At 31.5% G+C, this 72,089-nt stretch overlaps 5 protein-coding genes across 8 annotated transcripts; 4 read left to right on the forward strand and 1 right to left on the reverse strand.

Moving 5' to 3' along the window:
* Positions 1-11,520: 11,520 nt before the first annotated feature.
* Positions 11,521-16,201, forward strand: LOC133673968 (uncharacterized). The gene is made up of 8 exons (XM_062094919.1): positions 11,521-11,965; positions 13,226-13,363; positions 13,455-13,523; positions 13,603-13,674; positions 14,092-14,174; positions 14,254-14,385; positions 14,619-14,832; positions 15,887-16,201. Exons 1-8 carry the CDS (start codon positions 11,576-11,578, stop codon positions 15,929-15,931), a joined length of 1,143 nt encoding a protein of 380 aa, XP_061950903.1. The 5' UTR covers positions 11,521-11,575; the 3' UTR covers positions 15,932-16,201.
* Positions 16,202-18,347: 2,146 nt separating this feature from the next.
* Positions 18,348-19,938, forward strand: LOC133674380 (GDP-fucose transporter 1). Its single transcript, XM_062095448.1, has 2 exons — positions 18,348-18,521; positions 18,672-19,938. Exon 2 carries the CDS (start codon positions 18,705-18,707, stop codon positions 19,740-19,742), a length of 1,038 nt encoding a protein of 345 aa, XP_061951432.1. The 5' UTR covers positions 18,348-18,521; positions 18,672-18,704; the 3' UTR covers positions 19,743-19,938.
* A 1,166-nt stretch (positions 19,939-21,104) lies between these two features.
* LOC133674379 (pentatricopeptide repeat-containing protein At1g08070, chloroplastic-like) lies at positions 21,105-23,484 on the reverse strand. Its single transcript, XM_062095446.1, has one exon. It carries the CDS (start codon positions 23,349-23,351, stop codon positions 21,198-21,200), a length of 2,154 nt encoding a protein of 717 aa, XP_061951430.1. The 5' UTR covers positions 23,352-23,484; the 3' UTR covers positions 21,105-21,197.
* A 7,164-nt stretch (positions 23,485-30,648) lies between these two features.
* On the forward strand, positions 30,649-31,863 carry LOC133674702 (uncharacterized). The gene has a single exon (XM_062095913.1). It carries the CDS (start codon positions 30,673-30,675, stop codon positions 31,861-31,863), a length of 1,191 nt encoding a protein of 396 aa, XP_061951897.1. The 5' UTR covers positions 30,649-30,672.
* Positions 31,864-42,392: 10,529 nt separating this feature from the next.
* LOC133673667 (zinc finger CCCH domain-containing protein 25) lies at positions 42,393-51,252 on the forward strand. 4 transcript variants are annotated; one of them, XM_062094512.1, is made up of 10 exons: positions 42,393-42,616; positions 44,130-44,272; positions 44,425-44,523; positions 44,613-45,055; positions 46,686-46,752; positions 46,852-46,905; positions 47,385-47,453; positions 47,542-47,607; positions 47,692-47,760; positions 48,762-50,446. In XM_062094512.1, the coding sequence occupies exons 2-10, from the start codon at positions 44,162-44,164 to the stop codon at positions 48,771-48,773; spliced, it is 990 nt and encodes a 329-aa protein (XP_061950496.1). In that variant the 5' UTR covers positions 42,393-42,616; positions 44,130-44,161; the 3' UTR covers positions 48,774-50,446. The 4 variants fall into 4 exon arrangements, with proteins under 4 accessions (XP_061950496.1, XP_061950497.1, XP_061950495.1 ...); XM_062094511.1 differs by lacking the exon at positions 48,762-50,446 and adding an exon at positions 50,898-51,252 and having other exon boundaries at positions 42,394-42,616; positions 44,117-44,272; XM_062094510.1 differs by lacking the exon at positions 48,762-50,446 and adding an exon at positions 50,898-51,252 and having other exon boundaries at positions 42,394-42,616.
* Positions 51,253-72,089: the final 20,837 nt, after the last annotated feature.

Raw genomic sequence — 72,089 nt, forward strand, 5'->3', positions numbered from 1 at the left:
ATTAAATCCTTGGTTGAATCCAAAAAACCCATCAGAAGTTTAATTAAGTCCTTAAACTTAATTATTTTTTTTTATTTTTTACGCAGTTGACTTTCAAACTTAACTTTTCTTTAATTAAGTTCTTGATTGAATCCATAAAATTCATTAGAAGTTTAATTAAGTATTTAAACTTAATTAATTCTTCTAATTTTTACGCAATTAGCTTTCAAGCTTAATTTTTCTTCAATTAAGTCCTTAAATAAGTAAACTAAACATGTTAAAAGTTTAATTAAGTCCTTTAAATAATTCTTTTAATTTTGATCAAGTTTGGATTTCAACCTTAATTTTATTTATATTAAGTTTTTCTTCATCCTATCTTGTCAAAATATCTCATTTGGCTATTCTTTTGTAATTTTGGTATGTTGTAGCTCAAAAACTTATCTCCTCATATCCCGAAAATATTTTTGGATTTTAAATTTTTGATTTTTTTGAATTAAAAATATGTATGTTTTATAAAACAATTGAGTTATGACAATCGCCCTTCTTTTTACAATACTTATAGTATAAAGTCTTTTAAAGAACATTAGAAGGTAAGTTTGTAAAGAAAAGAAAATGATGTTAGGTATTTAAGCGTCAACCTTTTATGAAAAACATCTAGGATTTTTCACAAATGTTCTGTTTTCAAGTGACCTACCCGTGGTTCATGATCGGATAACCTGTCCATGGTTTCTGTTCGGGTGATCTACCCATGATTAGTGATCGAGTAACTTGCCTATTGTGTGAAAAATATCTAGAATTTTTCATAAACAATGGCATCCTGGATTTTTCATGAGATGTTTTTACCTCATTTCTTTTAAGATGATATGTCTTTTGATTTTCTTTGTCCATGCATTTTTAGTTATCTCTATAATGGAGTTCTGATGGTTCATATTTGTTGAACCTTTCTAGTTGCTTTAGAGGAAAATTCCCTAAAAAATATCTTTTTGATATTTATGCATGCATTTACCTGTTTTTGAAATATAAGATCCTTTTTTTATGTTCCTGAAATCCTTTTGATTGTTTGGCTTTTAACCTACTTGAGCGAGTATGTAGGTTTTTACATGGTTTTTATGATGCTTTTAGTGACTTATTTAAGAGCTTTTGACCTTATAAATTTGAGGAAATTATTCCATGCTTAAAAAATAATTGCCTGAAAGAGTTTGAAATAAAATTGCCCTCTGCCTTCTTGAGTTGTGATTATTAGTTGGGTGAACATGTATATACATAAAAAAAGAACAGACTTATGAAAAGCATATATATACTAAGCACATCAAACATAAGCACTATTGGATGAAATTACTTTTTTAGGAAAATTAGGACATCTTGAATTTCCTAATTATTTAATTCTTTTCATTTGAAATTTTTTTCTCATAAAACCTTCTACAAGAGCGTTTTTTAGTATATCGATCATTAGCTAGGGCAAGAATAGCTTGAGATAACTTTCTTCAATTTTCTCAACTTCTTTCAAAAAATTAATTATGATACTAGAAAAATCTTTATCCAAAACTTTCAGCTTTTGTCCTACTCTCATCATGTATGGTCATAGAAAGGTTTATTGGATAAGTGGGATCTCTATTTCATCCTCATCAGGCTCCCGCCCTTCAATCTGGGTCATTCTTTTATCTCTTTTAATTTCAGCCACTCTTACATAGTCTTTTTTTATATATTTAAACCCCAACCCAAACCTTTGGTTAACTGTTTTTAACTTTATATATATATATATATATATATATATATATATATATATATATCCTCTCATGTATACTAGTGATTAGATTATACTTAAAATGTAACTTCATGAAGCATTTTGTTGAATGAGTGTTTTACGCACTTATTCAACATTTACGACTTCAAATGCATGTAAGTTACAATTTATATTGTTTTAGCCTCAATGTACGGGACTGCTATATTCTTCATAATTATCATAACCTCTTCAGACATCACGATTACTAATTTGCCATTGATGATAAACTTGATCTTTTGATGTAGGGAGGATGTTACCACACCAGTTGCGTGTATTCATAGCTTTCCTAATAACATGTTGTAAGAAAGGTAGATGCCCATAACTTACAAAGTTACTTAAAATCGTTATAAGTTGCTAACTATTTCAATGTCAATGCTCTCAATGATAGGCTTCGGTGTTCCATTATAGGTATTTGGTCCATCATATGTTTTGGTAACACATTCAAAGCGAACCCATTGTCCATAAGCACCTTGGCGACAACATAACCTTTACATTTCATTGTGATGTATAATGGCTTATTATAACCAGTTCCCTCATGATCATGTTTGTCTTTAGTGAAATACTAGTTGGCATATTGAGTTCTTCTTATTACATGCTTCATAGAATATCATGTCATATCTTGAGGGATATAAGCTTCATTAGGGACTCTTTGGAGTGCATTTCGATGTAATTCTAAGCTTAGGGTTAAAGATATTAGGGAAATTTTGGCTAGTGTCTTCTTCAATTGATCAACCACATTGTATTCACTATGCTTCATCAATTTAAGAAACTCGATAGCTTTCTCCTCACTCATTAGTTTATTGACATCATAAGTCTTGGTTAGATCTATCATTTGACTTATTCTGCCACTATTATAATATATATAAAATGTTGGGCAATGCCCCTACTAAATGGTCAAAGAAAGGTGTTTTGAATATATTGAAAAATAAATTAATTATTTTTTCCAATAGTGGGTGATCAACCTGAGCGGCATTCTCTCGCGATTTCTAAGCATACTCTCAAATTATTATTTTTCCTTCCCCATCATTAACAGACTAGATCTGTCTGGAATGAAATCCATATTAAACTTGTATTGTTTTACAAATTCTCCTATCAAGTCTTTCTACCCTTAAATCTTAGTATTGTTGAGCCCATATACCAAGCCAGTACAACATTACTGAGGTTATCTGGGAAAAAATTAGATAAGTAGTTTCTTGTCGTGGACCACTTCATTCATTTTATTATAGTAAACCTTGAGGTGAGTTAGCAGGCATTGCATTCTCATTTACTTGACAAATTCAGGCACTCAAAAGTCTTTTGGAACTATGATATTTGGTACTAAACATATTTCGGTTTCTTTCACTGGTTCATAGAGATTAGACCCCTCAATCACCTTTATTTTTTCTTTTAATTATATCCATTTGTCATAAAGCCTTATCCATAAGATTATTTTGAACTTTCTTATTTAGGTAAACCAACCATGACAGGTAGCTTTATAGGGTAAACAAACAGGATGTATGAAAGGTCCATAAATTGGTTTTTCAAAGATGTTATACTGGGGCTCAAATTCTATTATGGAAAGGGAGTCATAGTTGCTTGATGAAGGGTTACTGCTGTTTGAGTAACTGGAGCTTCCACAAACCTCATTCTTAATGCTTGCTCAAGTTGGTTGGTTAGCCTTGCTATATCTCCCTTAAAGCTCTCCATTTCCTTATGATGTTCAGCTTCTAAACATGCATGCCTTTTTATTCTTCATTAGCTTAATTTTGGATCTTGTGTGATAAATTCATTTAAAAAGAGGACCTATATTTCACTCCTGCAAATGAATACATGACATGTACAACTCTACAATGTTTACATGTGTGATGCTTATGTTAGATATGAATTTGCTTCTTTAAACTTGATTCACAACTTCCATTTTCTTGATTTTAGTTAAGATTTCTGATTCTAGCTGATTGTTATAAGGAAATACTTTGTCAAGTTCTTATCATGATTAAATTCCAAACACATTAAATAATAATCTTAGCTGCGACCCTTCCATTACATATAATAAAAAGAGTTTGTACTTTTTTAATAAATCAAAATTGGAAAAGCAAGAAAAACCTTTACATCACTACTTATAGAAAGCATAACCTCTATTAGCTATATTTCTAATAAAAACGGTGGTTGCATCCAAGTGCTCTCAGTAGTTTATTATATCATTTCCAACCTAGGTAGCCTTCTATTACAATCTCTTAGCCTGATATGCTACTTGCTCAACCTACCTTATCATTTATCTTATCTTGTCATGGAATAAAGTGTTATCAGTTACTAAGACACCTTTACTAGAAGTTAAAGCCTCATTGTTTCTTTCAAGCATTCATACTATGTAGTTGGTTTATTAAGATATGTTTTAAGTGCATCTCTAAGCTATTTTAGAGTTTTTTCTTAAACTAGGGTTGATATTGGTACATGTGTCAGGAAGCTCAAAGTTATTCAATTATACATATGTCTAAAAGCAAAAACTTTGATAGTAATTTTTTATAATGGCTTTAACATGTTAGATAAAATAGAAAAGCAACAAAATGAATGCTCCAATAAAAAGGAAAAATATGGAAGCACTATTAGACACACCTCAATTAGCCAATCTTTATAACATATGTGCCATGATTGACGTTTAGAAATCAAAGTTATCAAATCTGACTGGGCCATAACTTAACTAAATGCTCAAGTCACAAGTTGTTTTGGTTGACCTGGATCAATAAAACAATATCATTTTATTTTAAAAAAACATTCAAAATGAAGTCATTTTAAAATAAAATCAAACATGATTTTAACTGGATGAACTCCAATATGATTCTTTTTTTAAACTCTAAGTCTAGATTGACTTACTGAACCGATTCATATTTTATAACTATGGAAAAAAAGTGTCTTATATAAAAAAACCTTGAATGTAATTGGTCGAAATATCAAGTGGATATTAAGAAGTCAACCATTCATACGTGATCAATACATTTCATGATTTTCATTATGAACTTATGATTTTCTACAATATTCTTTGAAACACCAACATATGCATGACTGATTTGTTTGTAACCTATATTGGAAAAGGGTTTTATGCCCTAATTAGTATAGAATTTTGTTTACTTCTTTCAATTGGATTATTTGTAAATAGTTCTAATTAAGGATTTTTTTTTAAGAATTGATTTTAGAGTTCTTTGTTAGTTTAAATAGATTCCTTGTTGAACAAATAGTTTTTGAATTATAAATTAGTTTTAAATTATATATTAATATTTAAAAAGAGCTATATTTATTTATTTTTATTTGTCTCATGTCACATAAAATTCAATATCTCTTTAATAAAAAGTTTTCATAAACTCAATACTTTGCATGTTATTCTTTTATCTTTAACTCTAATTTTTCCTAGCAATATACATGTTTAAGTTTATTGTTTATAATTATTTATCTCTTTCATTATATTTTTTGTTTTTTTGTTTTTCTTTACAAGTTTTAGTTATTGTTTTATTTAATGTTTTTCGTAACATACAACTTATCTGTTGTTTAGTCTTTAATTATGAGATATTGTTTTATACAAATATCTTGGTTTATCTACAGTTTTTTCTTGCAACCTATAATGTTTACTTGAACTATTTTGGTTCTAGATATCATAAAATCTATATTTGGTTTGATTGTGAGGTAGTTGTCACCTCTTCAAAAATTAAAATTTAAGTTATAATAAAAGGGGGTTTTATTATTTATTTCATTGCTTATGCAGACAAAGGTAGATTGTGGACAATTATCATGCACATGATTGGTCCCTTTTTTTGTGCTTTGACAATTATTCATTTTTATCACTTTTTTTTTTAATTTTATCATTCTATATTATTGTCACATGATTTAATTCCTGGTCATTCCTTTTATACCATGTTTATACATCGTGTTTGTAGTGTTAAGAAATGCTTTGATTTTGAATTGATGCTTGATTTTGCAGAGAACGATTTAGATTTAATGTTTAAAAGAATTGAAACTTAAAAACAAAAAGACGACCTTTTTTTTCTTTGTTGCTCATGAGGTGTAGTAAATCACACTTTGATCCCTGAATTTTTAAACTTTTATCCTGTATTTTTAAGGTTTATCTTTTCAATTCAAAACTTCATTTATTTTATGTTTTAGTCCCTAAAATTTAAAAATAGAGAAAAATTCGCTAGAAAATAAAGAAAATAAAAGAGTTATCAGTTGACAACATTCTAGCAATAAAAAAAATATATTTTGGTGTCGATCGGTTTCTTTTGATGAGAAAAGTGTCATTGGGGTATTTTTAAGCTTTCATTTCATTGAAAAACATAGATTAGGGTTAATGGAGATTTGTTTTCATTTTAATGTTGTGTTTTTGACAAAGTTAGTGGTGTTTTAGGGTTAGAAATTGGTTTATTAAACTTCATATAGTATTTAAAAATTGTTTTAAGTGAAAGTAGATTGTCAAGTTCTTTTTTAGATATAAAATACCTGGCTTGAATTTCTGACGAGCTCTTCAATGGTCGAAAACTGAACCAGCAGATAAAGCATTGTTTTTTTTAAAATAAAATAAAATAAAATAATTCAAGATCTGTTGTCTTCCCTCAAATATAAAAAAATTATAATAATAAAGGAGGCCAAATGCACAAGCCTAACCTTATAGGCCCACTCAAGATAGACCTTCCTTTTATAGGCAAACGCACATGCCCGATCTTTTTAGGCCTAGATACGTGACCTTTTTTGTGCTTTTTTTCTTCTATTTTTATTAAAATACACTATAAATAAAATACCCAATAAGAAATTTAAATTAGTGTTCAATTTTGGCATTGTTCTTAAATAATGTTATGGGTTTTTATAGGAATATTAACAATTTTCTTTTCAGTTATTACTAGTATATTAGCCTATACTCTGCAGTGGATTAATATCAATTTTTTTAAAATGTAAAAAAATATTAAAAGTTTAGAGAATGTCTTAAGCATCCCAAAAACGTTAGATTTGACAGCCATGTTGCACCCACGCAACTTGGATCTGGCAGTTATGCCGAACTAAGAGCCTGGGGTCTAGCATGAAACATAGTGGTTACCAAACCCAAGAAGCTTGGGCTTAAGACGCTTGAGCTTGGCATGGGTGCCAAACCCAAGGTGTTAGACTCAAGGCTCTTGGGCCTAGAATGGTTATCAGACCCAAGTACCTTGCGCCTGACATGTTTGTCAGCCCCAAATAGCATGGGTCTGGCGTGGTTGTCAACCCAAGTGGCTTGGGTCTGACAAAAACATCAAACGCAAACTATTTTTTAGGCTAAAAATGGTATTATACTATACATGAAAATTGAAAAAACCTAAAATACCATTTTTTGGCAGCCTATCCTTTTTTTTATCTTGGGGGTAAAGAAATATTTTTACTATTATGAATATTGTGAAAAGCCAAGAAAGCCCTTGTCAATAGTTCTAATTTTTGTTGACTTTAGGGATAAAAGAATACTTTAACTGTATTAGAAATTGGAAAAGACGCATACACTGCCAAATAATTTTCTAATGACCGCTGAGCCAGATGAAAAGACTCAAATACTCTTAAATCAAAGGCTTAAATTTAAGTCATTAAAAGGTAAAAGGGTAAGGTCCGACAACCAGACCCAAGATTCTTGGGTCTGCTAACCATGCCGACCCAAACGACTTGGGTCTGGAAGTCATGCCAGACCCAAATGTTTTAAGTCTACCAGTCATGCCGAACCAAACGACTTGGGTCTGAAAATCATGTCAGACTCAAGCAAACAATAAACAATGAGAGGATAATTATGCACTTTAGTTGTCAGGAGGGAGAAAAGAAAGAAAAAACGTAACACAATCGATCACTGGCTGCAATCCAACCATGACATGTATACATGTGCCGTACCATGTGGTAAAATGATGGTTGTGCATCTAGTGAGATGGTGGATCACCAAATTTGGCCACCGAAAAGTATCTCACGCACCACCTTAATGACGTGGCCAGTGGCCACTTGCCACGGCATGTGGAACATGTGCCAATAGCTTTTTGATTAAAAAAATACAACGTGAAAATAAAAAAAGCCCCCTATGGTCCTCTTAATTACACACCATACTCACGTAATTTCATTGTCGCGATCCATAGTAATCTGTGTTTAGAGTAATAGTAAAATCCACACGCCATTTAGCTTTCTTTACAATATGCCTACTATGTAAAAAATAAAAAATTGTTCTTCAATATTCGATGACGATAAAATTCATGTTTCTTTTATTTTTTATAGATTTTTTACATGGTTTTATCTTTAATTATTATTTTTTGCTTTCAATCTCATAAAATATTAAGTTATTATTTTATATTTTTTTATTAAAACTTGCTTTTGAGATTATGATAATATTTTATTTTAAAAAAAATGTTTCCAATTAAAAAACATACTTTCAGTGAAATAATAAATAAATTTATTGACAAAAAAAAATAGAGTTTAGATTTGATAAATATATTTTCCTCCTTATTTCAAATAATTGAAAATTTTGGCAAACTTTTATTTTAATTGTTGCTGCTTTTTACATTTATTTAAAAACTATAATGCTAATAAAATGTTATGTTGTTGTTTTTAAGAAGATTAAAGCTTTTTTATAATGATATTATCTGTTGCTTTATGGATAATCATGTAACAACCATATGTATAGAATTTTTTTAAACAGTTTGCTCATTAATATTGAATAAGAATAAAATATTTATTTTCTTAAATTTTTTTTATTGTACATTTTTATATATTTGTTTTCAAGTTTAATGGTTTCATTTTTTTTCATATAGATACGTAAAAATAATTAATTCATAATTTTTTAATTAAATTTTTCTTTCACAATCTTAATAAGTTTTTCTCTTACAAAACAATATTTATCATAAAAAAACATGTTTTTATCAAAATAAAAAAATATGTTAATAAGAAAATTAGTTTTATTATTAAAGATATATGTTTATTCCTTTTTATTTCAAGTTTTATAGTTTTTTAAATATTTTTTATGTTTGATTTTGCCTTTTATTCAATAAACGTGAATAACAAAAACATTTTGTTGTCAAAAAAAAAAGTTACATTAGTAAAAAAAAAATTGATTAAAAAAATATATTTCTCCATAATTTTATTCGGGTACAAATGTTAATTTTTTTATTTTTTATTTTTCAGTTAATTTACTAATTTTGTTTTATTCCCGAAACTTTATTGATAATTATTAATTAACTTAAAGAATCCTATTAAAATGTAAATGGACTACAACGAATCCTACTGAATTTTAATTTGACTACAACTAATTACTTTCATTGATAATTATTATAATTGTTAATTAACCTACTACGTTAAGGAATTCGATTAGAATTTAAATTGAAAGTAATCCTATTGGAATTTAAATTGACTACATCTAATTTACTAAGAAATCCTATTAAATTTAAATTAACTTCAACTAATCATTTTCATTGATAATTATAATAATTATTAGTTAACATACTAAGTTAAGTAATTTTATTGAAATTTAATTTGACTACAACTAATTATCTTAATTAATAATTATTATAATTATTAACTAACCTAATAATTAAGGAGTTAGTTCTATTAAAATTTAAATGGACTATTATTCAGAATAAAATGACATCATTAAAATCAGTTGTTTTGATTTGTATAGGATAAATATTATTTTAAATTTTAAATTGAATTGAAAAACAAAAACAAATTATATTTCAATAGAATATATTATTCCCAACAACATAACATATTGAATTGTGCTATATGATACAATGTAATTTATGTGGTAATTTATGTTACAATGTAATTTATGTTACAATGTAATTTATGTTTCCAACAGCATAACCCATTAAATATGTTATTTTCAGAGGGAAAAAAATCAGAATGTAGTACAAGCAATTGGCTATAACTTTATTTTAGGTTTCTCTTTGTACAAAATTGACTTAGAAAGAAGCAAATATAGCTTGAAAATACTAGTCTAATGTGAATTGCTATAGTAAAATTGTTTTTTTACTCTTGATGAAAAAATGGAAACCTCGGTTGTGTGGGTAGTTTAGTTTTTTTTTAAACATTCATTATTGATCATTAAACAATTGTCTGGAGTTATTTTAGTTTTTTTTATATTTTTTACACATTGAAATTACAAATATACCTCCAAGCTCAACAACATACAAAACTATTGACTAATGATTATTTGGTCTTTTAAAAAATTTAAAGCAGTAAAATTGCTTATTTATCCCTAAAGTAAAAAAAAAAAACAGAATTGTTGACCAAGAATTGTTTTGATTTTTCATTTCTTAGAATATATTAAAAATATGTTTTTACCCTTAGAAAAGAAAAAAAAAAGGCTTACGTCTAGGGATATTTGTGTCATCTCACACATTGTTTTCGTAATTACTGGGCTCATGGAGGGCTTTCTAATATTTTTAACTTGGAATGATATTTTTTTATTCGACAAGGTTATTGGCGTGTGCTTATGATGTGCTAATGCGTGGGTAGCGTCCATGTCCTCTAAGTAGCACTTGCAACACCATTAGATGGTCAAACCAGCCCTTTTTGATGATGTCGCACGTGGCGGCATATGATGGATGGTTTGTTACTAATGATCGTTTCTTTTTTTTTCTTCATTCTTTTTTATTTTTTTTAAAAAAGTACATGTCTATCCTCTTTTCTTTTGATTTTTCAATTTCATTTTTTTATATTTTTTATTACTTATTTTTGTCCTTAGCACTTTTATATATATATTTTTTTATGTTTTCTATTTAATACTTAAATTACAATTTATCATATATTATTTTTTTAAAAAAATTTGGTCATTATTCTTTTGATTTTTGATTTTTTTCATGGTTTTTTATTAAAATTTTATTATTTTTTAATTTCATCTTTCAATCAAAGTTTATGTTGTTTTTTTTTCAATTTAGCCCTCATTCTTTTTATTCATTTTTTTATTTTGTTAAAGTTCTTTTTATTTTCAATTTAACCCTCCAATATAAATTTCTTTATGTCCTCTAATTGATTTTTTATTTTAATTTTCACCCTCATTCTTTTAATTATAATTTTTTGTGATTGATTTTTTTTTAGTTTTATCTTTCAGCGTTTGATTTGTTGAAAATTAGGCTTCGTGGTTTTTTTATTTATGGTGCTTTTAATTTAATAACAGGGGGTAACAAGTTTTTAATAAAAAAAATATTGGTTTGTGGTTATCTTTAATTTCTTACTTTTTATCGGTTTATCCCAGTTTCATGATCTAGTTAACGAGTTATGCAAGCTTTTTTAAAATAAAGGTTTTTTGAAAGAAATTGTTTTATTTGTATTGAATTTTTGAAGATTTTTTTTATTTTATATTAATGAGCTTTATTTTATAAAAAAATATTTATTTTGAAATAATATTTCTAATATGTTGGACCTTGCATAATATTTTATTTTATTTTATTTAGTTAGTTTTATATTTTTTCTATTTATATTATTTTTTATTAATTTCAATAAATAAATTTAGTAAACATAAACGAGTAAATATTTTATTTTGCAGGTTTAAATATCTTGATTTATATCTATTTTTTATTTTTTCCAGTTTTGTTTAGTATTATTACCAACTTTTTTTTATTTATTTATATAAATAATTATTAATATATTTAATTAGATGCTTGCATAAATTTTTTAATTTATATTTAAAATTATTTATATAGAAAAACATATTAAAATAGCTTCTATATCCCATTTCTTATTTTTAAAAATTATTATCCAAGACGAAGCATGGATATAGAATATAATAAAGTCACAAGTGTATCAAGACTCAAACCACGCCACGTATATCCAAGAAGCTCACAACGAGAGCAACAAATGGGCACCACTCAACTTTCCCTCCAAATCCTCCGCCCTCTACCGGCCGCCAGTCAAACCTGTGGGCGACAGAGCTACGGTTTCCAATCAAGAAATTCAGCCATCAGAACTCGGAAAAACTTGAAATGGGCCCTCAGGCAAAGCCTGGTTGACCAGAACCAGCCACAGTCACAATCAAGAGGCGTGGACGTGAAACAGCTGGTGGACTTCTTGTATGATGATCTTCCACATCTCTTCGATGATCAGGGAATTGACCGGACGGCGTATGATGAGCGTGTGAAATTCAGGGACCCCATCACTAAGCATGATAGTATAAGTGGGTATCTTTTTAACATTGCTCTTTTGAAGAATCTCTTCAGGCCTCAGTTCTTCTTGCATAGGGTCAAACAGGTTTGTAGCTCTAATAATAATAATTGCTTACTGGAATTTTTGTTGTTTGTTAATTTTTTTTTTTTTTGCAAAGCCATACAATGAAAACTGCGCTTTGGAATGCTCAAAGGACCCCAAAACTTGCTTCAGCCGTTCTACTTTAGTGCTTTTAAGTCTGATCAGCTACCAAGCACTTTTTTGTAGAAAAACCACACATTAGGAGAAGACTGCTAGCTCACACCACTGTCTTCAGTGTCAGTACTTAGAAGCATACCTCCACCAACACATTGCACTTTGCACTTCTACCATCATATCAGTTCTAGAGTGAAGCTGGTTCCAATTGCCATTTTTTATGACAGTAGAAACTTCAGCATTTGTTAGAAGAATTATTCAAATTTTAGCCTCTGGCCTTGTTTGTTAAATAATACACAATAGGGATGCTGCCAACAGTTCCACCATAAGAAAGTGAGCTTGCAATTGCCAATATTTGTAGTGTTCAATTTGATCCCAAACGGATTTTCTCATCTTTCAATCATTATAAATTCTCAAACTTCACAGGCTTTTGTATACACCAGGCTACTCAAAGAGATCCTGACTATAAAACAAGGGCTCCAAATATTTGTAGCCAAGCAGGCTGCTTTGCAATCCTTAGTCTTCTTGATACCAATAATCCTTACTGTTTTGGTAAATTTAACTTGTCATAAGAGACTTTGATCACCTTAAAGCTGAATCTTCCTCTCTTGACATAGAAAACTTCTGTACTGTATGGGATGGATTTAGGGATGGAAAAGATACGCAATGGAAGAACTAAAAAATGACCATCTTTGCATGTTTCCATTATGCCGCCATATATTACATTACATGCTACTAATTGTATCATAGTGATATGCCAATCTAATAATAAGACATTTGTTTGATGCTTATGGCTGTGAAAACAAAGTAATGTCTGGCCAACTGATGACTCCATCAAAAATTCGTAGTATAGGTAAAACAATTTTGCTTTTCTTCAAAGAACCAGAAGTCTCTAATGATGACTGATTTAGCTGCTGGGTTTTAGTTACTACATTTCGTACTTTCTACAATTTTTCTGAGATTTAGTTTCTGTTTCAAGCTCTTAATTAGAATACTAACAAGCATTTTGCGTATTTTGAAATCAGTAGAAAAGAATATTAATTTTAATAATAAGATGGAAAGACAACTTCATCTTATTGACAATTCTGAATATTGCAAAGGTTCATCTGGCTCTGGATTTTGCTTGGTTAATTGATCCAGTTGCTATAGACAGGAACTTATGAGATAACTACAAGGTGGACTATGGTGATGAAGTTCATGCTTTTGCCATGGAAACCAGAATTAGTGTTCACAGGAACCTCTATCATGGGCATCAATCCACAGACTGGAAAGTTTAGCAGCCATCTGGTAAAGTCCACCTCTCTTGCTAGTGTAAAAATGATAAATTATGAGACACCCACAAAAATACCAGCGATTTTTTTTCCTATTTAATTTGCAGGACTTCTGGGATTCCATAGAGAATAATAACTATTTTTCTCTTGAAGGTTTGTGGAGTGTAGTTAAGCAGGTACATGTTCTTTACTTCTTTAAATTTCCATTAGAGTCATACTTAGGTTCCAATTCTTATTGAGATCTTACTTTTACAGTTGAGAATTTACAAGACTCCTGACTTAGAAACACCCAGATATCAGATACTGAAAAGGACTGCAAACTATGAGGTCAGTCTGCCTTTTTTGTGATAAACCATTTCTTTGATTATGGATTATGCTTTTAGTAATAATTTGCATCAAGTAAAATTTTGAGGGAATTATGGATACCCGATGAAAAGAAAATGCAATGGGATGCTATTAAGTTCCAAAAAGAATAGTTACAACATCATCTCAAGAGGACAGCCAGATACATCCTCAGCAAGTCATAATTTAAAGTCAAGGCAGTAAGATGTGCATCAAGATTACTTGGCCTGTGAGGAGCAACTAAATGAAAGATTGATGTGGTAATACAATAGGAAAATTGAAATATTTAAGCAGGAAAATGTTAAATTGGCAATTCTGGCACTGAATTCTGTTACTTTTATTTTTCAGCAATTTGCATACCCTGTTAAGTTAGCACTGGTTATCATCAAAATAATTCTGCAGGTACGGAAGTACAGCCCATTCATAGTGGTAGAAGCGAATGGAGATAAGTTGTCTGGGTCAAATGGATTTAACGATGTTACTGGGTGGGTATCTATCATGATCCAATTCAATTACATAATATATCCTTTTTTCATAACTATTCTAATATGGATATCATTGTAGGTATATTTTTGGAAAGAATTCCACGATGGAGAAAATACCAATGACTACTCCCGTGTTCACTCAAGCAAATGACGCCGGATTGTCCAAAGTATCCATCCAAATAGTTCTTCCTCTGGAGAAAGATTTAAGCAGGCGAGTCTCATCAGCTCTTCTGGGCTTTAAAATTCAAAACTAAAACTTTTAGAAATGGATTCAGATGATGGCAAGCATTAATTATTACTAAAACTTTTAGAAATGGATTCAGATGATGGCAAGCATTAATTATCGGTGATTTTTATTACATGTTTTCAGCTTGAAGGGGATACATTTGAGGATAATATTATATTCAATAGTGATCAATACTAAATTTTTGTCTTTTTGAACAGCTTACCAAATCCTAATCAAGAGACAATTAGCATCAGAAAGGTAGAAGGAGGCATTGCTGCAGTAGATAAATTCAGTGGGAAACCAACTGAGGCTATTGTTTGTCAGAAAGAGAAAGCACTGCGATCATGTCTTCTTAAAGATGGTCTTAAGCCTAAGATGGGTTGTTTGCTCGCTCGCTATAATGATCCTGGCCGAACATGGGAATTCATAATGGTACGGCATAGTTCACAATTGTTCTGAGTTTGTTTCAACTATTTCTTTAGTTCCCCTGTTCCCCACAATCCTACCTTTTTTCTTGGAATCTGAGGTCAGACATCACGAAGTTAATAACTAACTAATGCTTCTTCTGAGTGAATAGAAAAAATGGAATAGCATTAATGGCAGGGGTTGTATGCCCTGACATATTTACTTGAAGCTGATGAATATGAAATAACAACAGCAGCAGCAACAACAATAATAATAGGACCAGCGACAACAAGAATTCTAGTAGCTGCACCCTGGAACTGTTTTATACTCTAGATGTTATCTCTCAAAAGCTGTGTAACCAGTAAATCTACATTTGACAGAATCTCCACTTAGAATTTATCGGTGTTTCTCTTCTGAGAATACCACTCTTTGTTTCCTGATTTCTTGTCAACTTCAAATCTATGGGTGGAAGTCACCCCCTTCCCTCATTGGGACTTGCGTAGTTGCCTTCATGTTAGTGGTCAAAATCAACCACATAGTTAGAGTGCAGTTTGGAACATTTAAGCCAGTTATCAAGTCTCACATTACGATGTTCTGTTAGCAATATTTTAGTGCAAGTGTGGAGACATAAACTTAAAACTAAGGTTTTCATTCAGTCTTAACTTTATTGCCTATCGCCATGGATGGCGGACAAGCAATGTTTTATATCCTTGAAGTAGTTAGAATTACGAAATCTTTGCTACAGAATTACTTTTGCCTGCTACTTTCTTGCCTTTTCCTTTCCTTTTCTTTATTATTACACTTCCTTTTTGCTCTCCAGCTAAATAAACTTGCTTATCTCTTTTACACTTCGTATTCTTTCGTTTTTCTGCTATATATGTTCTGCAATGTGCCCAGCTCTCGTGTATTGTTGCTTCATTTTATCAACCGCGTTAGATCTAACTGCATCTTCCTTGGCAATGGTGGATGCGAGTTTCTTATGCTAATGTTGCAGACTGTTATAATATGAGCGAGTGACATGTTTTCCACTTTCACCCAAACCACTGACACAGTCTCTCTTTTGATTTTGGTTGCATTGTAGAGGAATGAAGTGCTAATATGGCTTGAAGAATTCTCGCTGGAATAGAGTTATAACCATGGCTGCCATTTACTCTCTGTTTGTCATCCTCCCCCATCAGAGTGTGTTAGTTTTGCGAAGTTGTGGACAAATATCACTGTAGGCATACAAAAGCTATGATAGAAAGCTTTAAAAAGACGAATTCTTGTATCTAAACAGGTTTCCTGCTGTAATAGACAGCAGAATGGTGCAAAAGAATTCTGCAATTAATTCCACTTGGTTGGAAATAGGAGTTCTCTTGTTCATTTTCAGTTGCTGTCAATAAATTCTTTTCTCAAATAGTTGGAACTAGTTAGTTGCCACTTGCCAACGTTTTGCCACGGAAAATAAATGTTTCGGCAATGCTATTAAACTAGTCCAGGTGTAGCGACTAGCTGGAATGGCCTATATTTGGAATTAAACTGGATGGGAATGGATTAAATATGACATAGTTGACTTGATGCATGCATTATATAACTCGGTCAAAATCTACATTCATTTAAAAAAAAAAATTAAATCGATGCCAATCTAAATTTTGACTTGTATCAATCCACTTTATCTATCATTTAAGTCATAAATTTGACTGGATTTAATAACTTTTTTTTCTTGAAATATGTTTTTATTTAGTTACACTATATATATATATATATATATATATATATATATATATATATATATATATATATATATATATATATATATATATATATATATATATATATATATATATATATGATAGAGTAACCTATTGAATTCAATCCACTTTATCTATCATGTTGGGGAACAACACAGCAACATTCCCCAGCAAGCAATGCAATTCAATAGGTTACTCTATCATATATATATATATATATATATATATATATATGATAGAGTAACCTATTGAATTGCATTGCTTGCTGGGGAATGTTGCTGTGTTGTTCCCCAACATGATAACCAACGAATGTACTATTTTTGAAATTATTTTTTCGATTAAGCTACAAGGTTTCACATTTTGTGAATTAGTATGATACTAATTTACATGCCCGCATTACATAAATTTTTATTTTAATTTAACAAAAAGTATTTAAATTGTAGAGAATTATTAGATATGGTTATTGAACTAGCATGGGTTAAAAATTAAATCAAGTAAAAGTTGACCCGACATAACTCAATTAACTTAACTGGTGTAATGCTAACTCAACTAATTAGTAAAAAAAATCCGATGATAAAAATAAAAAAAATAAAATTAATAAAATTGATCAAAAAAATCTTTTAACCGACATCTTTTTTAATTTGGGTTTAAAATTAAAAGATATGAGAGTTGTTTTGACATGATTTAGTTAACTTGGTTGATCTAAAAATAACTTGATCGGTTAGAAAAAAAATGAGGATGAAATTTATAAAAACAAAATATGTAATTGACATTGAAAAATCTCTTAACTTGATCCTTTATCTACCTTTAATTTAAAATTAAACTACATTATATTTCATCTAATATAATATAAATGACTTGATTAATTTAAGGGTAAACTAGAAAATTATTAAAAGAATATAAGGATGAAATTGAAAGGAAAAAATAAAAAATAAAAAAACAAAAAGAATTAAATTGAAAAAAAAAGTAACTTCATTGTTCATAAACTTTCCCAAATTTCTTAGTTAGTAGGTAACGAAAGAATCCTCTTTCCACATTATTGTTATGTTTGCCATTCCTTAGGTTTTAAAAATTTACAATGAACTGAGTTTAGTTACTTTTTTAAAATCTGGCAGACATGTTAATTTAAAATCCAGCTGACTCGGATCTAGAACTGGATCAAGTTGAAAAAAAATAATAAAAAAAAAATTTTAATATGACCCGGTAACTCGATTAACCTGGCAAGACACAGATAATAACTCAATTGTAACTTATTAATTTTTCTTTTACTAAAATAATATTTTTTTAATTTTTTTAAATTAATTCAGATAATCCAATGATCCGATTAAAATTAAAAACCTAAATCTTTAACCAAACCGGTCTAACAACAGCAATGCTTTAACTATTTTTCAAATATCTTTTTTGGATTTGATTTGTTCAACGTACAAATCTAACAATTTATATTATCATCTTAAACCCCTCCTTTTCTTCTAATAATACTTTACACGCTATATGATATATTATTGAACAAAAAGGTTACCCTAAAGTATAATATCAACTAATTAATAGTAAAACATCTATTAATTAAATTCTGATGAAAATTAAAAAAATAATATCAATGGACTCTCAGTAAAATATTGCTTTCAAATATCAGAGAATATTAAAAGACAAAGAGGGACTAACATGTAAGAGTAAGAAAGGTCAAGTTAGAAATTGTAAAACATTAAGAGGTTGGTGACTTATTTATGAAAACCTATATAGTTTGGGGGTTGATTTGTAATACCGGTTTTTGTTTTTCCTCGGGCGGCGCGCACACGCGCACAGAGAAATACATAGGAACGTGAAGGAAACGGGATGGTACGGTGTTTGTCTGCTCAGCTGACTGTCAAATTACACACCCATCCATTGTACCAAATTACTTGTTTCATAATCATCCCTTATTAAATTTGCAAATCCCGCGTTCTCTCTCTATCTCCCTCCCCATCATCCGCCTCGCTGTTTTTGTCGGTGATTCCTAATCTCTTTTCTTTTCTTTGTATAATCTGAAACTTGGAATCAATTAGTTAGAACATCAATTTCCATGATGAAGACTTTTTCTCTGTAATTTTCTTGACATTATATCGCTTCGATCTGTGTTTGTCGAAAATAATTTGTCAGACAGAAAGGGTGAGGAGGAGGAGGAGGATCAGAATGTCTTCGATTCGAGTGGATTCCAGTAAGCAATTGGCGACGAGTAGTCTTGTGGTGGGTTATGCACTTTGTTCAAGTTTGCTTGCTGTAATTAACAAGTTTGCAATTACCAAATTTAACTACCCTGGCCTCTTAACTGCATTGCAGTACCTAACCTCTGCATTGGGTGTTTGGGTTTTAGGCAAATTGGGGCTTTTATATCATGATTCCTTCTCTTATGAAACTGCCAAGAAGTTCTTACCTGCTGCTCTTGTTTTTTATCTGGCTATCTTTACGAATACCAATCTTTTGCGTCATGCCAATGTCGACACTTTTATTGTGTTCAGATCCTTAACACCCCTTTTGGTGGCTATAGCTGACACTCTGTTTAGAAAACAACCCATCCCATCCAAGCTCACCTTTGTTTCCTTGTTTGTTATATTGGGTGGTGCTGTTGGCTATGTGGCAACTGATTCTGCTTTTACTTTGACTGCTTACTCTTGGGCACTTGCATATTTAGTCACTATTACTTCTGAGATGGTTTATATCAAACACATTGTCTCCAATATTGGACTCAACACCTGGGGTCTTGTGTTCTACAATAATTTGTTGTCATTGATGATGGCGCCGCTCTTCTGGATTCTTACGGGGGAGTATAGTGAGGTGTTTGCTTCCTGGGGATCAAAAGCTGGGAATTGGTTTGAATTCGATGCATTTTTTGCCGTGTCTTTGTCGTGCATTTTTGGTTTTCTTATTAGTTTCTTCGGATTTGCTGCAAGGAAGGCAATATCGGCCACCGCGTTTACTGTCACCGGGGTTGTCAATAAGTTTCTTACTGTTGTCATCAATGTGTTTATTTGGGATAAACATGCTAGCCCGGTTGGTTTATTTTGTCTTGTATTCACGCTTGCTGGAGGTGTTCTTTATCAGCAGTCAGTTACTGGAGCTGGCAGTGCTCCATTGCAGCGTGAGACTGTTTCTAAACAGACAGGTGATGAAAATGATGGTGATGAAGAGAGTCAACTGATCAAAAAGACCGATGGTGATGAAGAGAATTAGAGAGGGACTAAAACTGGTAAACTTGCTTCTGTGTGATTGCTCTTATTTTCATATGTTTTTAGTCTATTTAGCATTGACGATGATTTGAATAAAATTATTGGGATTTATGGAGGTTTTATTTTTATTAGTAGCAATTCTGTTAGTTGTATGAGATATTCAAAAGATATTGCCCTTTTAAGTTACATGTGATCTCTAATCTCTGTCTTATCTTCGTTGGAATTGATTGGTTACTTTATTGATAATTTTTTGGTGTTTTGGCATCATTCATTTCATGAAGAGGTGCTTTTTAATCCCAAGGTTGAGCTTTAAGTCCTTAGTATAAATTTACTGCGCTTCAGCTCCACTTAGAATTGGGTTATGGCTCAAGAATGATAGCATTAGACATTTATTTATTTATTTTTCACTTTTAGGGTGACATTAATCTTTTCCTTGGATCACATTTAGACTTAGGACCTTTCACATGCCTTTTACTGAACAAATCACCAGATACATGTGAAATGTAGCCAGGTTGAGTGTAGAGCAATTTAGGAATCAACTGCTGGTCTGGACTCTTATGAGCTGCTGATATTTGGCATATCATAATTGATGATGAACTTACTCCTCTCGTTTTTTGACTCCAGAAAAAAAGAGTTTCTTTGTCACATTACTTTAGGTTTGAGCATCTGTTAGTTCGATCAACAAAATATCCAGTAGTTCAGACAATAAGAAATACACGAGAGCCTGATCAGTGACCCTTTTTTCTATGTTTAAATTTTCTCTTCATTTTGTGTATTTCCAATGATTTCCTCCAATTATTTAATCTGATTGAATTGCTTTGTCGTTGGCATGCATTACAAAGACTGCCAGTTGACATGGGGCATCGTGGTCTGTTTTATGATGGGGTTTTAGGTGTGATGCAAACCTGTACAGGTTGAACTTTATTTTGTGTTTCTTTAACCTTGGTTAGGCATACAAGCTTTTGTAGTTTGATTTCTCATATCTGATAAATTCAGAACACCCATTGATATGTGTGGAAACCATTGGCCTGTCATACTTTGTTGCTTACCATGGGTAATGAAATCCCGGCATCAGTTAAACTAGTTCCTAACATTTCTTATCTTTGTCTGTGAATAATTTCAATCCAGAAAAGTGCCCAGTCTTTGTATGGGAGAGTGCATGAGGATTAGTTCTTCCATCTACTCTAAATAAGCACAACTTGCCTTCTGCTGCAGCATATGCATCTTTTGTAACCATGCATGTGCGATTTTATTTGGAGCTTAAGACAAGTGCTATAATCGGGTTCTCTGCATTTTAGCCCTCAAAGCATCATTTTGTGTTTTTGGGGCCTGAACTGCACTTTGAAATCTTCAAGGAGATTGGATCTAGTAATGAAAGAGTTATTCATTTGTGTGGACATAGTGCTCCATAGTGAAAATTATTAGAACCCTATAGAATGCTTGATGCTTACCATGAATATCACCAGAAACCCCTGCACGAACAGGTTCCGTCCTTAAAATGGTGAAACCGGTTCCTGTCCCTCACTATTATTTCCCTATTGTATAGTTTGGAGATAAGCTTAGTTGCACTGTGGCAATCACTGCATATACGCAGGTTTTTCACAACTCGAATTGGAGCCCCGACGCTTGTACTTAAGAGGCCAAAGGCAATTGCCAACTTCTCACTATGGAGGCTAAGCTCGGTCTCCTTTTCCTCTTCAGCCATGTCAAATAACACCTCTGATTTGTCAGGAACATAACCAGCGTTCTTTAGTTTGCTAATCATGTCCTCCAACATTTCGTTAATCTCCGAGGATTGGCGGTGTGATGAATCCCCCTTCACGAATTCATGGACTACTCCATGAACCTCGATTTGGCTGCAACCTGGAGGCTTTTTCATGCCTCTTTCTGCCATCAATTCCCTGGTTCTCTTTGCTTCCTCCCATTTCTTCGAAGATTTGTAAATATTTGACAGAAGTACATACGTTCCCGAATGATATGGGTCAATCTCCAAGAGTTGTTTAGCTGCTCTTTCTGCAGCCTCGAGGTTTCCATGGATTCTGCAGGCACCAAGAAGACCGCCCAAAACAAATTGATCAGGTGCCATTGGCATGCTCTTTATCAATTCCTCTGCTTCAGCTATGCGACCAGCTCGGCCTAGTATATCAACTAAGCCACCATAGTGTTCGATGGTAGGCTGAATGCCATAGGTATCAGACATAGAGTTAAAATGTGAAATGCCTTCATCAACAAACCCAGCATGGCTACACGCAGCCAAAACCCCGACAAATGTGATTGCATCTGGCTTGACTCCCCTGATATGCATCTCATCAAAATATTGTAAAGCGTTCTCCGCTTGCCCGCACATTGCAAGGCCTAGAATCAAAGCTGTCCAAGTCATTACATCTTTCTCAGGCATCTCATGAAACACTTGTATCGCAGTTTCTATGCTTCCACACTTGGCATACATGTCCACAAGAGCTGTTCCTAAAGCAACATCAACGTCAATCCTCTGCTTCTTAATGTAGGCATGTAACCACTTTCCCAGCTCTAGAGCACCCAGATGAGTGCAAGCGAGCAGCAGGCTCGCCATGGTCACCTTATCACCTTTTATACCCTTGGTTTGCATCTCACGAAACAGCAGTAAAGCCTCCTCATAATTACTATCTTCAACATGCCCGTTTATCATGATATTCCAAGAAAACAAGTTTTTTTCCTGGGCCTTGTCAAATAAATCTCTTGCTAGTTGTACACATCCACACTTGCAGTAAACGTCCATAAGAACCGTGTTGAGAACAACGTGGCGCCCAAAACCATGCTCATCAATGTACTCATGAATCCTTTTCACCATTGCCAAATCTCTCGCCCTTGCGCATGCAGTTAAGACATTAACGAAGGTAACCTCATTAGGCTTCACATTTTCACTCTTCATCATTCTATCGAAAAGCCTCACAGCTTCATTGGGTTGATCCCACTGTGCATGGACCCCGATCATGGTTGCCCAAGAAACTACAGTCTTATCCTCCATTTTATCAAACACCTTTCTAGCTGACACCAAACAACCGCAGTTCGAATACATATTCATCAAGGTGTTTTGGGCATATGTATCTGAAGCAAAACCAAGCTTCGTAGAGTGACAATGTATCTGTTTTCCCTCGGATGAATTCCTGCAAGACTTGAACAATGAGGGAAAGGTGTATCTATCCGGTATCAAGCCTTGAACCATCATTTCTTGATAGAAAAGAAGTGCCTCTTGATGCAAGTTCTTATCGGTGCAGCCTCGAATTATAGAGTTGCAAGTGTAGGAAGTGGGATTTGGGATTTGAGAGAAGACAAGACGAGCATACTGGAGACTTCCTGAGTCTTGAAGAGAGCAAAAGGCCACAATTTTGCTGGCGATGAAGGGGTCGAAGAAGAGGCCTGTCCTGAGCATTTGAGCATGGATTTGCTTGAGCTGGGACATGTTGGAGCATTTTTCTATCGAAACAATACATGGATGTGGTTGATTTGGGTCATCAATGCTGCTTGTGATCATACCAATAGTAGAGGCGGAGGTGGGGTTTCTAGTGAGGAGGGGATTTTCTGAAGATAAGGGAGGTTTAATATGGTGGTGGAGAGTGAGAGGAGCAGCCATTGCTCCTTGTTTGCTCGTTATTTCCGATTAGAAATATCTGAAGTTCTCTCTTTTAGATAAGTTTTGAGACTTCTTTGCCATCAATACAGTAGGTGTGTTGCTCCATGGCCAGTCCATTCTCCCAATTCTCATGTAAATCCAAATGCATATGGGCCACTCGTCCACTATTCATAACAAGCTCTTTCCGATCAACGTTTTGTTTTCTTTGGTCGGATTAGAAAATTACGCTTACAATCCTAATAATCATGTAGTTTGCTTTTTATTTTATTTTGCAGTTATTTTTTTTAATTACAATTTATGTTTCGAATTTTGAAGATTGATAACACTTTATATTCTCACGAGTTGAACAAAAAAATTGAACAAAAAAAATTATATTTATTTACAACTGCTATTATATTTTAAATAATAATTAAAAATCTCTGAAGTTTAAAAATAAAAGAAAAATACTCTTCTTTTTTTTTATATAATAAAAGAGACGTTGCTCAATGTTTAGTATTTACAAAAATACCATAAATTTCACTCTAACATATCAACCATTCTTTACCAGACAAAAAAACCAGCAACCTCCTCATCATCAACTCTAACATATCCTTCCCTCTTTTCACTGTAATTTCATAAAATAAACATGTTAAAATCCCACAAGACACAACAAACTAATGATGTTACAAAAAAAAAGTTATATATCAGAGCGTAATTTTTTTTTTAATGTATGATGAACTTCTATAATGTACATATATATCTGAAATTTTGTATATGCATGGTTTATAGAAGTTATAGAAAGGCTCCACATAAATAATAGTAAAGAATAAAAAATAATAACTAATAAAAAAACATTATAATTAAAGACACAACTAATTTTCATCAACATTTCATTTTACCTTTGCACCATAATTCCATCAAATAAACATAGTCAAAATTCCACAATCCACACAACCAACCAAAACAATTGTAAAAATAAGTTACATATTAGAGCTATAATTTGTTTCGACATATGATGAACTCCCATAATGTACAATATATCTAGCATTTTGTGTTATACATGGTTTACAAAAGTTATAGAAAGGTTGCAGATAAGTAAAAATAAAGAATAAAAATAATAACTAATAAAAGATATTATAATTAAAGAAACAATCAAAGCACTTTGAAGGAAAAAGAACAATGATAATTAACTAATAAAAAAGAGAATGATTAAAAAGTTTGCAATCAGGTTTCAAGGTCATTAAAATAGACTGCAACCTAAAATAAACCTATAATATTTAGGAAATTATTCACATTGAGAGTCGAAATAGATTATTTAGTAACTAGCCAAGACAATCACGTATCCATTATTATGATAGAAAAAAATTTATACCAAGTGTTCAAAATTATGGTGTAGAGTGATATTCAAAATAGTTTTTTTATTTGAAAATACATCAAAATATTTTATAAAAAACTTTTTTATATTTTTGACATCAACATTGTCACATGTGTGTGGTGTCGCGGTAACCATCCTCTTGAATCAGAATTTTGGTGTAAGTGGAAATAACAAGGAATTGTTGTCCTTTATTAATTAAAAATGTTTGGAGTCGCCATCTAGTATTTTAGTCACTAAAAACCTAACTGGTCTTTAGAGTCTGGGTAAGGGGACTAATTGTGTACAGAGAGGACAATATCATTCCTAGTACACACATGCAAGTGGAAGCAAAAGACAACAATAATTGAAGAACATATAATTTTTTATGATCGAACAAGGTTGCAAACGTGAACCTCATGTTCACAAGTTTATTCTCCATGAAATAATAATATTGAAGTTTGTCTCCTTAAGAGGTTTGCAAAGCCTTTAATAGGCAAGAAACTTATCTCAACTAGAAAAAAATAATAATATGAAATTACAAAGGAAAGAAGCATAAAATCCGAAATAAATAGAAAATCCAAAAATAACAAGGAAATCACAAAAATTGCCAAAATCAAGGCCTTAGCGAGATTTTTGATATCTAAAGATTCGACGGTTCGTGTAGTGACATAATAAAAATTTGAGCACAATTAATGGTCTGATAAAAATTTATGGCCATTTTGAGCTGTTATTCTGATATAACATGACTAGACTTCCATTTGGGCCTAGACTTATCCTATTGGTCCATAAATGCATATGCTAGGCCATTTACATATTCTGTCTGGAACATATTTTTATCTAATTGTGGCAAATCCATACTTGATTGCTTAAAATCACCCGTTATTGTAGGCTTGATTGCATCATTCTTCTCGGGTTGGAAAGAACTTATCTTCGAGTTATGTTCCTTCTCTAAATAAGAAGTCAAATGTTAGGCATTGAAGACATCAAAAGTCTTCATATGATGAGGAAGACAAATCATGTAAGCATTGTCATTTATTTTTTGTAACACCTTACAATGACCTATCTTCTTTTCTTTCAACCTATTATACTCACCCACTGGAAACCTGTTAAGTGTAAGGACTACCCATACCAAATCACCAACCTCAAACACCACTCTCCTATGATGAGCATCAACTAGGGCTTTATACTTAACATTGTTGTCACTTATCGTCTGTTTGACCTACTTATGAATGTCATATATATAGCTTAGATGCTCAATCATCTGATGCAAAGAACATAAATTAACTCCAATACTCTAGAAGGATTATGTCTATTAACAATCTCAAAGGGGGTGGTTTGATTTCGAGACTTGCTATAAGCAAGTTTTGTGTGTGAAAATGCCATATCCTATTATTTTGGTTTATCTCCAACTAGGTTTCGCAGTAAATTATCAAGGTTGCAATTTGCCATCTATGTTTGCCTATCTACTTGAGGATGATAATCACTGTTAAAGTTTAGTTAAGTTCTCGTCCTTCCTATGAACTCTTTTAGAAATTACTCACGACTTTGACAGATCAATTCAAAGTGATGGACTTGGAAATGCCATGCATTAAAGTAAAGTTGGGCTACCCGAGATGTATCCATGGTTTTTTGACAGGCTATAAAATAGGTTATTTTCAAGAACCTGTCAATAATAATAAAAAAAAAGAATCCATGCTCATTGTATGCAGGGTAAGGAGGTATATAACCCATCATTTGATAAGGCCTCTTTGGACCTCTAACAAATAACACTCCTCTTGATAAAAGCTGGAAACCTGACTTGGCAACTTAGGTTAGTGATAGTCTACGGACATTAGAACCAGTGTCTTATCTAGTCCAAAATGCCTCTCATAATATAATTCATGAATGATATGCTCTTGTAAAGAACAAACTGGAAAATAAAGCTACAAACCACGAAAAAGATAACTATTTAAAACCACAAAGTTATCTTATTTACCTCCTTTCGATAACTCAACATAAATTTAACCGAAAGAGGGATCACCTAAATACAGCTCACAAAAAGTATCAAACCCTAACACATGGGTATGTATAGTACCAAGCAAGGTTACTCACCAATTGAGAGCCTCAATAAGTTTGTTTAGGTTACCTGATTGATGTCTTAACGACAAGGTGAACTCCTAAGAAAACGACACCCACTTCATATGTCGACGACTCAATGTATGCTTCCCATTTATATACTTTAGAGCTTTATAACCTATAATTAAAATAAGTTCCTTTTGCACGAGGTAGTGCCTCCAATGATTTAGAGAATGAACAACTATGTAAAACTCCAGATCATATGTGGAATGGTTATTCTTTGAGCTGGATAGTTTTTCACTGAAAAAGGCGATTGGACACCTATCTTAGCTAAGAATTCCTCCAATGCCTACCCTGGAAGCATCACAATTTACTTCAAATAACTTCTCAAAGTATGGTAATGCCAACACTGGAGCTTTTATCATCATTTACTTCACTAATTAAAAATTGGTTTTAGCCTTGTCTGGCCACTGAAAAGTACACCCATTTAGGCACTCTATAATAGGTGCGATAAGGGAACTGAAATTCCTAATGATTTTTTTATAAAAAGATGCAAGACCATAAAAACTATGAACATCGTGGATGTTTTTCGATGTTGATCACTTAACAATTACAGAAATCTTACTTCGATAAGCCTGAACACCATCAACAAATATAATAAAGCCCAAGTATCGGTGAAGAGCTTACACTTTTTTTGGTTGACATATAGTTTTTCCTTCTTCAAAGTATTAAAACAGCTTGTAGGTGCTCCAAATGAGATTCTAGAGTGGAACTATAAATTATAATGTCATTAAAATAGACTAGGACAAATCTATCTATAAATGACCTTAATACCTGATGTATCAACCACATGAATATGCTGGGAGCATTAGACAGTACAAATGGTATGATCATCCACTCATATAACCCATGATGAGTTTTAAAGGTTGTCTTCCATTCATCCCCTAGACCGATTATGATCTGATGATACTCATTTTTTAGATTAATCTTGAAGAATATCTTAGACCTTGCTAATTGGTTTAACATGTAATCTAGACATGGTATGAGGTACCTATATTTTACTGTGTTTTGATTGATGGCCCGACTATCAACACACATACACCATTACTCATTCTTTTTTGGGACTAAAAGGGGTTGACATAACACAAGGACTCATACTTTTCTGGATATACGTTTTTTTTAGCAATTCTACCACATATGTCTGCAACTCTTTGACTTTAGGGCTAATCTATAAGCTACTTTGTTTGGTAGGCTAGAATAGAACACCAGGTCAATTTGGTGTTGTATCTCCTTTATGAAAGGTAAATCTTGAGGTAACTCATTCAATATTAAATTTGAAAATTCTGCCAACACACCTCGTGGCTCTTCAGAACTATCTTTCTCTTCTTCCTTTTTGTTGATAGAGAAAACACCACTTGCTCACCCTTTATTTCCATTAGGGCACTTTTTTTGTGGGCCAGACATGAGACTTGACTTATCAAGCTCTCATCGCTTGACCTTATTTTTTTTTTATTTTTTTATAATTTTTCTTTGTAAATTACTGTTTTTTTATATGTATTTTAAAAAATATTTTTTTATTTATATTTTAGTTAATACCCCTTCTCTGTAATTTTTTAAGCTTATTTAGCCTTTTTGAAATAATAATTATTTTATTATTTTATTGTGTGTTTTTAATTTTTTTATAAGGTTAGTGTAATTCATCTATAGTTTTTTTATATTTTATATAGATTAAATTTATTTTTAAAATAAAAAAATTATTTTTTGCAATATTTTTAATATATGGAGCCTTACATAATTTTGTTTTTTAATTTATTTTATTCAATAAATTTTATGTGTGTGTTGATTTCTGTTACAGATTGATTTTTATAAATAAATTCATTAAATACAATCAATAAAAAACTCATATTGTGATATTAAATATTTTGATCTGCATTCATCTTTTAATTTTTCTAGTTTTTTTTGTTATTGTTAATAATTTTTTTATTTACATAAATGATTATCGATTTATTTGATTACATACTTGCATGAGTTTTTTTTATTTATACTTTGAAATTATTTTAGAAAATAATTCGCATAACTTGATTTTTTTTAAAAGATAAATTTATGATCCATGGCGGTGCAACGAACAAAATAGATTCAGTGTAAAGTGATTAAAAAAACAAAGTGTATGAAATTTTTTATATATTATAAAAAAAGTTGCATAATGTTACAGACTTGTCATTGATAATCTGTTGATTTTACTAATTTTTATGACTTTTCCAGAAGCTGAGTCCACTATTAAAATGAGTGTGGAACTCGAAACGGCCTCCACAGAAAATCCATACAGAAAAGCTTTGGCCGAAAAACTCATGAAGGTCCAATCCAATACGAGTAAGGGAAGGTCAGCGTCACATGACTCATCACTGTGTTTAATTAATATGCATCATGTATGTGCTTTGTGCAGACATGTCAACCATGCATATATATATATATATATATATATATATATATATATATATATATATATATATATATATATATATATAGAGGTATATGGTCTGTTTTTTACAAAACTTTAGTTAAATAAAAATTAATTTTGAAAAAAAATAAGTTATTAAACTTTGAAGAGTTAATAACTCGCTTTACAAGTTTGACGAGATAACTCTGGTTGCTCCTGTTTGCGAGTTTAAAGAGGTAGTTCTTCTTCTTCTTGTTTTTTTTTTTCTAATTGAACTCAATTATGTAATCGTTTATTTTTTTTATTATATAGTTAAAAAAATAGTTTCGTAAAAAAAATGTTATTAAATTGTAGAAAGTCCATGGGAACCCGTTGACGTGTATGATGAATTTTTTTTATTTTATCCTTTAATATTAGGCTGATTGAGAATTAAGTTTCATAATTTATTTCGTTTTATTTTCTATAAGGTTATTATAGTATTAAAAAAGTCACATTATTAGTTTGACGCTCGATTTTGCGATCTTCTATATTTGTTATCATATAATTAAATAAATGATAGTTAAAAAAAAACTGGTTGTTAATCCCAATGGAGTCTATTACTCAGTTTGCGGCTTTGACATGTTGACCCGGGTTACCCAAATTCATGAGTTTAGTAGGTTTACCCATCAAACTTGATTTTTTTAATTTCTGGTCCTTTGATTTTTCTATTTTTTTTTATTTCACTCTTATTCAATATTGGATTGATTGAGAAATAAGACTTATGATTATTTTTTTTTTACTTTCTATAAGGTTATCACAATTTCAAATAAATGTCTTTTTTGAGGTTGATGCTCGATTTTGAAAGCATATAATATTATTATAAAATTAAATAAAACTAATTTATAAAAATAACAAAATTATTAAACCTATTGAAGTCCATAATCCAGGTCGCAAAGCGACCAGGGTCGATTTAATCCGGCATTGTCTCAATATAAAAAAATTATCGTCTCAATTTTTTTAAAAAAATTATGTCATATTTTTACTGATCATCCAAGTTATTTTTAGACCCATTAAATTTAATGATACCATCAAAAAAAAAAAACTTCATACTCAAATTTTTTAAAATTAAAAAAAAAATTAATTCAAGCTAGTGTGTGTGTCTATATAACAGTATGATCTGACCTTTATTTATTTTATATATTGCACCTCTCCAGAAGACAGATATATTATTATAGACAACGTGTCCCATTTCACTCACCGTCCATACATATGGCTATCGATTCGCATGCGATGCTCTGTCATCCATGCTTGCATCGCTTATATCATTCGTACACTCACACGCTACAATCTTATTAACTAATAACGAAAGCATCACTAACTTCCAAGTAGCTTGTAGGTCGAGCCCTCGCAAGAGACCAGCTACACCGTCTCTGTATAAGAAGAGCAATCCATCAGCACTGGAATTATAGAAATCACCGCTAGAGTCTCAGGAACTGGTAGCAAATAGCCTCTGGCTGATGATGGACACTAATCATGACAGTTCTTCAACAAATACCATTGGATTTTGCCTCCTTCCTTCAGAGATCATCCAGAACATACTCCTCCATCTAGCCTTACCCGAAATCATTTGTCTAAAGTCACTCAACAGATTCGTTGCCGATGTAATCTCCGATAAGTATTTTGTACGTGCGTATAACTCTCAGGCGAGGTCCACCGCATGGCTCTTCGTCTACAAGAAGAGGTGGAACCGTGACGCCTTGCTTCATGGCTTCAACGACCAGTCTAATCGCTGGTTCAGCTTTCAGATTAACAGTTTATTGAAACCCATAATCCGTCCAGGTGATGATATCTATTTTCTGACGGCTAGTTGCAACGTCTTTCTTTTTGTTTCTAACACTCGCGGGGAAGTTATTGCCCTTAATTTGGTTACTAAAGCTGTGAAAACAATCCCTCCAAGCCCACTTGGTCCACGTGGCACGTCTTCCTGGCGAAGATCCGGAATGAAATTGGTTATCACCGGGTCCGATCACTTTCAGTTTCTTTTTGTGGATTTGGTGCGCAACTCCCCGGTTTTGTTTGTGTACTCCTCGCAAACTGACACCTGGCAGTCCTCTGAAGCAAGGGAAGGTCTTGCCGGAATGCCACGTGTCTGTCAGAAAGAGGAAGACCACGTATTTCTCAATGTGATCGACGGACCATATGAAAGCATGGTGACAGCCGTTGGATTGGAGCCTGATGCTCATAATAATTATGCACCAATTGTTCTACGGCCGAGATTCAATCGGAGACCGAGCGATGGACTGAACCTGTTACAGGTGTACGGTGACGGGAGCATGCTGGTCATAAAATCCAGCGGCGGTGGTGATGATGACGGGAATACAGGAGTGAGGATGCTAAATGACATAGAATTATGGGGGGGCTTGCGCTTGAATGGAAGCTGGCATAACTGGGAGTATATCTCAAAGGTTCCCTGCAAGATAAAGGAGCAGATTCTGAAACCATATCGAGCTATGAGAGGATTCTTAGAAAGACGAGATGGGATTATTAGGGCTGTTTTGCTGTCTAACTATGATGGCTTATGGGACATAATTTGGCTATCTTATGATATGGGGAGGAGTCTTTGGGCTTGGCTCCCTCTGCCTGATTGCAAGATGAGGGGTCTGAATATGGCCGGCATTGCCTTCTCCTCCGGCCTTACCTTGTCATGATCATCTTCAAGACTTGATGACAGTTCTCAGGCGGCATGCGTTAGTTCTATGCCTTGTGTTGCAAGTTCATATGATAGTGAATGTCAGTACTCTTCTCCAGTCATGCGTTGCCCTTTTGTATTTCAACCCTTCACAATATAGATAATAATTTATGAAGTTTAATTCTTTTATTTAAATATATAAATCTCATTTGGTTTGCTTGATTGATTTGTTAATTTATTTATACGAACTAGGTTTGGTTTGTTTGATATTTTATAATCTCATTTGTTTGATTTGCTTATTTAATATAAATCTCATGTATATGAAAATTTTATAATTTCATTGATGCAAAAGGAATTAGGAAAGTATGAGAAATTGATTATTTTATTTGAACTCATTTACATCTTCTTTAGCTGCGTCATTTATTAGCTACTTAGTTAAATAACAAATTTAGATAGTTATGAGTTAATTAGTAGAGGTGGCTAAAGTATTCACTAATTTGATAAAATTAATTTAAGTATATTTTATCTTTAACTTCTCTAATAAACTTTCATATAATTGTATATATTATTATACTAAACATGTTTTCATGAAAACTTAATAGTTATGAAAACATTACAAATAAGCATCTATTACATTGTAAATATTAATGATATATAAATGCTAATACTTTGTAAGTAAAATAAACACTTTAAACCGTTGTTTGGGATGTGAATTTATCAATGAAACGAAGGACTTGGAAGGTGGTTTTATTACATTAAGAAAATCAAGTTCATCCCTTAGAGAGTGGTTGTACTAGAACATGGAAGGTATATGACATCCCTATGATAACATGGGGCATGAAAGCCCTCCACTAAAGAGTGGTCAAAAAAGTGTGAGAGGTATATGACCTTCCTAAGATGACATAAGACATGAGAGGCCCTCATTAAAGAGTGATTGTTTTCTAATAGTGGGAGATCTAAGATCATCCCTAACGAATGGGTGAGAGAAACTTAGGCATCACCTGGATAATGCGTCAGTTTGAGACTATACTAGAGAATAGAACATCTGAGATCAACCATTGGTGAGAGGCCCTTCGAAATCACCTGATCAAGAATGTGCCAATCTGAAACTACAGTGAAGAATAGAGGATTTGAGATCAACCTCTAATGAACTTGTGAGAGGCCATTAGGTATCACCTAGAGAATGTGTCATTGCAATCTGGAGACCTCATACTCATTCCTTAGAGATTGTGGGGCTATTATAATAGGGTGACCAAGTCAATCTCCTTGAATAAAAGTGTCTAGAAGCCCCTATTAAATATATGTAGTTAAGAAATGTATGTTAGATATATATTATTTTTATTTTGAAAATGAACTTACATTTCTATTGAGGATTATGCATCATAAGGTGATTCGAGTGATAAGTATGAGGGAGGTTCTTCAGAGGAATATGTCTTGGAAGTGGCACTAAGATGTTTGCTTTAACTGCCCTAATAACTTTGAATGAGTGATCCTGTTTTAACTCAAGAGAGATATAAATCCTTAGGATACACCAAATGATCATGGGTTGATCCCTCATGGTTCTTTCTCGAGCATTCATTTCTACTAGGAGAATGTTTTCACTTTGGAGGTCCTTCATATTACTTGTCCTTATAAAAACAAAGAGGCCCAAGTCATAACAAACTAGCACCTCTTCCATCCATATGTGATTTTTATGGATTGCTTCATATTGAGCAAACTTTTTTTTGGTAAAGTATAAAATTTTTATCCAAAGGGTATGTTCATTTACCCCTCTTATCAAGGAGTCTAAGGTTAATGGCTCAAGTAATTCTTCTACTTTGAGCATCTCCTCATTAAACCTTTTCAAATATGCCCGTGAAGACTCACCCTCTTTTTAGATAAATCCAAATAGCTTGATGAAGCTTTTCTTGGCGAGTATGTTGGTGATGAAGCGTAACACTAGCTTGGTGCAAAGGTCACTGAACCTTTCAATGAAGCTTGGCTTTAAATTATTGTACCATGCATGTGCAGACCCCTAAAAGGTTATGGGGAGGGTTTTGCACATTGAGTCACTGTCTTGGATGACCAACTCTAAGCATATTTTGTACATTCTTCCTCGGGTTGGTCGGGCTATCATAGTTGTTCAGACTCATTTTTTATCAGTCAAGGTATCTGATGGCTTGATATGGAAAGCCTAGGTGGTTGGTAGCTAGTAGTGTCTGGTAAGCCAAAGTGGCTGGTAATTGGTACTCTTTATTTATTTTATCCTTCAACATTAAAATATTTTCTATATAATTTTTATTTATTTATTTTCTATAGAATTTTTCACTTGGGTTATCTCAGTTTTTTTTATTTGTCATTCTTAGTTGGATTTACTTTGATAAAAATTTTAAATTGATATTTTTTTTCCAATTTTATCTTTCAATGGTAGATTGGTTGAGAATTAATTTTCTTTTTTAATTCCATCATTCAAGGTTAGGGTTTTTGATATTGGACTTCTTGATCTTCTTTAATTTCCTTTCTACTCATTTATTTCAGTCTTATTAATTAGACCATGAGTTTGGTCGGTTAGCCTGGGCTGGCTCAAATTTTTTCTAGGATTTTTTTAAAATTTAATATTTGTTACATTTCATCCTTTAAATTTGAGTTGTTTTGGAATTGAGTTTCATAATCTTTTTCAGTTTACCTTCTATTAGGTTATCTCATTTTTATGATCCGAATCGTAGAGTTTGGTTGGCTTACCTAATTTACTGAATGTTTTTGTTTTTTTGCCTTTTTTCATAATTGATTTTTTTTTTCAATTTCATCCATTTACTTTTGATTTGTTTGGAATTGGACATAAGCTTTTTTTTATTTGCTTTCTGTTGACTTATCCTAATATCATGAGTTGGCTTGTATTTATAACATCTTCACTTAAGTTGGCTCAAGTCAGTTTTGTTTTCCTTTTCTTTTTTTTCCAGTTTCTTTTTCCTTTTTTTCTTTATTTGCTTGGCTTGAATCCTAGCTTCGTCACCTTTTATGTTTTGGTGATTGTTCTTTTTATGTGAGGCTGTTACTTGCATCCATTTAAGATTAAGTTTATATGTATAGTTTCTCCTTGTTGATGAAAGAACAAATAGCATATAAAATATTGATCAAAGAATACATTGATGGATTTGCGAGGTTGTTGCTTGCCTCTATTCGAGATTAAGTTTATAAGTGTAGTTTCTCCTTGTTGAAGAAAAGACCAAATAACGAAGACATTAGGATATTAAGGATCAATATTTATACATAATGATTGTGTTTATCCAAAATAATTTAATGATGATTAAATTTAATTAAGATTTTAATTTTACCATGTGATCAATGTTTAAACATACAAAGTGGCTTAACATGAATAACTCTTAAACATATACGTGACTAAAAGTATCCATCAATCCTTAACGTCTTTCATTTTCATTTATATAAAGATATGATAGTGGAGACATAAGCCGTAATGGTTCGAAGAAGATCTTGCAGCCAAAGCTACTTGATAAATCTTAAAAGATATATGACAATCAATATGTAAAGTAACAATATAAAATTAAGAATAAACCAACTACTATAAGGTTTAAGTCTTTTTGGTGAAATCCAAACTTAATGATTAAATTTAATATTGAGTATGGTTTTTTTCTTGATTAATAAGATATTTTATATTTTAAGTTTTAGTAACTAGAAAGTGAAAACTTTTTTATAAGTAGCACAATTAAATTTCTAGATATTGGTTTTTGTAGTTTTAGTTATTTAATATCATACATTAAGTTCAAAGGAATATTGCTTTCAAATAAAGAATATTAGGCATTTGCTAGCAAAACATTTCAAGTCATAGAAATTGTTTATAACTAAATTAAAAAAAGATAGTGTTAGTAAATATATCATGTAGTTAATCGGCTGGTTAAATGTAGCACTAATTCTATTAATGTAAAATATATTTATTATTAATAAAGGATTTTTTTATTTTTAATATTCATTTATATTTGATTAATTAATCTAATATTCAATTAATGAATCTAGAGTAAAGATAAAGTCCATGAGATAAAAATGATTTGCAAAAGAAATTATAAAGTTGTTATAGTTACGAGATTTCTACTACATCAAAGCATTGTTCATAAATGTTCCTTGTCAATATTTTATTAAGACTATAAATTAACTAGAGATATTGAGACTGATACATATTATGTTTATTTTTTTTATGAAAAGAAGTAGTTTGATACAAATAAAGTTAGGTCTGAATTTTTCCTTAAAATGCGTACTAACTAGTTTTACGAGATTAGACATATCTCTTAAACTATAGATCAGATCGAGTTGAAATTTTATAGGGGGATACTAAAAACAAGAAAATATATTGTGGTAAAATTACATATCAATAAGAGATTGGAAAAATATTATTTAAATTGATTGAAGTTGTTGTTATTGTTTTGCAGATGCGTCAACAAAGTGTTTTTTCTTCGCTATTTTTTGTCTAATTAGTCCAAACCTATAGTGGGTTATTTTTAAAAAGCAAAGAGAGATTAAATAAGGCTTATTTTGGCTTTAAGCTTGTGCATGAGCTTGAGTTACAAGGGTTCTTAATGTGGTTTGGATTCATTGAAAAATTGAAGTTCATAATTTGCAAGGATTCCAAGTCCCACATGGACTTCATATGGCACCATCTAAGGGGATCTTTCTTTTGGGTTTTTTATATATATTATTTTACAAGTATTTCTAGCATATCAAGGATACTAAGAGGAGGCAATATAAAGAAGGAAATTATAGCAATCAAAACAAAGTTTCATAATTGAGTTCATACACTAGAAGTTTTGGTCAAAACACCACTCAAGAGAGCTTGGAGATTCCAGCTACATGAAAGAATTCTAGCATGAAGACTTTGTTTTCATTGTCCTATTTTATTTATTTGATGTTTAAAAATTAATTTTAATTTGGGTTTGTTTTGACCCATTAGATATTGTTTAGGGGTTTATTTTATTATTGGAGTTATGTTAGTTGATTTCTAGTTTGGATCTATTGGCTTATAACCCAAAATGGGTCCATTAGGTTTATTTAAAGGAGACTATATAATATTTTTGAAGCTAAAAGTTTCAGCAACTTGGTGATAATAAACATAAGTTTCTTTCTTTTAATTGTTTGTGGTAAAATACCATTTCTTTGCAAGAACAAAGATTATACATATGACTTATCGAAGATTAATTGACTTTATGGTGTCATTCGTATATTTCAGGTTCTTAGGTATAGGGTTATTTTTGGGTCTAAATTTATTCTAATAACTTTGGTTCTTAGGTACAAGCTTATCTTCTATCAAACCTAGTTTTTGGATTTTCAGGTTATATTTCAACTTTGTTAGGGGTTGTTTAATCACGTGATCAAGAGATTCGCATCAATGATGATACAAATCAAGTTAGGTCCAAATTTTTCCTTAAAATACCTATTGACTAGTTTTGCGAGATCAAATATATCTCTTAAGCTGTATAATGAATCAAGCTAAAATTTTACAGGGTGGTACTAGACACATAGCTATATTATGGTCAAAGTTGTTACTATTTTGGTAGATTCATTGACAAAGTGTTCTTTCTTGGCTATTTTCAACCCAATTAGTCTAAACTTGTAATGGGTTAATTTTGGACATCATAAGGAGATTAAATAAGACTTATTTAAGCCATAAACTTGTGCATGAGCTTGAGCTACAAGAGTTCCTAATGCGGCTTTCCAGGTTGTATTTCAACTTTATTGGGGGTTCCTTGATCATGTGATCAAGAGGTTTGTATTAGTTGATATTAGATCTAGACTTTGAAATCAGGTTATATCCCTTTATTTTCCTTATTTTTTTGTTTTGGTTCTTCTTAGAATTTGAATCTTTGTTTTCGGTGTTCATTTTCTTTGTGTCTAGTACTAAGGGTTGCATTAATTAGGGTTTTTTTTTATAAAAAAACTTACTGTCCAGAAAAGTTTTATTGCATCACGATTAAAAAAATATTTAAATCAGTTTGGTTTAAAAGTTGTTCGATCGGTTTGGTTCAAACAAATTTTTGGGTAGTTTCAGGTTTTCCTACTAGTTTCTAGTTTCGGTTAGATAATTTTTATAGTTTAGAGATAATTTTTCTTTGTTAATTTTAGTATCCAATATAGTTAATTAATTTTATTATGTCTTCATCTTGTTGTAAAGTATATTGCAAATCGCTATGGATCCTTGAGTGAAACACAAGATGAGTGTAAACAAGTGAGGGAGTGGGCGAGAAATATATATTTCTTATTAACTAACCAACTTTTCAAATTTAAAGATCTTTGAGTCAAGCAATAACATGACACCATAAAAAAGAAAAATAAAATTGTAACTCAGTTGCGAATTATGAATCAGAGGATGGATTAGATGACTAATGAATTTTGTAATATGTTGGAGAGACAACATGCTAATGATCATGGTAGGGTTCAAAAATGGTATAAGTAAAGAGAATTTAATGTTAGGAGGGCTGTTAAGCGAGTTAACACTAATATAGATGAGTTTGTGGCTGATAATACGAATATAAATGATATTGATTTTGATAATATGTCCATGAGCCATCGGGAAGGGTTTGGATAATAGCAGAATTGTTAGTAAGAAGGGGATAAATATGATGATAATTTCGACCATAGAGGTAATTACAGGTACCGTGATCATAATGTTGAGTTTGGTGAAGATTTGGGTACAATTAAGTTGAAAATATTGGTTTTTCAGGGGAAGAATGACTTGAAAGTTTATTTAAAGTGGGAGAAGAAGATGAAGTGTATTTTTTAGTGTCATAATTATCTAGAACTTAAGAAAGTGAAGCCTGTTGTGATTGCTTTTACTAATTATACCATTGTGTGGTAGGATAAGCTAGTGACAAACCACAAGAGGAATTATGAGAGACAAGTTAATACCTGAGATGGGATGAAATCCATTATGAGGATGATATTTATGCCTAGACACTATTATAAAAGTTGTATCAAAGGTTGAGCCAAGGTGTAAAAAGTGTTTGTGAATACTTCATTGAAATGGAACTTACTATGATTCAGACTAACATTAAGGAGGATAAAGAGGCTACTATAACTAGATTCATGAAGGACCTTAATTGTGATATAAGTCATATTATAAAGTTGAATCATTATGTAGAGTTACATGAGATGGTGCATTTGGTTATGAAGGTGAGGAGACAACTTAAATGGAAGGGTACCATTTGACAAAGCCAACCATTAGGCCCTTTAACATTTTAGAAACCTAATTGGAGGGATAACACCAGGGTTAGTCCATCATAACCAAATGAAAAGGGTAAGGACAAATACCATAGAGAGAAGACAAACATCTTGTCGCTGGTAAAAGTAACAATGATACTCCTACCTTTTGTAACCGTGACATTAAATGCTTTTATTGTATGAGTTTTGGTCATATTGCTTCATAGTATCCAAACAAAAAAGTTATGGTTATGAAAGCTAATAATGAGGTAGACACTGATGGGAGGGATGAAGACAGAAAGATGCCACTATTAAAGTATATTGATGATGTTTGTGTTGAATATCTAATTGAGGAAGAGACACTTGTGATGAGGATATCACTGAATATACATATTCCACACAAGATGTCATGTTCAGAATAAGATATGTAACTTAATTATAAATTATGGTAGTTACACTAATATAGATATTACTGAATTGATGGAAAAGTTGAACTTGCACACTACTAAATATTCTATACCTTGTAAATTACAGTGGTTGAATGATAGTGGTGAGGTGAAAGTGAATAAGCAGGTTTTAATTATATTTTCTATTGGTAAATATTGTGATAAGGTGTTATATGACATTGTGTCAATACAAGTTATTCATTTGTTTCTTGGTAGACTATGACGGTATGATAAAATAACTATACATGATGGGTTGACAAATACATATTTCTTTGAGGTGGATGGAAGGCTTATAATTCTTGTACCTTTGTCACCTATGCAAATATATGATGAACAACTAAAATTGAAGACGGGGAAAATGGCTAAAAAAAAGAGCTTGTATATCAAGAAAACCTTCCTTGTTAACAAAGTTCTTTTAGGCTTTGATGATGATGCTATTTTTTAGCTTGGTTGATTTTTTTTCTTTAAGGGATGATTTTCATGTTATAAATTCGAGAATGAATCCTTTCAAAGAGAGAGAAAATGATACGAACCAAGTTTGATCCAAATTTTATCTTGAAATATTTATTGACCATTTTTGCAAAATTGAGTATATTTCTTAAACCATACGTTGTATCGAACTGTAATGTTATAAGGAAATACTAGATGCATGCAACTATATTTTGGTAAAATTTTAGATCAATCAGAGTTTGTAAATATAATAATTAAATTGGTCGAAGTTGCTATTACTATTTTGGTAGATTCGTCGACAAAGTATTATTTCTTGGTTATTTTGGCCCAATTAGTCCAGACTTGTAATGAGTTAATTTTGGATAGAAAATAAAGATTAAATAAGGTTTATTTAGAACTTTAAACTTGTTCAAAGCCTTTGGCTACAAAATTTTCTAATGTGGCTTGGATTCATTAAAGAATTAGAATCCATGTTTTACAAGAATTCCAAGTCCCACATGGACTTGATGTGACAACATCTAAGTGAATCCATTTTACAGTTCATGAAGTTTAGGTTTATTTTGATGATGAGTTATTTTTATATTTTTAATTTACAAACTTTATGATTTTTTATATTTGAGTATATAAACTTAACATTTTTTTTTCTATTTAAACATATATTTAGTGTATAAACCTTATAATTCTTTCTATTTAAGTGTACAAATTTTCAAGTTTTTTCTAATCAATTTTTTTTTGTTACATTCTTTTAAGTACATGTTGATATGTCTAACCACATTTGCATGAACATTCACTTTATTATCAATAAAATTACTTACACCTAAGAGGTTCATTGCATATGTGGTTGACTCGTTATTTTATTGATATATCAATTTAATGGTCACATCATGATGTATTTAATAGAATCTAATTGAAATAATTATTTAAATTCTTTTGAAAGTTCATACATTAAAATAGAAAAAATAAAAATTAATACATTCTACCTAAAATTTAAAAAGTTCACACATAAAAAATATCAAACTCCCTTGGATTTGGATTAACATTTTAGGCTTTCAATTCCTTTTTATCCATTTTCTTTTATTTTCTCACCTTTAAAATTTTTCATTGAGCTTTTGTTTTTTATTTCTTAAAACATGTAAGAGAAATATAAGATTTTCTTATTAAAAGGTTCAAGTTTAAAATTTAGATTTGAAAGTTACAAAACCTTCCTAAAAGTTTATAGAAACTAGAAAGATTTTGAAAGTTCAAAATTTTCAATCACCCAAAATATTAAATGAAAACTTGATTTTTTCTACACTAATTATATTTTATCATTGTATTTCAATCAGTGACTAAAAACCTATTTTTATTAAAAATTATAATTTTTCCATCAAATTAAAAAAAAACCCTAGCCACTATCCTCATCTTTCTATCTTCCATCCTCAATTTTATTTTAAATTGCTCGGAGAATTGATATGATTTCTCCTCTTAAAATTTTCTTGCATGGGGTTTAGTTATTATAAACAACCATTAAAATCCTACAACACCCTTTCTCCATACTATCCAAAACACTACTATAACCATATTCACCTTTACTGCCCAAAACACCATCATCGCCTCGATTTTGAAGAACAACCACAACAAGCTGCAACCTTTCCTTACCATCCCAACCTGAACTACTTTACTAACTACCCTACTAGCAAAATCCAATTTGCCCAAACAACAAACATTGACTAAGACCTAAGACAACACAAATAAGTAACTCATCATCAATCACAACTCCAACACAATATTCATCCCATATATGATTAACCCAAGCTGTCATATGAGGCCTTTACTTAAAAGTAAAAGGGCTTTAGCCTTAAGTAATCCATTATTTTCGTGGATGCTATCTTATAAACTCCTAGCATCAATGATCATCTTTACACTGGCCAATTTCAGCATAGATTCAAAATACAGCCAAATAAAGTCTTTCACCACTTACAATCAAATCTTCAGAAAAAAAAAGTATAAAAAAACCAAATCCAACTTGCAGAATTTAGAGAGAGAATGCATTGAATTTTTCACCTATTTTCTATTTGAAGAGAAAATACATTGAATTTGAAGGAGAAGCTAATGATGGTTGATATAAAGTCTTTGAAGCTGGAGGAGGATAAGAACTAGACTCTGCCATGTCTATATCAAACTCGAGAGCAAAGCTGATTAATTGTTCGATTATGATGCAAATGAGCAACAATTAAGCAAAGTTAATTATCATTTGCTTTTCTTAAATATTATATATAAGAATAATTTAGTTATTTTATTCAATTTAAAAAATTTAGTTAACATATGATGATGTAAAGTGTTAATTTTTGTAAGAAAATAGGCATTGTATATAAGTTTTTGTTTTTTTTTTTTTTGTAATTAACCCTAAGAAAATGACATAGTTGTACCCAAGTAGTACATGATTTTTCAAATGGGATCGAAATAATAATAATAAAAACCGACTTTCCTTGAAAGGGAAAATAGAAAAGAAACAAGAACAAAAAGGGTATACACAAAGAAATAAAAAAAATTTTGGTTGGAGAGGTGAGAAAGAGCGAGGCGCAGAGAGTGATAATAAATAGAAGACGGAGAGATAGAGGAAGTGGGTTAAGGTTATTATTTATATATTTAAGAAGACTTGTTGTTTTTTAGCTTTCAGGGAGGCAACGAACGGCTTCTGTTTCCTGCAGTCAGGTATGATTCCTTTTCTCGTTCATGTTAGTTTTTGCTTTCTTGATGCGCTTAGCAGTGTTGTTTCTTCAATGATTTGGAAAATAATCTGTCTCTATTTGCTTCTTCTTCTATTGAGATGTTGGGTTCTTTGATTGCACACCATCAGTTGCTTTAAAGGAAGATATATATGTGAGCCAGCCATTATAACAGGGTTAAGGAATTGTTTCGGCATAAACAATTGTTAGGAAACAGGATTCCTCTTTAAGCTAAACCTGCAATGTGTTAATTCCCACTAATCTCCATATCAAGTAATGCATAAATGGTTTGTTATTAATAATATTGTGCTTCTTAATGATTAAATTATAATCCACATCCTGAGGAGTAAATATTCATGGGTTTTTGTTTGTAGTGGATCATGTACGTTGTTTAGTTCTCCCTATAATGCATGGTCATTCTTTAAGATCTGATGTTCCATAGTTTGGCTGTCTATACTTGGTTTTTTCCCCCTTTCGATCGTTTTACAGATTTTGTTGTACCTTTTAGTCCAGCAGTCAAAGGAACCGAGTTGTGCTATGTGCTCTTCAGGATTCCTTTCTATAGGATTCTTGAGTAGATCTTGTCCTTGAACAGATGTAATATTGCATAACTGGACTTTATTTCCTTGTGAAGTAATTCCATATACACAGTGTATTAAGACATGAGGTCCTGCAGAATTTGATTCCTACAATTTGATGATAGAGATCAACTTAAGAAACGAAACCAAGTAGATGCGATTAGATATCCAATAATCTGTCTCGCAGCAGATGTGGCTATCCTATAATTTAAAAGGAGCATGAATGAAATGGTGTTGAGACTAGTACTGTTCTGTTTTGGGCCAGCATTTGATAGGGTGAAGGACTATGGGTATAGACTTTTAGCAACTTGACTTCATGACACTTGAAATGATGAAAGTCAAGAAGGGTTTTTAGATTGTAATTTAGGTTTTAATTACAGGTACTGTATTAATGAATTTGATAGCAGTTGAGTGGTTTGGTAGTTGGGCATGATATTCTCCCATCATGATACAACCACAAGTAGTTTTTGTTTTGTTCATAAATTAAATTATGTTCGTGATTCATTAGAGGAGAATGAGTTCCATGAAGATACTTGACAAAATATTATAACAATTACCATTATCTATATCAGGTTTAGCGTGTAGTTCTTTGTTATGTTGTTTGATCTTTTATGCCCCTAATCACATGCCTTCTGTTTTAAAAACAAAGTTGGGTTTAGATAAAAAGATTGGTTTTTGATGTTAGTGTATCATAATATCAAACCAAATTCATTCTGCAATACCATGTATGGTGTTGAACCAGTTTGAGGCAAGTCAGGTTTTTTGTTGAAAAAAAGAAGCTTTGATTGGCTATTCCTGTTGAGAACTTATTGCAAGCTCTCTATCTTATAAACTTTCTGCGAGAAATTCTATAGCATTCTAAAATTTAAACTAGCAAACAAGAGTGGGTTAAAGTAATGGATTGATAGTACATACCTGCAGGTGCAGCTACAGCTACAGGGAGGAGGAAGACAATGACAATAGATGATGATAGGTCAATTTATATAGGAGGACTCCCTTACAATGCCTCCGAGGATACTCTTCGCAGAGTCTTCAATCTCTATGGCTCCATTGTTGCTGTTAAGGTAATTAATTCATCCGTTCTTACTTCAAATTCTACAATAAATAAATAAAAAAAATAAAAATAGAAGTTAATTTCTCCTTTGCAACAAAAATTACAAGTGAAATAGATGGTTTAGAACTTTAGAGAGTTGAGTTCGTTGATAATGCTTTCCAGATTATTAATAACCATGGGACAAGTGGAAAATGCTATGGCTTTGTCACTTTCAGAAATCCTAGATCTGTAATTGATGCCATCAATGACATGAATGGCAAGGTAGAATCTCTCTCTCTGCAATTCTTCCTTTTTTTTGATGGATTTTCTTAGATTTTTTTAGCTTATGACACCGTGAGGATTGTTTATAGACTATTGATGGTCGAGTTGTAAGAGTAAATGGAGTAACGAGTAGAAGTGGAAAATCAAATTTCACTGGAGAAGATATCCGATCTCATGTAGAGAGGGGTAGGGAAAGAGGTCGTGAAAGGGACTATGATCATGACAGGCACCGACAATGGCACAATGACAGGTCTAGAGAGCGGGATCGCTCTTGGGGCTATGATGAAGACAGTGAAAGAGGATATGAGCATGCACGTCTTCATGATCGAGCAAGGGATGGTTTCTATGGTAGAGATCGTAGCCGAGAGAGAGAATTGGAGAATAATGAGCAAGAAAAAGAATGGAAGAGTGATAGGAATAAGGAAAGGAGTCATGATCTTGATGGGGATCGAGATTGGGAGATGGGTGGAACCAATGGCAATCCTACAATTGTTGACAAGGCCTCAGATCAGAGCTCAAGGAAACTGAATGGGTATATTGTCTTTGTTTATGTTGCCTATCTTTCATGTCATTCATTGGTGTTTTGGTATCTGAACATATTTCATACGACATACTTATGCAACAATTTGGTTTTGATGCATCTTAACTCTTAAATTGGTTACCTACATATATCTAGACATGCCACATTCCACCAAAATGAAAAGAAAAACTTTGGAAAGAGACATTGTGTATAGTGTGGTTAAAAGCTAGGGTTCTCAAGTCCTAAGGTTACAGACTTAGAATGTAGAGAAATTTAGAAAAAACTCTCTATTGTTTTATTAAAAGTCTTAATAATAACCTTCTTCTCAAAATAAACTAGATGTTTCTATTTATATTAGTCTTAAAATCTTTTATGAGAAAGGATTTCTAATTAAAAATAAAACTGTTTATAGAAAATGATTCATAACTAAAACTTACCTAATTAATAGAATCCATCTAGCAATAGAATTCCTAAATACTAATTAAAAACAAATAATTAAAATCCAAAATTAACTAGAAAAATAATTAAAATAACAACTTGAAGCTTCATATTAGATGCTTCCGGGTTTCTTCACGGACTTCTCTTCATGCTTGTTCTTGTCTATTTGGTTCATAAATATGGTTGTACCATGCTCCATGTCAGTAAGTTAACTCTATATTTGTGCTTGTTTACATATCCATTCATCTTATAAGGTTCTTGTTGTGTCTGATGTGGTGCTTGTAAAGGGAATAAAAATTGCAGCATGAAGCAAAAGTAAATTCTCAAGTAGATCAAGTTTATCGTCTTAATTCAATCCATCTTCCCTCCTGCCACATACACACAAATGAAGGAAAGAGGAAAACTTGCTACACCACACAGATAATCCAGAAGCAGATTTTTAAAAACAAATTTTATGGTTCTGCTTTAGGGATTTTCTCTTGGTCACTGAGTCAGGATATTCTTTTCCTTCAGAGAGTTTAAATGAGGTTTTTACATGCTAGACCATCACAATACTTAGCAAAGTTTTGTTGGATGGAACAGTCACAAAGGAATGGTACTTTTGTGATTTTGTTTTTGATGAAAGTACTTTGCAAATTTCTAAAATCTTGTCATTGAAGAAGAAATGTGGAAAGTGCAATAATAGCATGAGTTCTTGTGAGAGTGATACATGTAGGAATGTCAGTCAGCAATGGCAGTTAGTAGAATTTTAAGGCAAATATTGAGGCTGTTTCGATGGGGATTTCAATTTGTGCTTCATATGCCAACTAGGAGTTGTAAAGGTTGGTGTGGTAATGATGTCTCTCATGGACACAGATACTTGAAATTTGGTTTTTCTATGATCATAATATGCCCATGGTTGGTGAAAGTTCCATCTCATGGTCATGAACAAGTATTACCAGTCCTAAAAATTATAATTTGTTATCTGTTTTTGGATTGGTGCTTTCTTACAATTAATTTAATTCTAGTTCAAAATCAATAACTGAACCATTTCAAAAGTTCACTTCTGCTGAACATGTATTACATATCAATTGGTTGATAAGGTCTGCATTCTTTTGCCTGTTGGGGACATGATTCTGTAAAGAGAGTGTGCTATATTTATTCCACTGTCACAATGTTAATTGATTAGAATTATCTGAATAAAAATGTCCATTATGTTTTCCAGTTCCATATATAATGACCAGCATAAAAGGGAAATTTCATCATATTCAAGTGATGATTACCATGATGAGGTTAGCCTGGAACAATTTAATTTGTAAAACGAGTTACGCTCTTGTTTAGGGTTGAGTTTTTTGACTTTTCAGTCATTACTGATTTCGTCTTATTATCAGGTGAAGGAAAAATTTGAGAGATCAACTAAGACGCATGATGAACTTAAAAACAAGGTTTGCTTTCTCCTTTGAGTTTTAAATGAGAGACATTTGTGATTTTTCATTCGATTTTCCTATGTTTGTAAAGGCATGAGCCACACATCCAATTGCACAGCTGATTTTAATGGATGGATTTGACGTGATTCATGCTGTTTATTTGGAAATAAATATAAAGCATGAAATTAAAGACAAAATGCTCGCATTATCTCCCCGTACTGCATATATCAGTCAATGGTATCACCTTGTAAGTGGGAGTAAACAAAATTGAGGAAGTTGATTATGTAGCTTCTTATTTTTTATGGCCATCATATCTTATGTAGTACTATCAGTGTATTGCTCCGCTCCCTTCCCGATACACATAAAATGGATCCCATGGGAAATTATCATTGCGGGACCCACTTTATGTGAGTGAGAAAGCAATATGCCTTGAGTACATAATAATTTCTCTCCCATGCATTAAGTTTTCTTTAAGCAGTTATGTTTTGGCTTATCAGGTTTCTCATATGGAGGAGAGGTTGGAAAATAAACAGCAATTTGTTTCAGATTTACAGAAAAAAGCTCTGGTATTTCTTTAATTTCAAGGCAAGCATTTTTAGCTTAGACAGTGTTCCATTGTCTGCTTTTTTCCCTGACTTTTGATGATCAATGCAGATATTAGAGGGTGCTTTGCTGACTGCAAAGAAGCTCTCCTCGCAACGTAGGATGCAGTTGACCAAGGTAATTGCAACATTTACCCTATGGCTGGTTGAGTAGCACTTTTTGGGTCATTTCTTTTGTTTTAATGATTGTTTTCTCCTGCAGCTACAAAAATGTTTTCTGCAAGTGAAAGAATACACCAACAGACTTAAAAGCTGTGAACAGGAACTTAAGGTTACTTTCCATATTCTTATGCATAACTAACCAAGCAATTAGGACTTAGGATTATTCAGATTCTTTTTAGTTGGGTACCAAACATGGTATTAAACGTACTGTGTGCGCTTTTGATTGACATGGGAAATTCATGCAAATTGTTCTGCACCAGTTCCACAGTAATCTATTGTATGTCTTTGTAATTTTTAGGTTGTCTCTCATTTTATAGCTTATCTATTCCTGCGACTCTGTCATCATATTAATTTAATATGAGAGATTCATTTTGATAAATTTTCTGTGCATGAGTAAAGGGCACGTACACATTATTTTCTAGCTTTAAGAAGGGGCTTGCATATCATGCGTTGGTGTGTTATAAAAGGTTGATAAGATGCTTTATTCTCATTTTAGTTGTAGCATTTATAGACCAAGCAATATATTCCTGCCAATCCAAATGCCTTTTCGACTACTTTTACGAGCATTGAGATGTGTAGTTTGATACACCATCCTCAATGTCCTTTAGTCTGATATAGGCTTTTTAGGTCTACTAACAATCAGTAAATTTAAGTGATCTGGTTTTCACATTAAAAATTATTAATGCAATAAAATATCTCTGTTTTTGCTTATTTGTGTCTTAGCTATTGCTTGTTTATTACAAAAAATGCTAAAAGAGCTCAGTTTTTTAATGTGCACACACTTATATTTTGCTGGATTCGTACAATAAAATTACCATTTTGCCCTTGAAGAACAAACTTAATTAACTTGGTCTTAGGGAGAGGGAAGTTTTTTTGACCCATTAGTCATTACAAAATTGAACAAGGTTAATCAATCTTTTTACATTTTTGTTGCATAATGTAAGAACCCTTAAAGACAAAAACATCTAACATAGGTTAAGGGGCATTTTGGACTTTTCAATTTTTTTCCACAGTGCAATGACTTAAATGCCTCTTAAAATTAAACTCTTGGTTTTGGATGCAGGGGTACTTTTGTAATTTCATTTTACTTTTTTTGTAATTCTCATGTAGGGTCAAGGGTGATTGGGTCTTTTGATATATATACAATATAATTAAAATAAAAAATAGGCTTGCTCGTGTTGGGAACACGCTAGCAAGTGGGTGCTGCCAGTACCTTTCAAGTGGCACGTGCGGTGCTGTGAAAATTTCCAACACAGCTTTCTGAGGCGGTGTTCGATGCGTCTCGACGCCCCTGTCACTGTGGTTGGGTGAGTTCCATCAGATGAGCGGCGGTTGAGTGCTAGCGGCATGTTTTTTCTTCCTTCCCTCTTTTCTTTTCCTTCTCGAAAAACATGTCGAACATTGCAAAAAACATAGAAGTCTGGTTACTTGTTTATTGAATCAAATTAGGTCTTTATTCTTTTGATTGCAATGCATTTAGTCTTGAATAATTTGTTGAATTAATTTTTTTTTCAACTTCATCTTTGACTTTTTATTTTTATATCAAGTTTGATCTTCATTGTTTGGATTGTTATTTATATTTTTTCTTAACATTTTCTTGATTGAAATTGTTTTTTAATTTCATCTCTCATGATTTGATTTGATTTATTTGTGTCAAATTTGGTCATCTTTATTTTCAAATCATAATTTTTTTTCCTTTTTGATCCTTTTTTTTTGTTTAATTTGTTTTTTCAATTTTATCTCTAATTATTTTGATTAGTTGAGAATTTAACATTGAATTTTTTTTTGGGTTTGTCTTTTATGCTACAATCTGGCCTCATAATTTGTGTCACAATTTTTTAAGATTAGATCGGGTTAACTTTATTCTTTTTTAGGTTTTTTAAGTTTCATCCCTCAATATTGAGTTTGTTAGAAATTAATATTTGTTATTTTTTAAACTTTATTTTTTATAGAGTTATCCCGATATCATGTCCTGGGTCATTGATTTAACAGGTTTAACAAAGTTTACTCGAGCCTTTTATTTTCATTGCTTTTTTTTTTTCAATTTCACCTTTTGATATTATGTTGGTTTGAGAATTGTTATTTAACTTGTTTTTTACAGCGGTTTCTTAATTCCACGACTACGTTATAGATTTGGTGTGCTGATTTAGACAGACTCGGGTCAATTTCATTTTTTTTTAATTTTTTTCTTTTTGATTTCCTCATTTAACATGTTATTTACTGGAAATTGAGATTCATATTTTTTTTTCCATGTAATTTTCTAGTTCTCATTTAATTTACTTTGTTAACAGATAAGATCATTGTGATATTTTAAGAATATTGTAAAATATATTTTCATAATATTAGCAAGCATTAATCTTTTGTATTGAATCATTGTTGAATTTTTTTTATCACTTCGATGCTGATATCTTCTCTAATTATATTATTAAATTAGCCATTAGCCAAGTTTATTAAATTCATTTGAGTAAATGACCACAAACCTTTTTTTCTTTTTCTTTTTAAGAATGTTTACATCATCTTGATCTTTTTTTACTTTGAAACAAAAATAGGGTGTTATGTGTGGATAGTGTGGCCACCTATCTAATTCAAATATAGACAATGTTGACTGTTTTATGTGGTAACAGACACTGTTTTCATGCAAATTGTGTATTCATTTAAAGTACAACCATTGTCACTTCGGACAGCATTATTGAGATGAGGAGCATGAGATAATTTATACTCGCAACTGTTTACTTGCAATGACTCCGTGGAGATTGCTTATAAAATTTACAACGTTTCTACTTCATTGTATGAAATCTGTTTTCGCAAAATAGCTGGATGGTTCTCTATACAATTGATTTCATGGCTGGAGTTCATAGATGAATTTGTGGTTGCATTTTGTAAAACTGAATTGCTTCTGTTCTGTCCATGTGAATTGGAAAACTCAAATAATAGAACATAACACAGAGGTAACCACGTAAGACCATGCATTTTGTAAAACTGCAATGTACCCAACATCATATAAGATGATTCTTGCAGTATTTTGCAAAGAATGAAAATAGAAAATGGAAAGCTCTTGGAAATTTTACCTCGTTATCATTACTGTGTACACTCTCAAGTTTTGGGCTGTACTAAGCTTAGATCCATGTTCCCGAAGAAGATTGAGGGGGGCAATTTCGTGTGATAATGGTGGTGGTGCAGAAAATATCAAGTAATAAATGTATTTGTTTGTTTACTTTGTTTTTCACCAGGTTTTTTTTTGTGCAGTCTCTCGTTGACTCAGCAATGATAGAGAGTGAAATGGGCGATGATACTGCCACAAGGGATGGAATCATAACTATTGTATAAGGCATGACCTTACAGAGAAGTGACCAGTCCTATAAACTTCGTGCAATGGATGGTATTGACACAGCTTCGCCTTGTGAGATTAGTTTCCATGTACCTTTGTGATGATGGCCCTATGCCTTTTGTTATGCTCATGTATATATATATATATATATATGCAGATGTTAAGATGCACCTTCCATCTAGTTTTATGATGTGGACGCTATCAATTTATCATCAAACTTTGTTTTACTTCTACAAATCGTCTGAAGTGTAATCAAAAGGTTTATTTCCGTTCCTTGGCTTTCATAGAATTCATTCATTCGCAGTTTCCACCAACAGTTGGGTTCATATTCGAAGACATGCTTGCTCTATGTGCCTATTGCAGGGAGATCTTGCTTGCTAGGTTCTACAAGATTGATTAGGCAGGGTCTTTTGTGCTCCCATGGAGGGAAAAAGATGTCTTTGGTTGCCCTTTTCAGGCGTTTGGCAGAGTAGATTCATGCTGAAATCTATGGTATCCTAAATTTTAAGAAATGAAACATGCTTGGAACTCTTTTTAGCCTCTGCTAAAAAAAGGAATGAACCCTAAAGCAAGTTCCTTTAGACTAACCACCACATTTTCCAAGACGACACCAAAGTCTAGGAAGGTGAATATCTTGCGCCCTGCATTTTGTTTGCTTTAACAAAAGCCATAACACATGGTGCGGTTTCTAGAGCCTCTCGAAGATCAAGGCTGGAAAGAAACCAGGCAATCACTTTCGGTGACTCTTTCGTCAATCCTTGCTTAATATATATGGCAACGCCAGCTTGATCGAAGGAGCCTGCGGGTGACCACTGAGTCGGCCACCGGCACTCCTGGTAACAAGGGCAGTCTACAAGTAATAAATAAATAAAGCTAAAAGGCTAGAAGTAGAGGGAAATGACAACAGTGGTCGAGGAACAGAGGTGACAACATGAGGTGGAAAGTCTTATAAAATGGGCAGGCTCTCCAGTTTGGTAGGGTTGTGTTTCACCACCTTTTTTTTTGTTTTTTCTATATATAAAAAAAAAGGAGCAGTGAGTGAATAAACCTTTACAAGAGTTTTGAAAAACTAATTCAATTTATTTTCATATTTTAGAATCAATCTTTAATTTGTTCTGATAAATTTAATTACTTATTACGTTTTTGAATAAAAAATCATTCTTCTTTCATTAGACTTTTTTAATCTAAATTAATATTTAGCATATTTTTATCAATTTATATAATAATACTTGACAAAAAAAGAAAGAAGAATGATACGAAATAAAAGGATAGATTGGCAGCATTTGGATTTACAGGGATAAATTGAAGATCAAGTCTAATATAAAATGATGAGCATCTCTAATTCCTTAAAAGCTCAACCAATCTTTTACGAGAATGTGAGTACAAAAATTTGGAAAGCCGTGTTGTTGTTAGCTTTTATATATATATATATATATATATATATATATATATATATATATATATATATATATATATATATATATATATATAGCAAGTCTCCAGATTAATTACAATGATTATGAAACAAAATAATAAAAAATAAAAAATAAAAAACACCATGTCATGATGAGGTGTTAGCGTATCCTTATGGAAAATCAATAATTACGAGTAGGCTAAATCAATGCTAAATTTGACCATCCACGATATATGTTGAACATTTTTATAAAACAAATGGGAAAAAAGCCTTATCGTGGACTTGGATGATAACAATATAGTTTTAGCATCATCATGAGTTGACTATTACTTGCTAGGAAATTATAATGCAAGAATGAAAGAAAACATCTACATGTTTACATGAGAAATAAACACTCATGCAAACTAAATAAAAAAAAATATAGTTTTTCACTGCAAAACAAAGAAAGAAAAGTTAAAATTGTTCACTAGCAATGAAATCGATCAAGTTAGGAAAAGTCTAAATCTACTAGTAAAGATAGGAAGCGATCAAAAAAAGAAAGCTAGGAGTCATGATCGATTAGGAGAGTTAGAAGACGTGATTAACCAGAAAAAAAACCTAACCATAGAGTTTAGAGAGTTTATTTGATTGACTAGAAGATCAAGTCTTATTTAAAATACAATTCCTCAACAAATTAAACTAGTGAGTGGTAGATGTTAATTATGGTTTATAAACTACCATAAAGGAGACACATAGTTAAGAATTCAAATTGCATTAGAATTCATTATGTAAACTCCTTATATGTTGTAAACAATTTGTGAAATTATAGTTCATGTGGAACTTAATCTTTATAACACTATAAAAGACTCCATTTATTAAAAATAATGATCAGTTCTATATACACAAATTTTTTCTTAGTAATTTACCTTTCTCTTTGCAATTTATCATTTTTTATTGCTTTTCCTTTCCTTGTTTTTATTTACAACTTTTATCTTTACATATATATTGCTTTCTTATGTTTTTTTTAATTAGTTTATTCATATTTTCTTTCTTTCTAATTTGTTAAAGTTAAGAAGAGTTTTCTACCTTCTATTTGATTTACAAGGTTGTTATTTGTCTCCGTTTATGATTAAATTTCTAATTTTATTTTCTCCTTATTAGAATGGATAAATGAGAAACAAATAATATAATTAATCCAAAAAATCTAACAGATCAATAAATTAGTGAGTGGTGAGACCTTATAATTATCTTAAATAATTACATTACCAAATGCTAGAAAAAGGCATGACTTATTTGTAAATACAATAACAAATTAGTCATCATATCACCTAAAAAACAATTTGGTAAAATCATTATTGTTATGAGTGATAAACAATCATTGCAAGCAACTAATAAAGGCCAATTACATAGCTATGAAGAATCTAAAAACTGATCACCAATAGAAGAAACAATTAAACAACCTTAATTAGACATACCATGTGATGGTTCCTCATCATCTAACCCTCCTCAATAGCTTAGAGTTGCACATGGACAAAGTTAAAGTGCTCCTATATAGCCCATACTTTTTTCACAATTCTAACATAACGTATAACATGGATAACAACTAGGATTCTCAAGCCATAAAGTTACAACCATAACAATATAGAGAAATTACATAAAATCTATGATATTTTATAAAAGTATGAATAATTTGAGTCTTTCAAAAAATAAACTAAACATCCATGTTTATAATAGTTCTAAACCTAAAATCTTTTATAGAAAAATGATTCCTATTTAAAACTTACCTAACTAATAGAATCCATCTAGAATTAAGGTTTCTAAATAAAAAAACACTAATTAAACTAAAAGTCCAAATCAAAGCAGGAAAAAGAACTCAAATATAACAAGGTAAATAAAGATAATTCCACACAATAACTTCCATTCTTTATTTAAAGGTCTTCTTAATATCCGATTATTATGAAATTTTAAAGTTCAATACGAAATATGGCCTTCAGAATCTATTATCAAAATCTAAGCTTAATCCAATGATGAGTTCAAAAGTTATACTCATTTTGTCAAACTACATCTTGGACTCTTCTCAAACTTCTCAAAACCTAAAAAATCTTAACAATTGAAAATAAAAACAATAAACATTATTATGCCAAGAATAATATAGAAAGTGCCTCATGTCATTCCCCTCTACCTTTAAAAAACTAGCCTTAGAGTTAATTGTCAGAAATTAAACTTGACCACTACAATGAAATAGATACTTTGAATATAACGTGGTTATTAGCCTATTCATAAAGTATCATGTCTTTGACCTGTGAAATTAAAATTCTAATTTATGATGTGTGCATGATAAAACAAAACCCATATCTAATATTATACTTTTCACTAATAAGAAGTCCATTTATAGTTTCTGCACACATTCTTTTATTTCAAACTTGACCTCTATCATCAGTGACTCCTATTATTTTGACCTTTGTATGTAAAGGAATTCCAAGATAATTTTCTACAATATCTCCATAAGATTTGTTATAAATCATTGTGTCCTCCATGTCCTAGTTTGTAAGATTTTTAGAATCACTATAAAATTCTAATTTAGGTGCTTTCTTGATTTCTTCTTCACCATTAGTATATTAAACATTGACAAAGTAGAGTAATATTTATAATAATGTTATTGTTGTCACTATTATGATGTTGAAATTGTTTACTTTAAAGAGATAACATCTCCTCTATATTTTTCTTCCATGCAATTTGAGAAGGTTGAACACAAAGAAAATAATAATAATCTACCAAATATAAATCTCCTCGTAATCATTCTTTATAAAATTCAAAATTAATAATTGTCCCGAAGCTTCTTATTATGGAATTAAAGGCTTACCAATATGAGTTTTAAATCCTAGAACTTCAAACTACCATTCTCTAACACTATAAGAAAGTTTGTGTGCAACAAGTTCTACTTTTTAATAATAAGAAATCTTGTTGAAATTGTAGTAAGCTTCTAACTCTGTCAATCAATTAATAAATCTTTTATTTGAAAAAGTTTCATCATAGAAATGAATCTCATCAAATTTAGGAATAGGTTTAAGGTTCGGCTTGCCTCGACATAAGTCTTTAGGCAAGTTTCTCTTCCTTTCATGATCTTGTTGCACCTCTTACAAGTTAAAGGACTCATTATATGTTAGTAGACAATGCTGCCATGATCAGGGACATTCCTTCCACAATTTGATCCAATCGATCCATTTTCTTAGCTAACACCTCCATTTATGCATTGCAAAATGGGTTGCTACTATCTTTATTTATTAAAGAGGTCAATATGCTATAATACCAACTAACACGATGTATAACATAGATAACAACTAGGGTTCTCAATCTCTAAAGTTACAACCTTAAAACTGTAAAGGAATTAGAGAAAATCTTTGATATTTTATAAGAGTCTACATAGTCTTAATCTTTCTAAAAATAAATTAAACATCCCTATTTATATTAGTTCTAGACCTAAAATTCTTTATAGAAAAATGATTTTGATTTAAAACTTACATAATTAATAAAATCCATATAGCATTAGGATTTTTAAATAGAAAAAAATCCAAATAAAACAAGGAAAATAAACACAATTCTGCACAATAAGTTTCATATTTTATTTGAAGGTCTTTCTAATTCCCAATCATCGCAAAATTTCAATATTTAATAGGAAATAAGACCTTTAAAATTTTCTATCAAAATTTCAAATCAATACAACAATCAAATTAACCAAACCACATTTTAGACTATTCTTAAACTTATTGAAACCTACAAAATCTTAACAATTAAGAAAATAATAAAATAAACATTATTATGCCAAAAATAATATAAAAAATGCCCCATGTCACAATCATAATGTTATTGTCTTCACCAACTTCTAGAGGACATAATGGTGTTTTTACATCTTTAGCACAAGCTCATGCATATCATTTTTTTATAAGGATTGATGGTGTAGTTAGGTGATAACAATCACCATGAACAAAATTTAGGCCCCATTTGTTTCATGAAAGTGGTTTCCAGAAAACCACTTTCTAAACTTTTTAGTATTTGTTTACCATTAGAAAGGTGGTCAATAAAAAACACTTTACAGTTAAAGAAACATTTAACTTGGTTTCCAAGAAAGTGTTTTGGTTTTATTTTGGGCGGAAAACACTTTCTAAAAATTGTGAAACATTAAAAAATATCTTGTTATTTGTTAATTATATCAAGTTTGGTTATCAATTTTTTGATTGCTATATATTTTGTTTTGATTTTTTTTTCAATTTTATCCCTTAAAATTTGATTTAATTTGATTTTTATACCAACTTTGGTCCTCATTCTTTTGATTGTTATTTGTTTTTCTTTTATCCTTTTCCTAATTGAAATTTCTCATCTATCAGATTTGGTTTCCATTCTTTTGATTGTTATTTATTTTATTTTAAATAATTTATGAAATTGATTTTATTTTCAATTCAGTGATTTTTTAATTTTTTATTTGTCAGATATAATCTTCATTCTTTTAATAAACTTGGAAAAAAGAAGAAGTTATTTTCCAGCTCATTTTCCATTACTTAGCCAAACATTAAAAAGTGTTTTTTAACTCATTTTTCATCACACTACCAAGCATTGAAAAATAATTCACTTTGCAGGAATTCACTTTCTATAAAAACCACTTTCCAAAATAAAACTACTTTCCGGTAAACAAACAGGGTCTTAATCAACTAGTAATGACTCCTTAAAAAGGATCATCCTTTTATTAATAAATGAAATTTTCTAATGTTGATTTAAGATCCATTCATTGGGATATGAAAAGCTCAATGAACCTGACTTATCGAAATAACAATGTGGTAGTCAATGGGATCATACAGGCCATGGTTGATTAGCTTAATCAAATTCAAAATGAGAATGAGCTTAGACAAAATTGATCTCTCACACAAATACCTAGAAAGCAAGTACCATGATATCTTTCAATAATAATAAAAAATGCTTAAATAAGGATTTATGGGAGCTTCCAACCATATCCTATATATCACATGTTTGTAATGCAAATATAATTATAAAACCTAGCCATATTGGAGCATTATCACACATAAAGTGCCATTTATTCAACTAACAACCCATGTGTCATATAAATAAAAATAATAGTTGTTCACTATTAAATAAGAAAATAAAGGCTAAAATTGATTGTCAATAGTGAAATAAACCAAGTTGAAAAAGAACCCAAATCCACTAAAAAGGATAGAAAACGATCAATCAAAAGAGTTAGAAGTTATGATCAATTAGAAGATATAAAAGATGTAATTGACCATGAAAAGACAATTGATCACAAAGATAAGGGTTTGCGTGATTAACTAGATGACCAAGTCTTATTCAGAACAAGACTAAATTAACAAGAAGTACAAATTATTTAGGGTTTATATGAATGCTAAGAAGGAGATACACACATTTAAGAATTTAGATTATATTAGAATTCATTATATAAATTGTTTATCTATTGTAAATAGTTAATAGGTTTAGGAATTATAGTCCTTGTAGGATTTAATCTCCATAACAATATAACAAGGCCATTAATTTATTAGAAACAATGACAAACCCCTATGTACATAATCTCTTTCTATACCTTTCTATATGCAACTTATTCTTTATTTTTTTGCATTCATTTTTCCTTGCTTTTATTTATAGCTTTTATCTGTACTTTTTTATTGCTTTTTTTTTTCTAGATTTTTTTATTCATATTTTCTTTCTAATCCATAAAAGTTTTGTAAAGTTACTTACATTCCTTTTGATTTGTGAAGCTATTATCTACTTTCATTTAGGATTCAATTTATAATTATAGTTTCTATTCAGAAAAGAAATGAAGAATAGAAAAGATAATTGATCCAAAATTATCTAATTGGTCAACATTATGATATAAGTTATTCATTAAATAAATGTTATATTTTAAATAATCAACACTTAAGGTCAATTTTAAGATAAATAAAAAGAAAATAATTCTTTAGTTCTCCAGAGATAATGAAGGATGCTTGTCATAAAGTTGTTGAGTTAGAAATGTAAGAGATGACATTTTCTTCTTAAAGAATAACCCTTTCAATAGAATTCCATTGATTTAAATCTGACTCTCAATTTTCCTATATAGATAACAATGTTAGGTAATTTTTTTTCTCTAAGAATTGAAGCCAAATCTTTTAATGACTTCTCTAGTGGTTAGTCTAGTGGTTCACATTTTAGTAGTTTTATAGACATTTCCATCATTTTTGTAATAAAAGTCTTATATCAGTTAACTATCCAAATCACGATAAGAGTCAATTCATTAAATAAATGTTATATTTTAGACAATCAACATGTAGGGTCAATTTTAAGATAAATATAAATAAAATACTTCTTTTTAATTCTCTAGAGATAATGGAGGATGCTTGTCATAAAGCTGTTGAGTTATAAATGTAAAATATGACATTTTCTTCTCAAATAATGACCCAATCAATATAATTCCATCGATCTAAATCCTTCTCCTAATCTATCTATATAAATAACAATGCCAAGTAAATTTTTTTTCTTTCTAAAACTTTAATAATTTCTCTAGTGGGTAGCCAGTGATTCACATGTTAGTAATTTTCTAGACTTTGCCAACATTATTGTATTAAAGGTCTTATAACAACTAACTATCCAAAGAGGAACTTAGTTTTAGAGCATGATTTTGATGATAGTGATATTAATAAATGTGAGAACTAAGTAAGCTAATGTGAATCCCATAGATATAAAAATCTAGAAACGTATAGTTAAATATACTATTCTCAAGAAAACTAAGATTAGGTTTGGAGTTGAGCTTGATACCATGATAACTTGTACTAAGGTACCAAGATTATAAGTAACCAAACCCCCATCCAATGCTTATAAAGAGATGTGATCAAAAAGTATAGAAGATGTCATAAAGCTTGATTAATTCTTTAATAAATCAGAGTAATTTAATAAAGAGCCAAAAAGTATGAGCAAAATCACTTTCACATAATAATAATTGCTAAAATCAAGGTCTATAAAAAAAACCTGAATATGAGCTAAACAACTCTATTTATAATAGGTAAAAAATCCTAAACAATGTTGATGAAATAATAAAAGAGTTATAAATAAAATAGCAAAAAGAATCCTAAATCAACTAAGAAACTAATACAATTCCTGCACAATAGCTTCTAGGTCTTATCACAAGACCTTTCTGATATTCGATTGCTCCGAAATTTTAACCTAATATATAAAAGACCTCTAGAAGTGTGTGGTAAATTTAAGCCCGATTCAACAATAAGATAAAAAATCATGCTTGTTTGAATGAGATTATGCATTAAGAAAAATAAATCTCTAATTGCTGAAATTAATTAGCCCATTAAGTAGATAGATCATGCCCCTCTTGTGCATGAATTAATAGATCAGGCCCCTCTCAACATCAACTTAGATCTTATTTATTGAGAAAATCTCTCTCTTCATATATATGCACCCAAATCCAATCACTTGGTTAAAAATAATCCTCTTTCACCTTTTATGAATGCATATTGCTCTTTTTTTTGTATTTGTCACTTCACATTCTCATGGAGAGTCTTTACTACATTTGCTTTTCTATTGACATTAAGACTAACTCTTTCATTAATAGGTAAAGGAAAAAAACTCAAAGGAGTCAAGGGATTAAAACCATAGACAATTTCAAAAGGAGAATAATCAGTAGTAAAATGTACACTCCTATTATAAACAAATTCGATAAATGACATAAAATCTTTCTAATTTTTTAAATTATTTTGAATGATAGTTCTTAACAATATAGTAAAGTTCTATTAACTATTTCAGTTTGACTATCTGTTTGTGGATGACAAGTAATAGAAAATAACAATTTTTTTTTCTAATTCCCCCCAAAAAACCTTCCAAAATTAGCTATGAAATTTAATATCATGCCAGTCACAATGCTTCTAGGTACCCAACTATCTCAATTAAAGCTATGAGTAAAGTACTAAAATCCTTAACAAATCTCTATAAGAACTAGTCAAACCATGAAAACTTCTTACCTTAGTGATTGACTTAGGTATAGACTATTCTTGGATAACCCTAACCTTTTTCTCATCCATCTCAATACCATTTAAACTAATAACATATCCAAGAAATACAATATTTTCCATGTAAAAATCACACATTTTCAGAATAGAAAATATATTTTTTCTCAAAACAACCAAATGGTCCTTAAATGTTAAACATTTAGTATACTTTATATATATATTCTACTAAAATGTCCTTATATATATATATATATATATTCTACTAACTTGATTTTCAGCATGTTAAACATTTGGAAACGGAAAACCCCTACCTAAAGAATATTGATTCACGAACGAGAAGTATAAGGATGACGCCACGAAGCCAGTTGTTCTTTGATAAGTCGTTTTCAGTTCTTTAGAGAACTAATGTAGAGAGATTATCCCACCAACACACAACAAGTGTGGTAAACAAGAAGTTTTATTAATTTAAATTGTCTAACTTACATGTCTGGTTATGCCTTTATTTATACTAACTCTAGACTTAAATAAAGTCTAATGGACCCCTCTTAGGTGGACTTATATAAGGTTCCCTTATAATTGACTCAAATAAGTAATAATAACCTAAAGACTAAGAAGAAAATAAAGGCTATAGAAATAGTTTTTCCTTTAAAATGAAGGTTATAGAAGCAGTCAAACCAAGATCCAAAAAAAATACTAGCAAGCCTTGCAAACACAGAGAAATAATACTGATGCAACCATATTATTCAATAGTTTCACCCACATTTAACTAGTGTTTTGCCTATGTTTTATATATAAAATGCCTTGATATTCTTTGTTTTATGTTTTGAAGGCACTTTTGGATGAAAGATGCAAAAAGGAGTAAATTGGAGATAATTGGCAGATTTGACCTTCAGTCGATGTTTTGTGCAGAGCGTGAGCTCTAGAGGTTGAAATGAAGTGATTCCAGTGGAATTAAAAAGGTAACATCCATACCTTTCTGGACATCTAAGGCAAGAAAATAAAATAAGGAAGAGCATGGAAATCGCAGCCTTCAAAGTCAAATCTCGCAATCTGCCAGTGTTGACCTTTGGCCATTCCAACTTGAATATCTGGAGCTACAGAAGTCCAATTGATGCAAACTCAATTTTTTTGGATTCATGACTCAAAGTTATATAAACGCTCAAAATTTCAGCCAAAAACGATGTCATATGAGGGAGATATGATTTTTCAAAGATGACATCTGAATTCTGCCAGCAAACAGGTTTCGTGAAGAAACGAGTCCAAATGACATTCCGAAGCATTTAAACTGATATCCAAGTTTTTATTTCAGCAATTTAGCTCCTCTAAATCAAAGCTTGAAGATTTCATGCAAGGCTATTTCTCCTTTTTAGGAAAATAGTTATTGAAGTACTTAAATGTAAACAATCTACTTAATGGAGGACTATTTTGTAAAATAGAGACCTAGGGTTTCCTAGGATATAAAAAGAATGAGAGAAGAGAAGGGGAGCAGCCAGCCAAGGAGAGAAAAACGCCCCCTTCCTCTAAGAAACCCTAAATTATGCATTCTTTCTTCTTTTTGATTAGTTGTTCAACAAACATGCAAGGCTAAACACTTTTTCTTGGTTGCAAGGACACGGAAACCTTCGGATTTCAAGAACTGTGAGATTTATTTTACCTTTTCTTTTCAGTTTATATGATGAATATGTTTGTTCTCCTATGCTTATTTTTCCTATGATTGTTTATTTTAATTGCTAGAGCGGACTCTAAGTTATTATTGTAGACAATCTATTGTTAAGTTTGATATCAAAACCGGAGTTATGGTATATGAACTTGTGAAGCAACTGAGTTTAATAATTGTGGCGGATCTACGTTATTAATCTTAGGGAGAACATTCAATCAAATCAAACATAGACTGCGGACAGTTATGTTTTCTTGATTAATCAACTTATCTAGTTCTTAAGGCTGCCATTGAATTAAATTACTAGTGCGGACACTGTGGTTGTTTGATGGTTAGGGCTAGTTATACGGCGGATCCGTTAACTAACCAATGTTAAGAAGAGATAAATATTCAGAATATAAATTGATGTTTCGTTTCCATGATCAGTTCTGATTTCTGTAGGTGGATGTGTGCTTGTGACCAAGGTTTGTTCTCTTGATAATTTTCTGATTTTATTAAATTTAGTTTGATAGTTTTCTGTTTTCTTTTGCTTTAGCCTAGATAACGTCCAAACCCCCCCAAATTACATATCATCTAGCATAAAAATCTAACTTGAATCTTCCTCGTGGGATCGACCCCTTGCTTGCTCTATACTATCTTGTGTGTTGTGTTTGAAGCTAGGGTAATTAATTTGTGCGACCGCGACATCGCAACAAATTTTGGCGCCGTTGCCGGGGAAGTAATTTTAGTTGATTCTTGTGCTATTATTTTTATTTGCTGTGATTGTTATTTCTTTTTCTGAAAAAAAAAAAAACAGAATTTTTGTTTGCTGCGGTACTGTTCATTACGGCAGCGGTACTGTTCAAAACAGATTTTTTGGTGGAATTAGGTATCGGCCATTTGTTTCCTGAAGGGAAACGACGTTCTAAACAGGACTAGTGGAAAACCACTAGCCCCACCCTATCGAGGCCAAATTCCGCTGTTTTTTAGGGTTTTTAGGCAGTTTTTGTTTTCTACCGTAGGATTTTCGTACAATTTGCATTGTTTTCGATCTCTTGTGTGGTTGGTTTATTTTGAATTTTCTTGATGATTTATGCCAGTAACCCGTTCTACTAATCAAATTCAAGTGCATTTGGATCTCGAAATAGAAAAAACTTTACGCAGGTTACGAAAGGAAGCTCGCCTTAACACCATGGCTGTTGCACGACAACAAACACTCAAGGAGCTTGCTGCTCCTAACGTGGAAAATCAGCCATTGTGCATAAACATCGACAATAATGTAAACTTTGAGCTCAAATCTGGTTTTATACATTTGCTACCAACTTTCAATGGTCTTGCAGGAGAAGATCCTCATACTCATCTCAAGGAATTCCATATGGTTTGCGTTGGCATGAAACCGAATGGAGTTGATGAAGAACAGGTTAAGTTGAAAGCTTTCCCTTTCTCTTTAAAAGGGGCAGCAAAGGTATGGCTTTTCTCCATTCTCCCAGGTTCAATTGGAACGTGGAATGGCATGAAGAAGATCTTCCTTGAGAAGTATTTCCCAGCATCTCGAGTTGCCAACATAAGGAAAGAAATATGTGGGATTCGACAATCTCATGGAGAGACACTTTCCGAGTATTGGGAAAGATTTGAGCAACTGTGCATTCAATGCCCTCATCATCAAATACCCGATCAGCTGCTCATTCAATATTTCTATGAAGGATTGATGCCTACTGACCGTAGTATCATTGATGCTGCAAGTGGAGGGGCATTGGTAGATAAGACACCCGAGGCTGCACGCCAATTGATCTCAAACATGGCAGCCAACTCGAAACAGTTTGGCACTCGTGGAGACTTTGCAAATAAACGAGTAAATGAGATAAGTATTTCTAACCTTGAGAATAAAGTTAATGATCTTACTTCTCTTGTGCGTTCTTTGGCTTGTGGCAATGTACAGCAGGTGAAAGTTTGTAGCATATGCTCCTTACAAGGACATGCTTCAGATATGTGCCCAACAATGCAAGAAGATTACATTGAACAAGCTAATGCAGTTGATGGAGCATTCAATGGACAACCTCAGCGTAAGTATGATCCTTTTTCCCACACGTACAATCCTGGATGGAGAGATCATCCCAACCTACGGTATGGGAACCAGCCTCAACAAGGCAATCAAGGCCGACAATTCCATCCCCATGGATTTCAGCCCCAACAGAATTATCAAGCAAGACAACCCCCTCCATACACAAACTCCAATGTTATGGGGTCGTCATCCAGTGATGATCTTCGTGAGATGATGAAAACTTTGGCTTCTAACACTGTGACCTTGCAACAAAATGTCATGTCTTTTCAACAGGAAACAAGGTCAAGTATTCACAACTTGGAGAAGCAAATGGGGCAAGTAGCTTCAAGTGTGGGGAAATTGGAAGCACAAATGAATGGAAAATTGCCCTCCCAAGCATTGAATCCAAAAGAGAATGTTAGTGCGATCATGCTGCGAAGTGGGAAAGAACTTGAAGAGAAAAGGTCGAAACAAATTGAGATGGAGGAAGAAGAAGAGATAGAAACTGAATTGAGTACAAAAAAGAAACATCCTTCTCCTTCACAAATTGAAACCACGACCAACACTCTAAAGGTAAGTCCTCAATCAATGACTTCCAGTTTTAAAACAATTCCACCCTTTCCTGTGAGTTCTTCTAGGTCAAAGAAAGAGGACAAAGAAAAAGAGATTTTAGAGGTTTTCAAGAAAGTAGAACTCAACATTCCTTTGCTTGATGCTATCAAGCAAATTCCCAAGTATGCAAAATTCTTGAAGGAGTTGTGTACTACTAAGAGAGCTTTCAAACTGAAAGGTCATGAAACGGTAAGTATGGGTGAAGTTGTATCTGCCGTTGTTTAAAAGAATCTGCCTTTGAAACAAAAAGACCCGGGTGCGTTTATTATCCCATGTGTTATTGGTAATGCTAGTTTTAAAAGAGCTTTATGCGATTTAGGTGCATCCATTAGTGTTATGCCCAAACATGTTTATGATTCTCTTAGTCTTGAGCCTTTGAATAAAACTAGCATTGTAATACAACTTGCGGATCATAGTTTTGTTTACCCACTTGGTGTGATAGAAGATGTCCTAGTCAAGATTGATAGTTTGGTTATTCCATGTGATTTTTATATTCTTGATATGGAACATGATTCTTGTGATTCATCAACCAACACTCCTATATTGTTTGGGAGACCATTCTTGAAAACTGCCAACACAAAGATTGATTGTGGTAAGGATACCTTGTCTATGAAGGTAGGAGATGAAAAAATTGAATTCAATTTTCATGATGCAATGACATATCCTTATAGCAATGTTTATTCTATCACATGTTATGACCAAATTGATAAGTGTGTGCAGCAAGTTTTTGATTTTGATTGTGAGGATGGATTAAGCGTAGCTTTGAGCTATGGCTATGATTTTACCAAGATAGAAGAGATGGACAAGTATATATGTGTTCCCCAAAACATGCATGAATCAGCATTGGCTTTGCAAGTTTTCCAAACTGTTCCCCATGATGCAGGAGTCATTCACCCCATCATAGACAATGAATGGGTGGCGCCTATCCTTTTGGTGCCCAAAAAGATTGGAATTACATTGGAAGAAATACGAAATGATGCTTATGAGAATGCTAGGATTTACAAAGAAAAGACTAAGAATCTTCATGACCGAATGCTTACAAGAAAGGAGTTTCATGTTGGAGACAAAGTCCTTCTTTATCATTCGCGTTTGAAACTTTTTCCTGGAAAATTGCGCTCTTGTTGGATTGGACCCTTTGTTGTTTCTAATGTTTTTTCTTATGGTGCAGTTGAAATTACAAGTTTAGAAACCAACAAAGTACTCAAGGTCAATGGGCATCGCTTGAAACCTTTCTATGAAGGTTGGACGACAGAACTCACCGCTTCTGCGGAGTTAGCTGAACCAATCTATGAAGAATAAGCATGCAACATGTCGAGCCAATGACATAAAACAAAAGCGCTTACTGGGAGGCAACCCAGCACACAAAAAAAAAACAGATTTGCTTTCTTTTTCCCTTGTTTTTATTTTTTGCATTTTACTTTATTTTTGTCATTCTCCAATATTCCTTTTCTTTTATTTCAACATTGAGGACAATGTTATGTTTTAAGTGTGGGGGTATTGGGAGAATGTTGGTTTTCTAATTTTGGTTTTCTTTGTTATTTTTCAAAATAAAAAAAAGTATGTTTGATCTTTTGAACTCCCATTGGTTTATGAGAATATGAGTATTATGTATGAGAATTAGTTGAGATAGATGAAGATATAAATCGAATGAAGGAGTGTGCATGCAAGTTTTAAGGTTTAATTGGTTTAGGGATTGACTTTGAGAATATGCCATGTTGACTTTATAGTGTTATACCAATGCAAGCTTTTGAGCCTTCAACATTATATTCTTTGATTGTGCCTTCTTTCAATGATATGTATCTTTAGAACTTGCTTCATATCTTGTTGAGATTACATTCATATTACATACATACATGAAGATGATAAAGGCATTAGGAATTTTAACCATTTGAGCCAAAAAGCCAACCTAAAGCATATTATCCTTAGTAAACCCCTTTTGAGCTTGTTTATCTTTTCTTTGCTTTATCCATGTATAAGCCTTAACTTTATATATGTTTTCCTTTTCCCTTGGCCAAGGATTAGTAGAGCATATACTAGTGATATTTCATGGAATTATGGTTGGAAATTATGTGAAAAGAAAGAAGAAGTGATGTTTGATGAAAAGATGGGCAAAGTTGCCAAAGGTAAAAAAAAAAAAAAAAAAAAAAAAAGAAAAAGAAAAAGAAAAAAAAAGTGTTCCTTTATGTTCTTAAGATTTTATATTGAAAAAGCTTGAAATCAAAAGAAGTTAAGCATTGGTGATTAAAGATGGAAAATTTATGTGCTTCGATGGAATATCTTGTTTGAAATATCATTTTTCAGAATGCTCTACTTTCTTTGGTTTGAACCTTTTTCTTTTACTCTCTTTTACCTCACCTTTACCTTAGCCCCATTACAACCAGAAAATAAGACCTTTTGATTCATGCATTGTTTGTAATATGTTATTAATGGAGATGAGATTGAAGAGCAAGCTTATAGTAGAACATATTCATTGATTGAATTTGAGAGATTTAAACACATAAGCCCTAAACACGTGAGTGTTGGAGTGTATATCAATGAGAGGACCTATCACTTTGGCATGGCATAGATTTCATTTAAATCCCGACGATTAATTAAGTTTTGAAGTTTGCATGTAAATAAATTCATGAAAATTTATACTCTTTATCCTTCTTAATTGTGTTCTTGTTTATAATGCATATATTCTTGGATATTGATGGGAGATTAGAAGATTAGTCATAGTGATTTCATTTAATTTAACTTCAATTTGGTTTTACCTATCCTTTCTCGAGGACGAGCAAGAGGTAAGTGTGGGGGTATTTGATGCAACCATATTATTCAATAGTTTCACCCACATTTAACTAGTGTTTTGCCTATGTTTTATATATAAAATGCCTTGATATTCTTTGTTTTATGTTTTGAAGGCACTTTTGGATGAAAGATGCAAAAAGGAGTAAATTGGAGATAATTGGCAGATTTGACCTTCAGTCGATGTTTTGTGCAGAGCGTGAGCTCTAGAGGTTGAAATGAAGTGATTCCAGTGGAATTAAAAAGGTAACATCCATACCTTTCTGGACATCTAAGGCAAGAAAATAAAATAAGGAAGAGCATGGAAATCGCAGCCTTCAAAGTCAAATCTCGCAATCTGCCAGTGTTGACCTTTGGCCATTCCAACTTGAATATCTGGAGCTACAGAAGTCCAATTGATGCAAACTCAATTTTGTTGGATTCATGACTCAAAGTTATATAAACGCTCAAAATTTCAGCCAAAAACGATGTCATATGAGGGAGATATGATTTTTCAAAGATGACATCTGAATTCTGCCAGCAAACAGGTTTCGTGAAGAAACGAGTCCAAATGACATTCCGAAGCATTTAAACTGATATCCAAGTTTTTATTTCAGCAATTTAGCTCCTCTAAATCAAAGCTTGAAGATTTCATGCAAGGCTATTTCTCCTTTTTAGGAAAATAGTTATTGAAGTACTTAAATGTAAACAATCTACTTAATGGAGGACTATTTTGTAAAATAGAGACCTAGGGTTTCCTAGGATATAAAAAGAATGAGAGAAGAGAAGGGGAGCAGCCAGCCAAGGAGAGAAAAACGCCCCCTTCCTCTAAGAAACCCTAAATTATGCATTCTTTCTTCTTTTTGATTAGTTGTTCAACAAACATGCAAGGCTAAACACTTTTTCTTGGTTGCAAGGACACGGAAACCTTCGGATTTCAAGAACTGTGAGATTTATTTTACCTTTTCTTTTCAGTTTATATGATGAATATGTTTGTTCTCCTATGCTTATTTTTCCTATGATTGTTTATTTTAATTGCTAGAGCGGACTCTAAGTTATTATTGTAGACAATCTATTGTTAAGTTTGATATCAAAACCGGAGTTGTGGTATATGAACTTGTGAAGCAACTGAGTTTAATAATTGTGGCGGATCTACGTTATTAATCTTAGGGAGAACATTCAATCAAATCAAACATAGACTGCGGACAGTTATGTTTTCTTGATTAATCAACTTATCTAGTTCTTAAGGCTGCCATTGAATTAAATTACTAGTGCGGACACTGTGGTTGTTTGATGGTTAGGGCTAGTTATACGGCGGATCCGTTAACTAACCAATGTTAAGAAGAGATAAATATTCAGAATATAAATTGATGTTTCGTTTCCATGATCAGTTCTGATTTCTGTAGGTGGATGTGTGCTTGTGACCAAGGTTTGTTCTCTTGATAATTTTCTGATTTTATTAAATTTAGTTTGATAGTTTTCTGTTTTCTTTTGCTTTAGCCTAGATAACGTCCAAACCCCCCCAAATTACATATCATCTAGCATAAAAATCTAACTTGAATCTTCCTCGTGGGATCGGCCCCTTGCTTGCTCTATACTATCTTGTGTGTTGTGTTTGAAGCTAAGGTAATTAATTTGTGCGACCGCGACATCGCAACAAATACTATGGTTTTTTTAACACCATTTTGCTGTAAGAGTGCATGGTATATATAGGTTGCTAACATGTAACAGCTAGACAAAAAATAAATTAGAAAATTAAAGAGCTGTTGCAAGAGTTAAAAAAAAAATAAAAGAGTTGTTTGAGAATTAAAGAGTTGTAACTATTAAAAAAAGTTTTAAAATAAAGAAGTTTTTAGGATTTTATGGTTGTTAGAAAATTAATTCCAAGTATTTAAAAAATTATGGTTTCAATAGACAAAAGGTTCATAAAGTATACGCGTTGTCTCGCGCACGGAGAGGGGGGGATCAGAGGTTTTCCTCTTGCTCGACTCAATCTAATGCGTGCGAGCCCATTATTCTTTCCTTGTTGGTTACTATATCATATCAAAGTTCATTATATAAACACTAGATAAATGACTTATTTTTCCAACGTGGGATAAAAATCTTTTGAAATAGTTTTTATTATTTACAACATCTTGACCCAAATATTCTGAATAAACTCATTAAATGTATCTTTGAGATTTTTTACTGTTGATCTTGCGATTGCCCTAATTGGAATGTATAATATATCCTTTGGTGTAGTAAGATCGCATCATAAGCTCTTATAAGGAAAATTCAACACGTTATTTGATTTATTGGATCTTATTTACCTAATCTTCCCCATTATAGTATGAACCAAAGAAGCATAGAAAAATGAATAAGCAAATGAAAGATATTTTGACAAAATTACTAATTATACATATCCTTAATCTATATGTTGTTCCTATAATTTTAACAAAAGAAAAGGATAATTTTTGAAGAATATGTGTGGAAACTAAAATTATTAATAAGATCACTATGAAGTATGAATTTTCTATTGTTAGAGTAAAAATATGCTATATTATTTAACAAGTTCAACTTGATTTATGAAAATTGATTTACATAATCAATATCATCAAATTTGTACAAGGCCGCTGATAAGTAGCAAAATACATTAAAAAATGAAGATGGATTGTATGAATGGTAAACTATGCTTTTTTGATTTATCTAGTATGTCAAGAAATTTTATGCAAATACGACTCATATTTTGTAAAATTTTGTTGGCAAGTTTCTTGTAGTTTATTTTGATTTATAATAAGTCTAAGGAGGAGTATTTGAATCTCATTTTTACAATTTTTCTTTATTCTTAGGAAAGATAAGTTGTTTTCTAGTTTTTTTAAAATATATTTTATGCAACCTTAAGTTTGTTTTTTAGGCTTTCTAGTTTTTTTTTTATAAAACAATTCGATTTATCCTTAGAAAGTTAGATTTATTAAGGAGTGCTTTATATCTATGATTGTTAGTGAGATGCCTATTTTTTCATTAATTAACTACTTTCTATAAGATATTTATTAAAATTCAACATTGTTATAATTCCTATAACGAATTACTTAAAAAAAAGGAAAGGTTTAAATGGACACATGTAACTAAGAAAGCTTTTGAGGAAATTCAGTTAAGGATAGCTAAAGTGCGCGTGTCACATCATTTTTATTTTAATAAAGTTTTTGAGGTTGCTTGTGATACTTCTTATGATTATTGGTGGTGCTTTGGGTTAAGAATAACATCATATAACATTATTTAAAGAAAAATTCAATGAGTTTAAACATAATATTCAATTTATAGTAAAGAACTTGATGGTGTAGTTTAGTCTCTTCAGTAGTAGTGGTATTATTTATTTTTTATAGGAATTTATGTTGTTTTCTTATTACTAAACATCATGGTATTTAAATTCTCAAAACATTGTTCTGGTATTAAAAAAAATAGATATTTATGCTCTTAGTTGTGTACTTTATATTTTTTTATGTTATTAGTGTTGAAATTATGATTTTTGAGAGAATGAAAGATGACTACTTGATTTGTTTAAATTATTATCTATTTCTTAGGAAGTTAGTAATGGTAATTTTCAATAATATGCTGATTTTATTACTGTGATGATTATTTGAATAGAGCCTCTAAGTTTTGAATTTCTTATTCTTTAAGAAGTGATCTCTTAAAAACATACCTTAGTGTATAGATAATCCATGTGTATAAGATAATCTTCATGTTTAGGTGATACATATAGGTGGTTTAACATGTCATTCTAGTAGGGATACAAGTATTTTCCTTATCGAGTATATATTTTATGAAATATTATTAAAAAGAAATGTTTCTAGAATTATTTCTCATTGTAATACTTGTCAATTAACTAAGGCAAAGAAGCAAAACTCTAGTTTGTATACTTCTTTTCTTATTCTACCTAGTCATTAGAAAGATAAAAGTATGCATTTTGTTCTTGATTTGCCTAGAATAGTTCGGTATGATTTTATTTTGGTTGTGATTCATAGGTTTTCTAAAATGATATATTTTATTTTTAATAATAATTTTTTTTTCAAAATTGATTTTGAAAGAAGTTAAATCATATGGTTTTCCTTTTTTCTCTTGTATATGATAGGGATGTTACAATTATTAATTGTTTTTTTAAAATGTTATAGAATTTTTTATAAATATGTTGAAATTGTCTTCACTTTTCATCCACATATTAACAAACAAACAAATTGGGATAGTTAATCAAAGTTTTGTGATTGGCTCAGATGTCTTATTGGAAAGAAATATGGTAACTTGGATTTATTTTTACCTATTGTAGAATTCATTTGTAATGTCTTTGTTAATCATTGAATTGGTCAAAGCTTTTTTTTTAAAAAAAATTATTCATGGTTATTCTCCCACTTACCTACTCTTCCACGTGATCATATTTTTGCATCTACTAAATGTTTTGTTAAGTTGCACATATGTCATTTATATGCTAAGATTTGGTGAAATATAACATTAAATGATGAAAATTATAAACATGATGTTAACATGAATCATTAAAAGAAAAAAAATTTCATTAAGGTTGCTTTTTTCATGATTGTATTCATTTTGAAAGGTTTTCTAACAACATTTTGAAGAAAATCTATACTTGGGCATTGATCTTTTATTTTGCATAAACTTTAT

This window comes from Populus nigra, chromosome 15, assembly GCF_951802175.1.
Source record: "Populus nigra chromosome 15, ddPopNigr1.1, whole genome shotgun sequence".
In the NCBI taxonomy this organism is placed as follows: Eukaryota; Viridiplantae; Streptophyta; class Magnoliopsida; order Malpighiales; family Salicaceae; genus Populus; species Populus nigra.

Coding starts and splice junctions, on each gene's coding strand:
- LOC133673968 (XM_062094919.1), top strand. CDS start 11,576: ATGGGCACCACTCAACTTTCCCTCCAAATCCTCCGCCCTCTACCGGCC. Junction 14,175..14,253: donor GGATTTAACGATGTTACTGG/GTGGGTATCTAT, acceptor ATATCATTGTAG/GTATATTTTTGGAAAGAATT. Junction 14,386..14,618: donor CTGGAGAAAGATTTAAGCAG/GCGAGTCTCATC, acceptor CTTTTTGAACAG/CTTACCAAATCCTAATCAAG.
- LOC133674380 (XM_062095448.1), top strand. CDS start 18,705: ATGTCTTCGATTCGAGTGGATTCCAGTAAGCAATTGGCGACGAGTAGT.
- LOC133674379 (XM_062095446.1), bottom strand. CDS start 23,351: ATGGCTGCTCCTCTCACTCTCCACCACCATATTAAACCTCCCTTATCT.
- LOC133674702 (XM_062095913.1), top strand. CDS start 30,673: ATGATGGACACTAATCATGACAGTTCTTCAACAAATACCATTGGATTT.
- LOC133673667 (XM_062094511.1), top strand. CDS start 44,162: ATGACAATAGATGATGATAGGTCAATTTATATAGGAGGACTCCCTTAC. Junction 45,056..46,685: donor AGCTCAAGGAAACTGAATGG/GTATATTGTCTT, acceptor TATGTTTTCCAG/TTCCATATATAATGACCAGC. Junction 46,753..46,851: donor GTGATGATTACCATGATGAG/GTTAGCCTGGAA, acceptor TCTTATTATCAG/GTGAAGGAAAAATTTGAGAG.